General features: G+C 47.5%; 1 protein-coding gene across 1 annotated transcript; it reads left to right on the forward strand.

Moving 5' to 3' along the window:
- The first annotated feature begins 1,619 nt into the window (after positions 1-1,619).
- LOC137540929 (NXPE family member 1-like) lies at positions 1,620-56,736 on the forward strand. Its single transcript, XM_068262107.1, has 4 exons — positions 1,620-2,275; positions 18,048-18,109; positions 28,581-28,799; positions 56,201-56,736. The coding sequence occupies exons 1-4, from the start codon at positions 1,620-1,622 to the stop codon at positions 56,734-56,736; spliced, it is 1,473 nt and encodes a 490-aa protein (XP_068118208.1).
- Positions 56,737-72,089: the final 15,353 nt, after the last annotated feature.

The following is a 72,089-nucleotide window of genomic DNA, read 5'->3' on the forward strand; positions in this document are numbered from 1 at the left end:
TATGATTGTTCTTTGGAATGTCAATATAAGTTCCAAGGTTTTTGTATTGCCCTGTATTTAGGACAAATTATGCCACCTGGCGGTGTTATAGTCTTATAATTAATATTAATACTGTTTGTTATTTATGATGAGATAGTGACATCTGTCGGTGGAATTATAACATTTATTTGTTCATAAAGAGAGGCAAATATATAGAAAATGATTTTATATTATTAAGTTCTAATATGCAACTATATCTTATATTGTTTTAAGAAGAATTATATAATAAGCTTTATATTTAAATCACTATATTAGAAGCCCTGTATACTTCAATAAGCCTTAAATTGCTGAAGGCTCTTACAGGTCCGTGTAGTGTTATAGTGTCAACCTGACCTGGGAAAGTATAGACACATTACAACCTGAACCTAATAAGCAGAAGGACATCTTATCAGAAATGTGTCATAAATGACATTGTTTAGTCTCAATGTCTTGGGAAAAAAGTCAACCAGCAGACAAGATGGCTGGTGACGTCCATTTTTAATCAACTGCGTCAGAAATGACCTAATCAGAATTTATAAACCATAATATTATGATTTAGGTATTCAAAACATGATAAAGCATTGACGCATGGAAGCTTTAGCCAATCAGAACCTGGGATTCAGGGAAATTCCAGATTAGGCAGCCATATTGCATCCTAGCTCTATAAAAGTAGGAGCTGAAAGCTCATAGTTTGCAGAAGCCCAACAATCTCCTGAGAAGACACATGTGGTTCTAGATGCTGAAGAGATGATAGAGAAGGGGTAATATGCTTAATGTTCTGGTGATTTACTTTATTAATTTTTCAGCATTAAGTTCTGTTAAGATGTTAGCAAGAAGTTTTTTTAGAAGTTATTTTTTATGCTATTTCTTTAAGAAGATTACTACACGTTTTAAACAGCTACTAGATACACAGCTATTAGTACAGATGAGACTACTTTTGATCTTATTCTACATAACACAACTGTTATATTCTTTTTTGAATGTACTTAGAAGATTGATGAACGCTTGGCTCTAAAGCCTTGAGATGGAATAATGTTAGAAGGAAACACTACTGGTAACTGTTCATATTCTGTACATATTCTGTATGATAAGCAAATACAATTTTTTTATATAAACTCATATACTGAGTGCTCTGATTCATTTCAAGGTATACAGTCAATCTATAATTACTGTTATGCCAGATTTATATGACAGCAACGCTTTAAAGGCTGGTCCTTTACTGAGTTAGCAATCATGAAAAAGGCAAGAACCGCTCAGGTTTTTGACAGAGGGCTCTCGCACACTTTTGTGTCTTGAAATTTGTTATACATTTCGTAGCTTGCACTCCGTTATACATCTTATTCATCATGTTACATTTGTCATTGTAATCACCAATTCTATATTTTGTAGCCATGTCCATATGTGATGAATATCATTGTCGGTATCATTATGAACCCCTTATTTGTTTTCTTACTTTGTACATTGCCATGGAATATGCTGGCACTTTATAAATCAATCATTTTGTAATAACAGAACTGTTGACCATTTCTCATCAGCATTTAAACTTTGAGCTTCCTGAATTAAAAGTGCATGTTCCCTTTGCCTGGCGACGTAATGGAACCATGGCCATAGCAATAGAATCTAGTCTCATCGATCAACAAATAACCAAGCTGATGACTCTCATAAATAGTACAATATCTTACGCAGAGGTCAAGTATCTAAATGAAACGACTAGTGCAAAAAACAGTACAGCAACAATATTAAATTACAGAACAAAATACTGTGTTGGAGATACCTTGACTTTTCGAGTTGAGATGTTCAATTATTTGGGAGAAAGGAAGTCCTATGGTGGAGATTTTCTGAGGGCACGGATATTTTCTCCAGAACTTAGAGCTGCAGCTTCTGGGAGAATTGAAGACTTACACAATGGATCCTACGATGTCCATTTTACATTGTTCTGGAAAGGAAGAGTGCAAATATCTATTCTATTGATGCATCCGAGTGAAGGGGTCACTGTGTTGTGGAAAAACAGGAATATTGGATACAGATATATCAAGTACACAGGAAAATTTCTTAATAACAGTAAAGAGGTACTTACTGACTGCGGGCTTTACCTGAATTCCCAAAAAGAAGTATGTGAATATGCAGACAAGAAATACGGAGAGGTGTTCTACTGCATCAAGCAGCCTGGAGTACCTTGCGAGGCTTTTATAGCATTAAGAATAGGAAACCATTTGCCTTCATACCTCACCAGACTTGAAAAGAGTTTGTTTACCAGGTAAGCATGTCTATATATTACATAATTATTAACGGCATAGTCTGTCTTTAAAATGACGCTGCTTCAAAGTTGTTTTAAAGTGAATGGGAACCCATAATTAAACAAAAAAGTCAGATACTAACCTAAGGAGAGGGAGGCTCTAGGTCCCATAGAGCATTCACTCTCCTATCCCAGTCCCAGTTGTTGTCCTGGCTCCCCCGTAGCGGTATTCCACCATTTCGGTCAAGTACCGCTGTTTCCCCACCGAAGGGAGGCTTTGGAAATGCTTCAGGAGCCAGAGTGCTCCCGAAGACGGGCCGCTCTACACTGCGAACGTGCAAGCGCCCTCTGACACACTCGCATGTACACAGTGTGGAGCCGCCTGTCTTTGGGAGGACTTGGCTCCCAAAGACTTCCGAAGTCCCCGGGGGATTTGAACGGGGGGGAGCAAGCGCTGCACCAAGGGCACCGGGAGAGGAGAGAGAAGGCTCATTAGGACCTGAGCCTTCCCTCTCTTTAGGTGAGTATCTGACTTTTTTTATTTAATTACAGATTCCCATTAGCTTTAAGCTTACTTATGCACATGAAAAAAAGGTCTCATGCTCAGTAAAGCTTCGTAAAACTTACCTCTCTAGATTAACACCAGGTTCATGGAAAAGATTTTTAATTTGAGTATTGAAACAGCGGACAACACATTTCACAGGTTTTACCTACTTCCTCAGGTCAATTTAAAAGATGAAGCGCCTTATATCTGACTGTATTGGAGCGTTGTAATGATTGGGTGCTGCAACTCAGATGTCTGATCATTGGTGATCTGCAGAATCACCAATAATACAGACACTATACCTGATTGTGTGAGTACATTTGAAATCGGCGCCGGTAGACTTGGGCACAGGATACAGCGGTATATGGCTGATCCTGCTTCTGCACAAGTCCAGGCCGATTTAATTACTATTCCCCCTCCAGGCCGCCATGGATAGTGGGGGAATGAAATAATTCGGCTTCCAGCGATTGCTGGAGGCCGAATTATTATGTTTTTAAGCAACCTCGGCTCCGTCTTCTGACGGAGCCGACGTTACTCACTGAGCACTGCAATAGGAGTAATTCCTATTGAAGTCTATGGAGGCGCCGGCTGCGCCCAAATCTAGCAGTGCTGAAAAGCACTGCTCCATGATTATGTGGTGATCTGCAGTATCACCAATAATACTAGTATAGCTAGCTGAGCGTAAGGTGTGGTGTTTGGTGCAACAGTAGAACAAATGGATAGATCTCACCAGAGGAGCTGGTGGGTACTAGCTGCAACAGTATAGACTTCTCCAGAGGAGCTGGAGGGCCTATCAACACAAACAAACAATACCTTTACTAGAGGAGCTGGGAAAGTAATAATGATGAGAGAACTAAAGAAGTTTGGCTCAAATGACAGTACAAATGACTGAATAGTATGACTAGACCAGAGGAGCTGGCAAGGTAATGGCACAAGGGACTGAATAGTTTAGCAAGACCTTGCCAGAGGAGCTGGCAAGGCACTATCAGTTACTGGAGCTTATATAAGTGCGTCTGAAGCTTACCAGAGGAGCTGGTGGGTTCTAAAGGCCAGAGAACCTCACCAGTGGCTAGGGCCCACTGGTGAGTAGAGTAGTCAGACAGGCAAAGAACGATAACAGGCAGGCAGAGACAGTACCAAAACGGCAGGCAAGAGAGTTAATATCAGGCAGAGGTTCAGCAACTAAGGTCAGAAAGGCAGAGGTACAGAATCGTTTAGCAATAGCAAGGTCAGAGAGTAGCCAGAATCATACACAGGTTATCAGAAATACAATGTAATAATAACTAACTATAGATAGATATCGCAAACACTGCATATACATCTATCATCAACTGGAACCTCACTAGGTCTGAGCGCTAACACGAGTGTATTCGTAACAGCAGACGAGTTGCCAATGATTAGTGAAGGCTTAAGAAGCCGAGGAGAGCCCAGCGCCATGCCCCCTAACAATCAGCCAATCCGAGCAGCGCGAGTCACTCCTGACATCAGCCGACCGGCAGGTCAGCGGACGAGCCTTCTTCCAGCATAAAGGTCCTGTCTCCGCGCGCGCCTGCGCAATACAAAGGCCCTATGAGCAAGAGACAATGCCGTTTCCGGCATGCTGGACGCCACCGGGGCGTATAAGGCCTGTGAACAGGGAACAAAGGCGTCTGCGGGTATAACATGCGTATCCGCAGCCGCCAAGTTTACAGATGTTACAAGTGTGAGCACCTCTACAGAGCTCTTGCTGTCGTTCATCTGGAGAGGTAAGAGAGCCTTCTCTTTGTAAGTTTTGTAACTGTATTTATATATTATCATACATTTGGTGCCTTCAACCCTGCAAGTATATCGATAGTCACATTTCCTCAGGAGACAATACCTTTAGGCTAGGTTCAATGAGGGATGTTATGGTCCCGTGTTATAAAGTAATATTACACTTTTTACTGTGCTGCAATGTTAAGGCTATGTGACGTTCACAGCGCGATGTTAGCATTGTGTTGTAAATGTTGCGTTTTGGTAATGCACTGCTGCAGTGCATTATCTCTAAATGCGCACATGTTAACCGATACAGGTAAGCATACTTTTCATTGCCTGTATGTGACGTTAATGCAATGTTAATGCGCGTTACAACTTTTTTGTTCCTTTGTAATTTTTGTGCGGGCCTTAAGAGGGTCCTAAATCTTTGAACATCAAAAACCATAAAAAGAACTGCACAATGCAAGCTACCCAGGGGTCTAGTCCTGGGAAAAGAGGTGAGTGAACTCACCCCAAAAATGCCAAAAAAAATGGGCGTGATCAAGCATGTGGGTGTGGTCATGGGTGGGGCCAAATATACATGACCTTAGCAGTGATGTAAAATGTCTGCCGTGGAAGTTTGAGCTCTGCCGTAGTGTATCCCCTAAAAATAGATGTAATCTGACAGCATTTCACCAAAAAGACACATAATCTGGTAGAAGTTCCTCCAAAATACAGATAATATGGCAGGGGTTCCCCCAAAATAGACAATGTGGCAGCAGCAGTTCCCCCAACATACACAATCTGGAAGCAGTTCCCCCAACATGCACATAATCTGGAAGCAGTTCCCCAAATTACGAGAAACCTGGCACCGAATCACCCAAAATACATGTAATCTGGCAGCAGCTGTTCCCCTAACATACACATAATCTGGCAGCTGTTCCCCAAAATACACTTAATCAGTTTACAGCAGTTCCACAAAAATGCAGATAATCTGACAGCAGTTCCCCCAAAATAGGTACCCCAGCATAGGTAGTCAGGTCTATAGGTGTCCCCAGTATAAGTAGCCATGAGTATAGTTGTCCCCAGAATAGGTAACCAGGTGTATAATGTCCCTAGAATAGGTAGCCAGGTGTATAGATATCCACAGAATAGGTGGCCAGGTGTATAGTAGTCCCCAGTATACAGGTCCTTCTCAAAAAAATTGCATATTGGGATAAAGTTCATCATTTTCTGTAATGTACTGATAAACATTAGACTTTCATATATTTTAGATTCATTACATACGACTGAAGTAGTTCAAGCCTTTTATTGTTTTAATATTGATGATTTTGGCATACAGCTCATGAAAACCCAAAATTCCTATACAAACATTAGCATATGTCATCCAACCAATAAAAGAAAAGTGTTTTTAAAACAAAAAAAGTCAACCTTTAAATAATTATATTCAGTTATGCACTCAATACTTGGTCGGGAATCCTTTTGCAGAAATGACTGCTTCAATGCGGCGTGGCATGGAGGCAATCAGCCTGTGGCATTGCTCAGGTGTTATGGAGGCCCAGGATGCTTCGATAGCGCCCTTAAGCTCATCCAGAGTGTTGGGTCTTGCGTCTCTCAACTTTGTCTTCACAATATCCCACAGATTCTCTATGGGGTTCAGGTCAGGAGAGTTGGCAGGCCAATTGAGCACAGTAATACCATGGTCTGTAAACCATTTACCAGTGGTTTTGGCACTGTGAGCAGGTGCCAGGTCGTGCTGAAAAATGAAATCATCTCCATAAAGCTTTTCAGCAGATGGAAGCATTAAGTGCTCCAAAATTTCCTGATAGCTAGCTGCATTGACCCTGCGCTTGATAAAACACAGTGGACCAACACCAGCAGCTGACATGGCACCCCAGACCATCACTGACTGTGGGTACTTGACACTGAACTTCAGGCATTTTGACATTTCCCTCTTCCTCCAGACTCTGGCACCTTGATTTCCAAATGACATGCAAAAGTTGCTTTCATCCGAAAAAAGTACTTTGGACCACTGAGCAACAGTCCAGTGCTGCTTCTCTGTAGCCCAGGTCAGGCTCATCTGCCTGTTTCTGGTTCAAAAGTGGCTTGACCTGGGGAATGCGGCACCTGTAGTCTATTTCCTGCACACGCCTGTACACGGTGGCTCTGAATGTTTCTACTCCAGACTCAGTCCATTGCTTCCGCAGGTCCCCCAAGGTCTGGAATCGTTCCTTCTCCATAATCTTCCTCAGGGTCCGGGTCACCTCTTCTTGTTGTGCAGCGTTTTCTGACACTTTTTCCTTCCCACAGACTTCCCACTGAGGTGCCTTGATACAGCACTCTGGGAACAGCCTATTCGTTCAGAAATGTCTTTCTGTGTCTTACCCTCTTGCTTGAGGGTGTCAATGATGGCCTTCTGGAAAGCAGTCAGGTTCGTAGTCTTACCCAAGATTAATTTTTTGAGAAGGACCTGTATGTAGCCAGAGGTATAGGTGTCCAGTATATGTAGCCAGGGGTATATGTGCCCAGTATATGTAGTCAGGGGTATAGTATTCCCCAGTATAGGTAGCCAGAGGTATAGGTGCCCAGTATATGTAGCCAGAGGTATAGTAGTCCACAGTATATGTAGCCAGAGGTATAGGTGACCAGTATATGTAGTCAGGGGTATATGTCCCCAGAATAGGTAGCCAGGTGTCCCCCAAGCAGGAGGGGAGTAGCGCAGTAAATGGGAGCTGTGGGCACAGTGGTGGGGAAGGGGGGACGTCTCTCCCCCCCCCCCCTTCTCTCACCTTGGGGCTCCCCCTTCCTCACTTTCCCCTCCAGAACTAAAATTTGCGGGCGGCTGGCAGCGTGCAGGACTTACCTCTTCCTCGTTCCGGCGTTAGAGGGAGCACTCCACTGGCGCTAGTTTGGTCTGATCCAGATCAGAGCAGCGGCACACAGAAGTTACCCAGCACTTGGATCGAGGAGAAGGTAAGTCCCATCCTTTTCCAGCCGCTGCCACAAATTTTAGTTCTGGAGGGGAGAGTGAGACTGTGCCCGCCGCTGTGCCCAATGCCCCCCCCCTTCACTGCGCTCTCGCCCTCCACTATAGATGCTAGGGTGGACGATGTCCACTCTCTGAAAAAAGCAGGTGGACTTCGTCCCCTCGCGTTCACGCCCGACTCGATCCCTGAAGCTACCTAAATGGGCTGTATATAATTTATATCAAAGTGCTACTCCTTTGGGCAGACAACTGGAAAATAGACCAAGAAAAAATAGAACATGCACTGATATGAAATCCAATGGTAAAGATGCAAAACACATAGAAGGATCCGCTCACTTGGGTATGTGGTTGAAAAACACCTCTTTGAGACCACAGCAATGAAGCTTGATTGTGAATGGCCAGAGCCTAGCAGCTATCATGTGATGAGCTCAGTGAGTATCAGCCCAATCCTTGGCTGGAATCAGTTTGAGAGGCCCATGGTGATACTAGTAATAAAACTTTAATTATAACATCTAAAACATTTACTGGGCTCAACCACACCTCTTCGGAGATACAATATGACTGCACATAAGTGCTTCTGTATGTAATATATGTAGCTCTGCACGTCATTGCACGTGACCCATCTTAATTACATAATTACATGACACAGCATGGAGCCAAAGAGGATCAAAGTGTCGGATTTTGTCCAACACTGATCCAAATAGTCTGACACCGTGATGGACTAGATCCGGTGGTGGCGCAGGCAGCCCAATGGCGCCCACCGTAATATTTACATTATGTAGCGCAGCATGGCTGGTGGTAATCAACGTGGTGGAAGTCTGACACTGTGATCTAAAGCCAACTCACATACATTGGCCAGGAATCGAACCTAGGCCTACCGCTCTGTAGGCTGCTATCCTAACCATTATACCCTCAACACAACACACTACAATGCTACATGCTGAAGCCAGCCTAGCATGTACCATTGTGATATATCCAAGTGAAATATTAGCTTGCTTAGGGAATTGTAGGATTTTAAACGTCAGCTTACATACATTGGCCGGGAATCAAACCCAGGTCTAGTGCTTGGTAGGCTGCTATCCTAACTATTATACCACCAACACAACACACTACACTGCTACATGCTGAAGCCAGCCTAGGATGTACCATTGTGATATATCCAAGAGAAAAATGAGCTTGCTAAGGGAATTGTAGGATTTCAAAAGCCAGCTTACATACATTGGCCAGGAATCGAACCCAGGTCTAGTGCTTAGTAGGCTGCTATCCTAACCATTATACCCAACACAACACACTACAATGCTACATGATGAAGCCAGCCTAGCATGCACCATTTTGATATATCCAAGAGGAAAATGAGCTTGCTTAGGGAATTGTAGGATTCCAAAAGCCAGCTTACATACATTGGCTGGGAATTGAACCCAGGTCTACCTCTCTGTAGGCTATCCAGGGGAGGACTGGGACCTTTTGGCCTGGGGGGAAAACACAAACTAGAGGCCCGTTTTCACGGCAGCCCAAGCCCAAATGACATCACACACGTGCCCCACGTGCTATATGCCGGGATGGATATAGATATTTTTTGTATATATATATATATATATATTTATATACACACATACAGCAAGGACACTCGCGGGACAGCGTGACAGGTAAAGTATAAACGCACTGGCACATAATACATTTTGAGTTACAACGGTCAGGGTTTCTATCTCTTACACAAGTCCTGCAAGCAGCCCTTCTGGAGTCTAGGGACTGCCTGCAAGCAGCCCTTCTGAAATATAGGGACTGCCTGCAAGCAGCCCTTCTGGAGTCTAGGGACTGCCTGCAAGCAGCCCTTCTGGAGTCTAGGGACTGCCTGCAAGCAGCCCTTCTGGAGTCTAGGGACTGCCTGCAAGCAGCCCTTCTGGAGTCTAGGGACTGCCTGCAAGCAGCCCTTCTGGAGTCTAGGGACTGCCTGCAAGCAGCCCTTCTGGAGTCTAGGGACTGCCTGCAAGCAGCCCTTCTGGAGTCTAGGGACTGCCTGCAAGCAGCCCTTCTGGAGTCTAGGGACTGCCTGCAAGCAGCCCTTCTGGAGTCTAGGGACTGCCTGCAAGCAGCCCTTCTGGAGTCTAGGGACTGCCTGCAAGCAGCCCTTCTGGAGTCTAGGGACTGCCTGCAAGCAGCCCTTCTGGAGTCTAGGGACTGCCTGCAAGCAGCCCTTCTGGAGTCTAGGGACTGCCTGCAAGCAGCCCTTCTGGAGTCTAGGGACTGCCTGCAAGCAGCCCTTCTGGAGTCTAGGGACTGCCTGCAAGAATCCCTTCTGGAGTCTAGGGACTGCCTGCAAGAATGCCTTCTGGAGTCTAGGGACTGCCTGCAAGCAGCACTTCTGGAGTCTAGGGACTGCCTGCAAGCAGCCCTTCTGGAGTCTAGGGACTGCCTGCAAGCAGCCCTTCTGGAGTCTAGGGACTGCCTGCAAGCAGCCCTTCTGGAGTCTAGGGACTGCCTGCAAGCAGCCCTTCTGGAGTTTAGGGACTGCCTGCAAGCAGCCCTTCTGGAGTCTAGGGACTGCCTGCAAGCAGCCCTTCTGGAGTCTAGGGACTGCCTGCAAGCAGCCCTTCTGGAGTCTAGGGACTGCCTGCAAGCAGCCCTTCTGAAATATAGGGACTGCCTGCAAGCAGCCCTTCTGGAGTCTAGGGACTGCCTGCAAGCAGCCCTTCTGGAGTCTAGGGACTGCCTGCAAGCAGCCCTTCTGGAGTCTAGGGACTGCCTGCAAGCAGCCCTTCTGGAGTCTAGGGACTGCCTGCAAGCAGCCCTTCTGGAGTCTAGGGACTGCCTGCAAGCAGCCCTTCTGGAGTCTAGGGACTGTCGAAAACTTTTAAACCTAGACAATATCTTATGTAGCTGTGGACATGCAGTTAACAATGGTGAGAGACCAGACAGATTTTTTCCCACGGACCCTGCAGGCAAGCCTCTGCTCTTTATTATGCTGTGTATATTTACTAGCTTGCCCGCCTTGCAATTGCTCTGTAATTGGGCGTTTATTTCCCTCATTCAGCCTAGTGTTTCACATTGCCTTATACAAAAACCTGAATTCACTAGGCACAGTGCCGGCCCTAAATCATTAAATGAGAGGCAGCCTGGGGGGAAATCTCCCCCCTTCCCCCCTGGCCAGTCCTCCCCTGCTGCTATCCTAACCATTATACCACCAACACAACACACTACAATGCTACATGCTCAAGCCAGCCTAGCATGTACCATTGTGATATACCCAAGAGAAAAATAAGCTCTCTCTTTCTCTCTCTCTCTAGGACTTGATGCCATTGAACCGAATTTTCAGCTTAAAACCATCAACCGATACCGGCAGAATTTCACAGGCAATTTCGGAATTCCGCCGGATTGAAAAAGCAATTCCGTTCCGACCAAACGGAACGGAATGACCAATTTCCGCCTAAAACTGTGGAAAATACAATTCCGCGGAAAGCGGTGACCATCCCTACTAGAGAGAGAGAGAGAGAGAGAGAGATTAATCTACATGGCTATCTGGGGTTCTCTTTGGACAACTGTTAAACATAAAAGGCAGGGCCATTCCTGGGTGGGCTTGAACCTTGCCGTTAACTTCCAAACGTGTGAACTAGTTGTGCCACAGAGACTGTGTACTGCAAAGACTGTGCACGCAGTTGCTGTTGAATGATTTTATGGGGATGCATGTGTGTCTTTAGGAGGGAGGAAGTAAGTCTGCTCCAAGAAGTTTCAGCATGTAGTGCTGGTGGTATAATGGTTAGGACAGCAGCCTACCAAGCACTAGACCTGGGTTTGATTCCTGGCCAATGTATGTAAGCTGGCTTTTGAAATCCTACAATTCCCTAAGCAAGCTCATTTTTCTCTTGGATATATCACAATGGTACATGCTAGGCTGGCTTCAGCATGTAGCATTGTAGTGTGTTGTGTTGGTGGTATAATGGTTAGGATAGCGGCCTACAGAGTGGTAGGCCTGGGTTCAATTCCTGGCCAATGTATGTGAGTTGGCTTTTGACATCCTACAAATCCCTAAGCAAGCTAATTTTTCTCTTGGATATATCATAACGGTACATGCTAGGCTGGCTTCAGCATGTAGTGTTAGTGGTATAGTGGTAAAGAGAGCTGTCTACCAAGCACTAGACCTGGGTTTGATTCCCGGCCAAGGTATGTAAGCTGGCTTTTGAAATCCTACAATTCCCTGAAAGACGAGACCCTCCTCCCTCCAGAAGGATTAGAAAAAGGACTAAGGGAACAGTCAATAGGGTCTATGGGCTACCATATAGCATAAACAAGGTTCTATTTGCGATTATTTTAATTTTTCCGCTGGAATCCGGAATTCCGCGGAATTTCACAAAAATCTGGCGGAATTTTCATAGCGACTGAATTCAGCGCTGGCAGAATCCATGAATTCCGGCGAAACGGAATTTGCTCTTTCCGATCATCCCTAGGACTCAAGGCCCACCAACAGTGCATGTTTTGTAGAAAACCACAACCATGCACAGGTGAGGTAATTAGTGTCTCAGCAAAGCTGATTAACTACCTCTGTAGATTTCCACAAAACATGGACTGTTGGTGGGCCTTGAGGACAGGGTTGGGGAACACTGATAGGAGACACACACAGTGATATTTGAGAAGTGAAATGAAGTTTATTGGATTTACAGAAAGTGTGCAATAATTGTTTAAATAAAATTAGGCAGGTGCATACAGTAAATTTGGGCACTGTTGTCATTTTATTGATTCCAAAAACATTTAGAACTAAGTATTGGAACTCAAATTGGCTTGATAAGCTCAGTGACCCCTGACCTACATACACAGGTGAATCCATTTATGAGACAGAATATTTAAGGTGTCAATTGTAAGTTTCCCTCTTCTTAATTTTCTCTGAAGAGTAGCAACATTGGGGTCTCAAAACAACTCTTAAATGACCTGAAGACAAATATTGTTCACCATCATGGTTTAGGGGAAGGATACAGAAAGCTGTATCTGAGATTTCAGCTGTCTGTTTCCACAGTTAGGAACATATTGAGGAAATGGAAGACCACAGGCTCAGTCAACCCACAGACCAGCACCAAAGACCTACAACATCATCTTGCTGCAGACGGAGTCACTGTGTATCACTCAACCATTTGACGTACTTTACACAAGGAGATGCTGTATGCAAGAGTGTTGCAGAGGAAGCCTTTTCTCCACTCACAGCACAAACAGAGCCGCTTGAGGTATGTTAAAGCACATTTGGACAAGCCAACTTCATTTTGGAATAAGGTGCTGTGGTGGACTGATGAAACTAAAATGGAGTTATTTGGGCATAACTAGGGGCATTATGCATGGAGGAAAAAGAACAGCATTCAATGAAAAAGGGGGGGGGGGGGTCTGGTCACCCTGGCTGCCTGAGGGTCTGTGCTGTGGGCTGGAGCCCATGCTGCACAGATCAGCGCAAAATCCCCTGGTCCTCAAGTGGTTATGCATGGAGGAAAAAGAACACAGCATTCAATGAATAACACCTGCTACTTACAGAAAAAATATGGTGGTGGTTCCATCATGCTGTGGGGCTGTGTGACCAGTGCAGGGACTGGGAATCTCGTTAAAGTTGAGGGACGCATGTATTCCACTCAGTATCAGCAGAGTCTGGAGACCAATGCCCAGGAATCAGTGACAAAGCTGAAGCTGCGTCGGGGCTGAACGTTTCAACAAAACAACCCTAAACACTGCTCAAAATCCACTAATGAATTCATGCAGAGGAACAAGTACAACGTTCTGGAATGGCCATCTCAGTCCCCAGAGCTAAATATAATTGAAAATCTGTGGTGTGAGTTAAAGAGAGCTGTCCATGCTCGGAAGCCATCAAACCTGAATGAACTAGAGATGTTTTGCAAAGAGGAATGGTCCAAAATACCTTCAACCAGAATCCAGACTCTCATTGGAAACTACAGGAAACTTCTTTTCACTTCTCAAATATCACTGTGTGTGTGTCCTATATGATATATTTAACTGACATTTTTTATCATAACAACCAAAGATTTATACAGGAAAATCATGACAATTAACAAGGTTGCCCAAACGTTCACATTCCACTGTCAATGGCAGTTGGAACCAGGTGTTATTTTCCACAATGCAATGAGGTTTAAAGACAGCACACAGTCAGGGCCATGGCCACGAGTACCTGACATCACATATGGGAGGGGCTTCACCAAACTATAAGCCACACAGAGGTCACTCTTGGGTAAGGGGGTATGGGCTACTTGTTGGGCTGATGTGCAATCCTGGGTAAAGCTTCTTCTTTACTAAAGGGGCATACACACATCCAATTTTAATTGGCCAAACATTGAACAATTTTACCACCTTCCTGTAGTACGAGGCCAACAGACATTGAATACAGGGAACAGAATATGTAGGTAAGCACTCATACCACACAGAACTGGTAAAATTGGCCAATCATTGGTCAACCAAAATTGGATGTGTGTACCAGGCTAAAAGCTTGGAGGCACACTTATTATTTAATAATTGTAAAAATAGAAGAAAACACACTCACACAAGCAATAATTATTTCATTTTGCAGATGTGCTTAAGCAGTACTTTTGCCATATTTTTCAGGGACAAACACACCTGCATGGCTGTACTGTAATGAATGGTAGCGAGGCGGCGGCGAACAGCGCTACCGCCGCAACTGCCTCTGCCTCTCGGCGTGTAAATGTTCCCGCACCTCGGGTGGCTCGCGCACTGAGGACGGACATCTCTGTGGCACATAGGGTCGCATTAGCACGTGCTCATCGACAGGACTTTTATGCGGGGAGGAGGTGAGTCAGCTGACCTGCGGGTCGGCTGACGTCAGAGGGCACGGTCGCCATCGCTGATTGGTTAGCTCTAGGGGCGTGCCTCGGGGATGCCTCAGCGTACTTAAGCACAGCAGGTTCATTCACAACTTGTCTGCTGTTGCGAATACTTCGTGTTAGTGCTCAGACCTTTGATAGCTATAATTGAAATTCATTGAATACTGTATTATTATCTGTGTATGACTCTGGCTCGTTCTGACTACTCCTTTGCTCAACGCTTCTGTACTTCTGCCCATCTGATCTAGTTGCCGACTCTGCCTGTTTATCTTTTGCCTCTGCCTCCTGATTCTGTACTTTGTCTGCCTGTCTGTTGCCAACCCGATTTGTCTGACCACTCTACTCTCACCAGTGAGCCCTTGTCACTGGTGAGGAGCTCATTGTACTGTGTTGCCCACCAGCTACTCTGGTGAGGTGATTCTGACATCTATCAGTACTTCTACTCTCACCATTGAGCCCTTGTCACTGGTGAGGAGCTCGTTGTACTGTATTGCCCACCAGCTCCTCTGGTGACGTGACTGACATCTATCAGTTCAAACTGCTGCACTTCTACTCTCACCAGTGAGCCCTTGTCACTGGTGAGAAGCTCATTGTTCTGGAATACCCACCAGCTCCTCTGGTGAGGTAACGCTGATATTTACCAGTACTACTGTTGCACCAATCACCTACCTGTACTTTAGCTATCTCATCAGTTGTCTGATATACTTGTATTATTGGTGATTCTGCAGATCACCATGTAATCAGGTATATATCTGTATTATAGGTGATACTGCAGATCACCATATAATCAGAACTCTGTTACTTGCTGACACACATTGTTACATGTACCAGCTACTTGCTGGTAATCACTGCAGCCAGGGGGTTGCTAGCCACAAAGATCAGTGGCATGTGCCTCGGATCTATTCTGGGGTACCCGGATGTCCGCCAGGCAGTGTCACTTGTGGTACCTCAATGGTGAGCATGCTAGGAGCTGTGGTGCATCAATCGGAGGTATGCTGGGTGCTGTGGTGCCATGCTGGGTGCTGTGGTGCCTTTATGGGGGCATGCAGGGAGTTGTGTATAGTCTACGGGGGAATGCTGGGCAGAGCAGTGCTTTTCAGCACTGCTAGATTTGGGCTCAGCCAGCGCCGCCATAGACTATAAAGGGATTCAGTCTATAGCGGCGCTCAGTGAGTAACGTCGGCGCCGTCAGAAGACGGAGCTGAGGTAGCTTAAAAATCATAATAATTCGGCTTCCAGCAATCGCTGGAAGCCTAATTATTTCATTCCCCCACTATCCATGGCGGCCTGGAGGGGGAATAGTAATTAATTCAGCCCGGACTTGAGCAGAAGCAGGACCAGCCATATACTGCTGAATCTTGCGCCCAAGTCTACCGGCGCCGATTTCAAATGTACTCCATGCTGGTAATTGTGGTGCCTGAATGAGAGGCCCATGGGAGCATGGAAGGAGTTCCACTAGAAGCCCAGGGAATGCTCTGGGGGAATGCCAGACAACCTGGCAGCAGGCCAGCCCGCCCAGCAGAAAGTCAGACTAGCCAGTAGAGTTGGGCCGAACCTCCGATTTTAGGTTCGCGAACCGGGTTCGCGAACTTTCGCGGATGGTTCGGTTCGCGTTAAAGTTCGCGAACCGCAATAGACTTCAATGGGGATGCGAACTTTGAAAAAAAAAAAAAATTATGCTGGCCACAAAAGTGATGGAAAAGATGTTTCAAGGGGTCTAACACCTGGAGGGGGGCATGGCGGAGTGGGATAGATGCCAAAAGTCCCCGGGAAAAATCTGGATTTGACGCAAAGCAGCGTTTTAAGGGCAGAAATCACATTGAATGCTAAATGACAGGCCTAAAGTGCTTTAAAACATCTTGCATGTGTACATCAATCAGGTAGTGTAATTAAGGTACTGCTTCACACTGACACACCAAACTGTTCACTGAACAGAACAGGTATGCAGTGGCGGGTTCACTTAACAGGTATGCAGTGGCAGGATCAATGAACAGGTATGCACTGGCAGGATCACTGAACAGGTATGCAGTGGCAGGATCAATGAACAGGTATGCAGTGGCAGGATCAATGAACAGGTATGCAGTGGCAGGATCAATGAACAGGTATGCAGTGGCAGGATCAATGAACAGGTATGCAGTGGCAGGATCAATGAACAGGTATGCAGTGGCAGGATCAATGAACAGGTATGCAGTGGCAGGATCAATGAACAGGTATGCAGTGGCAGGATCAATGAACAGGTATGCACTGGCAGGATCACTGAACAGGTATGCAGTGGCAGGATCAATGAACAGGTATGCAGTGGCAGGATCAATGAACAGGTATGCAGTGGCAGGATCAATGAACAGGTATGCACTGGCAGGATCAATGAACAGGTATGCACTGGCAGGATCACTGAACAGGTATGCAGTGGCAGGATCACTGAACAGGTATGCAGTGGCAGGATCACAGTACAGGTATGCAGTGGGCTGAGGGCTCACTGAACAGAACAGGTATGCAGCCAGGAAGAAGTTAAGCCTAACTAATCTTTCCCTATGAGAGACTGCAGCAGCTCGCCCTACTCTCACTAATGCAGGCACACGAGTGGCCATAACGGCCGCCGCTGCCTGCCTTATATAAGGGGGGGGGTGGGGCTCCAGGGGCTAGTGTAGCCTAATTGGCTACACTGGGCCTGCTGACTGTGATGTAGAGGGTCAAAGTTGACCCTCAGGTGCATTATGGGGCGAACCGATTTTTTGCGAACTTTTGCCGCAAAACGTTCGCGTGCGGCATCCGCACGCGAACCACCTAAGTTCGCGCGAACCACGTTCGCCGGCGAACCGTTCGGCCCAACTCTACTAGCCAGCACAAAGCTAAGTAACTCTGCATAGTTATGTTTAAGTGACACTGCCTATTTATGTGATATGCTGCATTTTTTCTTTTTTGTATTAATGGAGAGTGGGCTTCATCCAACATTTTGCTGGGCAGGTCTACTTAGACCGCTGTTAAGTTAATGTAAATTTTGCTCCACCCATGACCACACCCACATTCTGGTGCGGGGCCACACCTATTTTCCATCTAGAGTGCCCAAAAGTGCCCCAGATCTCTTAGGAGCCTAGCAGCGCCCCTGACTGCAACTATTGGCAGCAGTATAACAACGGAATCACAGAATAAATTCCCAATGTAACAATTTGGACTCTTGAAACTCTCCAAGCAGGCTTGGGTGGACCCAGTCTTTGTTTAGTAGGGCCACAATTTGCACCCCGATCATTGATTTCTAAAGTCTTCTAAAATAAGGGCAAACGTGTTAAAATGCAACATATTTAAAGTGGATCTGAACTTTGCATATGACAGAAGGGAAACCTAGAGAAATGCACCCTGTATGCATTTAGAGAGTTAAGATCAATTGTTTTATTCCCCCTCATTTGTGTTTAATCACAACTGGAATTTGATCTCTCCCCTGTCCTGTGTCACATGACTGCCGTGGCAGCGATGGCAGAAAAGCTCATTTGAAAGCACAAGCTGTTAACAATATGTTTGCTTCTATGAATCAGGAAATATAAGCTGTGCAGATTTATTTTATAATTTGTATCAGTTTAGTGTAGCAAAAATTGTTTAAAGGTTATTGTGCTGTTGTGTATATTTTAGAGCAGAGAGTACGTTCTGAGTTCAGGTCCGCTTCAAAAATGTTAATGTACATATACAACTGTAGATGTAACTTGTTTTTTTTTTTCATTGTTCAATATATTTAAGGTCCAACATTGCAAATGAAATTCACAAAACAGTTGCAAGTATTGATGTTTTCGAATGTTCAAGTAAGTGCGCTGCTTAAATAATATTTTTATATACACAAGGTAAAAAAACCATGAAAATATCTATGAAAAGTTGTTCTGCACTGGAGTATCATTTGTTAGAAGGTTGCATGACATTGCAGAAGTGCCACTTTATAACCCTTCATATAATTACCTTTCTCCACGTTCATCAACTACTTATTGCTTTCACAATATAGAGTAGAATAGAAGTAGAGACGGCCCGAACGGTTCGCCAGCGAACTTCCGGTGGTTTGCGATCGCAAAGAACCGTGAACTTTTCCGGAAGTTTGGTTCACCCCATAATGCACTTTGAGGGTCAACTTTGACCCTCTACATCAGTCAGCAGGCACATTGTAGCCAATCAGGCTACACTCCCTCCTAGAGCCACTCCCCCCCTTATAAAAGGCAGGCACCGCAGGCCATTATACTCACTTGTGTGCCTGCAGTAAATAGGGAAGGGACAGCTGCTGCACACTCTCTCATAGGGAAAGATTTGTTAGGCTCTTGTAGGCTTCTTAGCTTGCTCCTTGCTGATTCTTATTTCTAAAATAGCACCCCACAACAGCTCTTTTGAGATCTAATCTTGTTATTGTAATCTATTTTTTTTTCTGTGTCCCCCACTGACACTTGTGTTGCATAGACACCCTTGATAATTCATACTGTGTGTGTGCCACTTCCAGGCCCAGCACATTCAGTGACTAGCTGTGTGTGTGACAGGTGCACATTGTAATTCCCATTACTGCATATACCTACCTACCCATTCACAGTGCACCCACCTACCTACGTGAGTTGAGCGCATGCAGTGTCACTGTGCCTGTCCGCTACCTGTCTGTGTGTGACAGGTGCACATTGTAATACCCAGTACTGCATATACCTACCTACCTACCTATTGTTCACAGTGCACCCACCTACCTACGTGAGTTGAGCACATGCAGTGTCATTGTGCCTGTCCGCTACCCGTCTGTGTGTGACAGGTGCACATTGTAATACACATTGTAATATTACCTACCTTGTGTGTTGAGTGAACCCACCTCATCACTGCATAAACCTACCTGTTGTGTTCGGTGCACCCACATCATCACTGCATATACCTACCTGTTGTGTTCAGTGCACCCACCTACATACGTGAGTGCACGCAGTGCGATATACCACTCTGTGCATACCTGTTAACTGCACCTGTGTGACTGCACATTGTATTAGTCAAGTCAGTGCATACCTTTCACTTCATCCCCCCCGAAATGGACACAACAGACAAAACAGGCAGTGGTAGAGGCAGACCCAGAGGAAGGCCACAGGCCGGCAGGTCTGTGCGAGGTCGTGTTGATGTGATTTTGTGTGGCCCTCGACCAAAATACAGTGCTCAGAAGAAGGCAAGTCCCATCAACTCCCAAGATTGTCAGGACGTGGTTGACTATTTCACACAGAACACCTCATCTTCGGCAGCCACCAGCGCTACTACAAGCACCACATCCATTGCATTTGACACTTTGCAGGAGTTATTTGGTGAGGAATTAACCAATTCACAGCCATTATTGTTACAAACAGATGAAGTCGCAAAGCAAGTTACACCACCTCATATGTCTGAGTTTGGCGGCGACACTATGGATGTAACGTGTGAAAATGATGAAGTATCTGCTGTTGGTGCAGTTTTGGAGGTGTCTGAGGCAAGCAAAGCTGGGCAGGATGATTATGATGAGAACGATGATACGGATACCACGTATGTTCCCAATAGAGGAGATGAACAGGGGACAGTTCAAAGGGGGAGTCAGAGAGGAGTAGGAGGAGACGAATTGCTGAAAGAAGCAGGGAGAGCTAGTCATCAGAAACAGCTGGTGGCAGTGTCCGACGCCATGTATCGCCACCTATGTACAGCCAGCCAACATGCCCTTCAACGTCAGCTGCTGATGCCACCATAGTGCCATCACCCCAGGGGGGCTCAGCGGTTTGGAAATGTTTTAATGTGTCTGCCTCAGATCGGAGCAATGCCATCTGTTGTCTCTGCCTCCAAAAATTGAGCCGTGGAAAGGCCAACACTCATGTAGGGACAAGTGCCTTACGAAGGCACATGGAGAAAAGGCACAAACAGAAATGGGAAGAGCACTTGAGTAAAAGCAGCACACAAAAGAAAAGCTACCCTCCTTCTCCTCTTCCTCTTTCAGGTACAGAATCTTCAGCCGCTTTCTCCCTTGCACCTTCACAGCCACCCTCCTCCACTCCGCCTCTGCCCTTGAGCTGTTCCTGATCCTCTGCCCAAAGCAGCTAGGTGTCCGTGAAGGAAATCTTTGAGTGGAAGAAGACAATTTCTGCCAGTCACCCCCTTGCCCAGCATCTGACAGCTGGCATGGTGGAACTGTTAGTTTGCCAGCTGGTACCATACAAGCTGGTGGACTGAGGCCTTCTGTAAATTTGTGGCCATTGAGAAACCGCAGTGGAAGATACCAGGCCGCAATTATTTCTCTAAAAAGGCGATACCCAAACTGTACCGTGAAGTTGAGCGGCAAGTGGTGGCATCTCTGGCACACAGCGTTAGGTCAAGCGTCCACCTGACCATGGATGCCTGGTCTGCCAAGCACGGTCAGGGCCTCTACATTACTTACACGGGCCCTTGGATCAACCTGGTGACCGATGGGAGTACATGGCTGTGCAGTGGACAAACTTGTGATGCCTTCACGGCTTGAAGGCAGGCCTCCCGACACCTCCTCTCCTTCTGCTACATCCTCTTTGCTGTCGTCCTCCTCGTCTGAGTAGCAGTTCAACTTTGCTGGTGCTACGATCTCCTCTTCAGCTACACAGACCCTTTTCCCCAGGGCCTATGCTGCATGCCAGGTACAATGGTGTCATGCCATCTTAGACATGTCTTGCCTCAAAGCGGAGAGTCACACTGGACCACCTCTTCTTGCTGCTCTTAAACAGGTGGTTCAGTGGCTGACCCCGCACCAGCTGGAGATCGGCAACGTGGTGTGTGACAATGGCAGCAATCTCCTTTCCGCTCTGAATTTGGGAAAGCAGCTGACACATGTACTCCGCATGGTGCTTGTGCTGAATCTAGTCATTCAAAGATTTGTGTCAAAGTACCCAGGCTTATAGGATTTCCTGAAGCAGGCCAGGAAGTTGTGTGTGCATTTCAGGCAGTCTTACATGGCCATGGCACGCTTTGCGGACATTCAGCGGAGAAACAACTTGCCGGTAAGACGCTTGATATGTGATAGCCCGACTTGCTGGAATTCGACCCTGGTCATGTTCTCTCGCCTGCTATAACAGGAGAAAGCTGTCACCCAGTACCTCTACAATTTAAGTAGGAAGACACAATCTGGGGAGATGGGGATGTTCTGCCCCCCCCCCCGAACTGGACACTTATGCGAAATGCATGCAGGCTCATGCGGCCGTTTGAGGAGGTGACCAACCTGGTGAGTCGCAGTGAAGGCACCATCAGCAACTTGATCCCGTACACTTACTTCCTGGAGCGTGCCGTGCGTAGAGTGATGGATCAAGCTGTGGAGGAGCATGAAGAGGAACAGTTACAGCAGGAACAGTTGTAGGAGCAATTTACATCAGAATCAGATGTTTCCCCAACACCTGCGGCAGTACAGAGGGGGGGAGGAGGAAGAGTCATGTGGGGAAGAGGGGTCAGACTCGGATGATGAAGAAGGTGTTTCTTTGGAGGAGGAGGAGGCGGTGGCAGAAGAACAACCGCAACAGGCGTCGCAGGGGGCTTGTGCTGCTCGACGTTCCCATAGTATTGTTCGTGGCTGGGGTGAGGTGGAGGACTTACCTGACATCACTGAGGAAGAGCAAGAGGAGATGGATAGTACGCCTGCATCCAACTTTGTGCAGATGTCATCTTTCATGCTGTCAAGCCTGTTGAGGGACCCCCGTATAAAAAAACTCAAGGGGAATGAGCTGTACTGGGTGGCCATGCTACTAGACCCTCGGTATAGGCACAACGTTGTGGACATTTTACCAACTCGCCAGAAGGCAGAAAGAATGCAGCACATGCAGAACAAGCTGGCAACTATGCTTAACAATGTGTTAAGTGTGATGTCACAGCATAACGCAATAAAGGTGCCACAAGTCTTCTCCCATGTCCACGCAGGCAAGGGCAGGACGCTTCAGCAATCGCATGGTGGTGTCGGACTTGCGGACATTCTTTTAGTCCAACGCCTCAACTTAGTGCTTCCGGATCCACCCTCCACCAATGCCTGGACTGGCAGGAGCTGACTACCTGGCCTTAAGTGTGGATGTAGACACTGAGCAGCGATGAACCCTTGGACTACTGGGTGCGCAGGCTTAACCTGTGGCCAGAGCTGTCTCAATTTGCCATCCAACTTCTGTCTTGCCCTGTCTCAAGCGTCCTGTCAGAAAGGTGGAGGCACTGTCACTGAGAAGAGAAGTCGTCTAAGTCACAAAAGTGTTCAGTACCTCACCTTTATCAAAATGAATGAGGCATGGATCCTGGAGGGCTACAGCCCGCCCGAAGACTAAGTCAGTCCCCACACACAGCATCTCTGCCTGCACGCTGTTTGACTGGATGCCTGCCCCAAGACTAGGTCGCTCCCCACACAGCACCTCTGCTCGCAGGCCGCTTGACTGCCTTCTCCGCCACCACCAACAGGGTCCAGGACTCCAGTCGGATTCCTGAATTTTTTAGGATAGCAGCGGCCGCTATAATAACTTTTCTGGTGCGTGTACATGCCTGCCTAATTTTTCTGGCTGCACTATGGCTGCAACAACAAAACAAAAGGCATGTACATGTGCCAATTTCCATTCGTGATCATTACCTTGCCGCGGTGAAGGGGCTTGCGTATCACAATGAAGCAATGATCGCCGGCTATATGAGTGTCTCAGGGGGTGGCACACCAAAGATAATAAGGTTGTTGCTTTATTGTGGACAGACCAAATTTGATCAGCTGGACAGTCGGTTGTTCTATCATTGAGCTACCACTGCCTAGCAACCATATTGGCTTGAAAACCGCCACAGCCTGCACTCTGGCCATGGTGCGCACCAGTCCAGCATGGCCGTCACTACGCAATTAGATGTTTGCGGTGCGTAACAGTGAGTTTGGTGTGTCAGTGTGAAGCAGTACTTTAATTACACTCCAGTAGAGGGTATTAGGTTTAGACATTAGGTGGGGGGGGGGTGTTTTAGCGACTAGGAGGGTAGATTACGTTTGGGAATTAGCTGGGTTTTCGTTTAAGCACTAGGAGAGATCTGGTTTAGTTATGAGGTGAAGGGGGGCTGTTTTAGGCACTAGGATGGGATAATTAGGTTTAGGTATTAGGTGGGGGCAGGGCCGGAGCTACCATAGGAAAAAATGGGCAATTGCCGCAGAGCCCCACAGCCTGTAGGGGCCCCCAAGGTGTCCCTCCCCCATCTTAACTGTTGCTCCCCAGGGATTCTGCATAGTCTTTGGCAGAGTAGCGTCTCATCTTTGATGGCGGGCAGGTGAGAGACACTACACTGACAGACACTGCAGAGGTCCTAGGGAGCACAGTTAAGTTGGGAGGGGATTGGGGGAGGGTAATCAGCCAGCTCAGGTGCCCAGGAGGGAAATTGGCTGCAACAAAAGGCGCCTAATGATGCTTTTTGGTCGTGGGGGGGGAGGGGTGTCTGTTGGGGGGCCCCCAGGCTAATTTTGCCCTAGGGCCCAATTTTTACTTGAACCGGCCCTGGATGAGGGGGGGGGGGTGTTTTAGGCACTAAGAGGGGGTGATTAGGTTTAGGCATTATGTGTGGGGGTGTTGACACTAGGAGGGGGGATTAGGTTTAAGCATTAGGTTAGGGGGTTGTTTTAGGCACTAGGAGGAGATAATAGGTTTAGGAATTAGCTGGGCGGTCCTTTTAAGCAGCAGGAGAGATCAGGTTTAGACAGGAGGTGGGGAGCTGTTTTAGGCACTAGGAGGAGAGATCAGGTTTAGACATGAGGTGGGGGGCTGTTTTAGGCACTAGGAGGAGGTATTACGTTTAGGAATTAGCTGGGGAGTCATTTTAGGCACTAGTAGGGGAGATTAGGTTTAGGCATTAGGTGGGGGGTTTATTTAGGCACAAGGAGATGGGATTAGGTTTAAGGTAGGGTGGTTAGGAGGGGGAGTTAGTTTAGGCATTAGGTGGAGGGGTTCGTTAATTTCAACTACCAATAGTTTTACTTTCAGCAACTCCAGTGCACTATAATAGCAGTGCTATAGGTACGCAGTAGAATTTTTACTACCTTCTCTTAACTGGTCTGTTTAGATTTTACCCCACAAGGATAAGCACAATATGAAACACTGGTATGTTGTCATTTCAATTCATATTTACACCTCACTGAAGCTAAGTTATATCATTGGTGACTGCAGTAACAATTATCCAGTATGCTTGTAATTAAGTAACTAATGAGCAAATATAGGAGAGAAAGTTTTCTGCTTCTCCCTGAATACAGCAGAAACTTTGTGGACTTGCTTACACAGCTTAGTACACTTCAAACACAATCTGATAATACTGGCTGGCAAAAGTAATCTCATCAATTAGCACGCAGCTAAATGAAGTGAAAAGAGTGTTCCAATAACTTGGAAGCCAGTCAAATGATTTTAGCTTTTATTTTAGGATGTGTTTATTGCTTTACACCACAGATACAATTTGAGTAAAAATAATACCAGTTGCCTGACTCTCCTGCTGATCCTGTGTCTATAATACTTTTAGCCACAGCCCCTCAACAAGCATATAGATCAGGTACTGTGACTGAAGTTAGACTTAATTAGCTGCATGCTTGTTTCAGGTGTGTGATTCAGCCACTACTGCAGCCAAAGAGATCAGCAAGACAACCAAGCAACTGGTATTGTTTAGAATGAAACATCCATATCCCACTCATTTTAGGTTCCCTTTAAGTTTATAAAGAACTTTTTGGTCATCTTCTAGAATCACCTCCTACGTTCACATATACAAGATTTCTCTCATGCTAACCCCTCCTCTTGGATCCCCTTCCACAACACATCCATCATTCTCTAACCTTTGACATCTTGCCAAGTTGTACCTAGAGATGGGTCAAACTGTTCTGCCAGAAAATACTTTGCAGCAAACCAGCAGTATTCAAAATTTGTGTTCAACACAATTAAAAAAAAATAATTTGCGTTTGCATTTTTTCCCATAGACTTTAATGGCAGGCGAGCTGCCACTAAATTTAGCGGTTAATAGCAAAGCCCCCTTAAGTGCTACAAACGCCAAATTTTAAGGATATGTGGAGGTGACAATGGCTACAGGAGGAAACAACTTTTTTCAAAAACCTTATAGTTTTTGAGAAAATCGATTTTAAGGTTTCATAGCAAAAAAGAATACATTTAAATGCGGTAAAAGACAGTTAATGTAGAAAACTTAATGGTAGTGTAAATTTACATATGTCAAAAGAAAGGGCAATTAATTTCATGATGAGGTTTCCAGGTGGGGGAGGGGGGAGAGGGGGGGCGCAGTTCGTACGGACCCCCTGCAATCCCCAAGGAGGTGGCAACGCTTTGGCTAGGGTTCGCTATACATGTTCAGAGTGTGGGAAATTAAAAAAAAAAACGTGGGGTTTCCCCTCTTGAGCCTCTTAAACCCCTTGTCCCCCATGCAAGCTGGGATAGCCAGAATGTGGATCCCCGGCCGAGTGGGACTTCACATCCTGAGCTATACCAGCCCGCATGGTCCATGGTATGGGCATCGGACATTTCCGATGATATTGGCCTGGGAACTTTTTTTTCAAACGTACAGGTATTTCTGGTTAATTAATATTAAAGCACTTTTTTCGTTGTTGTGTCTATTTAATTTGACCCTTTTGTACCCCCATATTAATTCTGGCGGGCCCCTTCTTAAAGGGGACTCCCAGATGCCACCATGAACCCCCCCAGGCGACGTCGACCCCCACCTCCTCCTGGGGCACTGGAGAAGTGAAGAGCCTCTTGTCCATGGATTGGACAAGGGCTCCGGGGGAGGCGGGGAAGGGAAAGGCTTGGCCGCCCCTCTCCCCCGAAGTCCCTCCATAACATGGACCATGCAGGCTCAGGGGCGCCACCAGCCTACAAGCAAGGCACTCCCCCCGCTTGGGGCCTCATTGTAAGGGGGGGCCTCGCTCTGCTGCTGCTGCTGTCAGCTCCCCTAATCTGCTGCTGCTGCTGGCGGCTTTACTAATCTGCCACCTGGTCCCCTCCTCCGGTCGGATCCCCCTCCTGCCCGGCGGCTAACACTTAACACCACATATCAGCCGTGACATGCAAGCAGCCGGCAGCAAGGCAATGCCCAATAATGGTGCTGCTGGTATACAGGAAGTGAACGTCACATTGTTGCTGGCTGCTTGCATGCCACTACTGATATGCAGTATTAACAGTATTAGCCGCCGGGCAAGAGGGGGATCTGACAGGAGGAGGGGACCAAGGCATCAGGATAGGTAAACTGGGAGAGGTAGGGGGAGTCTGCCTACCTATTCCTGACTGTATATATTCCTGGCTACACCTATTCCTGGCTACCTATATTGGCTGCACCTATTTCTGGCTACCTATACTGGGGCTCCACATGTTACTGGTTATCTATACTGCAGCACCTATAGCTCGCTACCTTTTACTGAGGGCACCACCTGTACCTGGCTACCTATACTGCAGCACCTATAGTTTGCTACCTATACTGAGGGCACCACATGTACCAGCATACCTATACTGTAGCACCTAAAGCTTGCTACCTATGCTGAGAGCACCACATGTAACTGGACACCTATATACTGCAGCACCTATAGCTCACTACCTATACGAAGGGCACCACCCATACCTGGCTACCTATGTTGCTGCACCTGTAGCTCGCTGCCTATACTGAGGGCAGCATATCTCATAAATGAATCGGTACTACCTGTATTTTGCTAGTATTTTAATCCACCCACATTATGTCTTGGCTATGCCCACGTTTCATCACTTATTCAGTGGTGGGGCTGCGTACATTTTTGTGACAACTCCATTCGTGGAAGGGGTTGGGGGAGGGGCCACTAGTTATAAGCTGCTTGGGGCCACAAACACCCTAACTGCACCCCTGCATGGGCAGGTATAGCTCAGGATGCAAAGCCCTACTCAGCCGGGAGCTCTGCATTCTGGCTATCCTAGCCTGCATGAGGGACAAGGGGTTAAAGAGGCTCGGAAGGGGGACACCACAACATTTTTTATTTTTATTTCCCACACTCTGAACATTAAAAAAATTCCAAAAATAGGTTAAATTGCTAGGGATCTTTATACAGCTATTGAGGCTGCATAGCGATCCCTGGCCAAAGAGTTGCCACTTCCACAGGGTTTTCAGGGGTCCGGACTCATTGTGTACAGACCCCCTGGAAACCCCATCATGAAATTCATTGCCCTTTCTTTTGATATATGTAAATTTACACTACCATTAGGTTTGCTACACTTTCTGTCATTTATCTCATTCAAATGTATTTTCTTTCCTTTGAAACATTAACATCGTTTTTCTCAAAAACTGTAAAGGTCTTTTTTTGAATTTTTTTTCCTCTTGTAGCCATTGTCCCCCTCTACATACCCTGAATACTTGGTGTTTGTAGCACGTAAGGGGGCTTTGCTATTAACCGCTAAATTTGGCGGCCGCTCGCCTGCCATTAAAGTCTATGGAGACCGCTGCAAATAGATTCTCAAATCTTTGCAGAAAATTAGGTTCGAACTTTGCGCACCTAAAATTTTATATTTGGCCCATCACTAGTTGTACTCTATAGTAGATAACCTAAAAACACACAACCTCTAGGTAAGCATATTGTGTAGTTGTTTACTACCCCACCTATAGTTCTCTCTACCCCCCATTCCTTTAGATTGTAAGATCACGAGGACACGGCTGTGTCGACCTCTTGTGCTTTGGAATTTGTTATTCATTTGTCACTGTTATCACTCATTGTGTATTTTCAACCAGTGTCTATATTTGGTGTGCAGCATTGTTTCTGTTATCATGTACCCCATGTCTGTTTCTTACTTTGTACAGTGCCACAGAATACTGTATGTTGGTGCTTTATAAATCCATAATAATAATAATAATAAAAGTAAAATGATGCTGAGCTAAGCAACAGTAGTCCTAGATCATCATCAGCTCCATATTGGGTGGTTCAGGACTTGTAACTAGTGGTGGGCCGAAAGTTTGCATCGAAATTCACATTTACGCATCATAATTGTAATGCAGATTTTTCAGGAAAAATAGTAATTCATTTTGTGTGTAATAATAGTATTTCATAATTTTGCGAAATTTTCACGCAATTTTGAGAAATTTTGTGCCGACTTTAACGGTTAATAGCAAAGCCCCCAGCTACTGGTAGCTATTGCTATCAAAATTGGTACATATGGTAAGGAGAACATTGGGTACAAGTAAAAAAAAAAGATTTTTTTTTAAAAAGTCCATTTTTTCTTTGCATTTTAAAATCAATTTTCTCAAAAACTACAAGGTCTTTTTGGAAAATGAGACACGTACGTAATAAGCTAACAATGTATTTTTCAGAAGCGAATATAAATGTAACCTCAAAATGCAAGACTGGAATGTCCCCCCCTTTCCCCAGTGGCTATTTCCTGCAGGACCAGTGGTTCCCTACACACTGCAACCTATCTTCCTTTAAGCCATTGTCTCACATACAAAAATGTTTATCTGGCAAAATGATATACTTGATGGGTGATTCAACTATGCGTCAATGGATTGAATTTTTCCCAAAAGTCCTAACGGGTGAGTGTTTCAATTCCAAACTTTTGATTTTTGCCAATCATTCATTTTTATAAAAAGTTTACCAAACTGCTGTAAAATCTTTTTTTGTATTGTGTGTTGCCAGTGACCTTTTACAAATCTAAAAATGATTCTGTTGAAATATCCAGATTGTACAATTGAGAAGCTCATAAAATACCAATTATCTATTAAAAGAATACAATGTTGACGCCTGTTCTATTGAAAGCCTGTATTTCTAGCTTGGATAGAGGAAGAAACGTTTTATTGCTTTCAGTGCTGTGTTGCACTAATGGGTATTACACACAAAAGAAAGGGAGTGAGAATGTTTTACAACAGGGACATACAGTTAACAATTAAGATTTAAGTGTAGAATAATGTATCTGTCAGAATTCTGGTGCTGACAATGTTTTGGTTGAAGACATTTTTCTCACTTTCTGTTCCTCTTACTGGTGTCATATAAAGAAAAACAGCAGAAAGGGCCAGTAATAGCCTAAGCCTACCACAGGCTATTTTTCTCTTGCCTGGTTAAATGCCTATGAGAATATTTTTGCATGCACAAGCACAAAAAGTGTTAGGGGAAAAAAAATATTAAGTAATGTTTCAATGTTTTACTTTTTCCTATGAAGTTTAGAAAATCAGGGATATGAGCACATAAGGGAAAGGTTTTTACTTGTTCTACCTAAATGAAAACATTTTGCACTCATCCTAAGATGGATAAAATGTAACCTTATTTTTTTACCATAATTAAAAAGGCACTGTGGCGACAGAGTAGAATGCAGTGGAGATGGCCTGACCCTCCGATTTTCAATTCGTGAACGTGAACTTGCTCAATGGGCAGGCAAACTTTAAAAAGTACAAACACTGTTTCTGGCCACAAAAGTGATGAAAAGGATGTTTCAAGGGGTCTAACACCTGGAGGGGGGCATGGCGGAGTGGGATACACGCCAAAAGTCTCATGGAAAATTAAGGTTTTAACGCACAGCAGGGTTATAATCCCTAAAATGCAGAAATCACATTGCATTTCTAAATTGGCCTTAAGTGCTTGAAAACATCTTGCGTGTGTAGACATGGATCTGGTAGTGTAATTAGAGTTATGCTTCCCACTAACACACCAAACTCACTGTGTAATGCACCACAAACAGATGGTCGTGCAGGTGCACATGTTGGCGAGAGTGCAGGTGATGGCGGCTTTCCAGCCCATATGGTCGGGCTGTGGTAGCTCAATGACAGAACAACAGTGACTGTCCAACTGATCGAATTTGGTCTGTTCACAATGAAGCAACTACTTTATTTTCTTGGGTGTGCCCTCCAACACACTCATATAGGTCATTACTTCATTGTGATACGCAGTGGCGGCTCCAGCTTCAGGTTTTTGGGGGGCTCAAAGGGGGCACAAGGGCTGGCAGGTGGTGCTTACAGGGGGAATCTGCGGCGATGAAATGGGCGTGGTCATGACATCATGTGGGCAGGGCTAGTGTTGGGCGAACAGTGTTCGCCACTGTTCGGGTTCTGCAGAACATCACCCTGTTCGGATGATGTTCGAGTTCGACCGAACACCTGATGGTGTTCGGCCAAACCGTTCGGCCATATGGCCGAACTAAGAGCGCATGGCTGAACATTCCCCGAACGTTCGGCTAGCGCTGTGATTGGCCAAATGGGTCACGTGGTTCGGACCCGAACGCTCTCTGATTGGCCGAACAAGTCACGTGGTTCGGGTAAATAAATACCCGATCCACGTCATTTCTCCGCCATTTGTCTGTGGGTTTAGCTTTGGGTAGGCAGGCAAGGTAGTTCTCTCTTCAGCCAGGCTAGCCAGGGTTCCCCCAGTCATTGTGTCGCTGCTGGGAACAGTAGTACACCGCTCACCCACACTATATAGCATTGTGTTTACTGCCACTCTGTGTCTCTGCTGGGAACAGTAGTACACCGCTCACCCACCACTGTATAGCATTGTGCTCTGTGTCGCTGCTGGGAACAGTAGTACACCGCTCACCCACCACTGTATAGCATTGTGCTCTGTGTCGCTACTGGGAATAGTAGTACTCCGCTCACCCACCACTGTATAGCATTGTGCTCTGTGTCGCTGCTGGGAATAGTAATACACCGCTCACCCACCACTGTATAGCATTGTGCTCTGTGTCGCTGCTGGGAACAGTAGCACACTGCTCACCCACCACTGTATAGCATTGTGCTCTGTGTCGCTGCTGGGAACAGTAGTACATCGCTCACCCGCCACTGTATAGCATTGTGCTCTGTGTTGCTGCTGGGAATAGTAGTACACCGCTCACCCGCCACTGTATAGCATTGTGCTCTGTGTCGCTGCTGGGAATAGTAGTACACCGCTCACCCGCCACTGTATAGCATTGTGCTCTGTGTCGCTGCTAGGAACAGTAGTACACCGCTCACCCGCCACTGTATAGCATTGTGCTCTGTGTCGCTGCTGGGAACAGTAGTACACCGCTCACCCACCACTGTATAGCATTGTGCTCTGTGTCGCTGCTGGGAACAGTAGTACACCGCTCACCCACCACTGTATAGCATTGTGCTCTGTGTCGCTGCTGGGAACAGTAGTACACCGCTCACCCACCACTGTATAGCATTGTGCTCTGTGTCGCTGCTGGGAACAGTAGTACACCGCTCACCCACCACTGTATAGCATTGTACTCTGTCGCTGCTGGGAATAGTAGTACACTGCTCACCCACCACTGTATAGCATTGTGCTCTGTGTCGCTGCTGGGAATAGTAGTACACCGCTTACCCACCACTGTATAGCATTGTGCTCTGTGTCGCTGCTGGGAATAGTAGTACACCGCTCACCCACCACTGTATAGCATTGTGCTCTGTGTCGCTGCTGGGAATAGTAGTACACCGCTCACCCACCACTGTATAGCATTGTGCTCTGTGTCGCTGCTGGGAATAGTAGTACACCGCTTACCCACCACTGTATAGCATTGTGCTCTGTGTCGCTGCTGGGAACAGTAGTACACCGCTCACCCACCACTGTATAGCATTGTGCTCTGTCTCACTGCTGGGAACAGTAGTACACCGCTCACCCGCCACTGTATAGCATTGTGCTCTGTGTCGCTGCTGGGAATAGTAGTACACCGCTCACCCGCCACTGTATAGCATTGTGCTCTGTGTCACTGCTGGGAATAGTAGTACACCGCTCACCCACCACTGTATAGCATTGTGCTCTGTGTCGCTGCTGGGAACAGTAGTACACCGCTCACCCGCCACTGTATAGCATTGTGCTCTGTTTCGCTGCTGGGAACAGTAGTACACTGCTCACCCGCCACTGTATAGCATTGTGCTCTGTGTCGCTGCTGGGAACAGTAGTACACCGCTCACCCACCACTGTATAGCATTGTGCTCTGTGTCTCTGCTGGGAATAGTAGTACACCGCTCACCCACCACTGTATAGCATTGTGCTCTGTGTCGCTGCTGGGAACAGTAGTACACCGCTCACCCACTACTGTATAGCATTGTGCTCTGTGTCGCTGCTGGGAATAGTAGTACACCGCTTACCCACCACTATATAGCATTTCTGTACTGCCACTGTACTGCTGCCAGTCAGCGTGTACTTTAAGGGTAAGTGAAATGAAGAAGAAATCCTGTGAAAGAGGGAGGGGCAAGGGAAGAGGTGTTTCCCCTGACGGTTCACGTACAGGCCACAGTGGAGCACCAAAGAAAACCCACTCAATACCGGCCACAAATCCAAAAGAACAGGACCAGATAATTAATTGGATGACCTCTCAAGCATCCAGCAGTGGGTTAAGCAGCACCAGCACATCACGCACGAGGTCCGAGTCCTCAGCCAGTTACAAGGAGCCAGTGGGCACAAAGCTGACACAACCGGCAGCGACACCACGCACACAACTGCCAAATAACCAGTCCGAAGAATTTCCTCAGGACACAATGGGGTATTTGCAGGAGCTATTCCCAGCCCAACAAACTTCCACCTTTCAAAGGTCAATGGAACAGCCAGAAATGTTGTGCCCGGATTCACAACCATTTACTGTGGGAAATGCACAGCGCACTGAAATGCAAGGCGAGTCCGAGGACTTTGAAACCCAAATCCCAGAGCAAGTTGGGCAGGAGGGGTTTCAATTGCAGGAGGTCGGCCGAGAATATCTGGAAGACGACATTGGAGTGAGCTGCGCAGAGGTAGTGTTGGGCGAACATCTAGATGTTCGGGTTCGGGCCGAACAGGCCGAACATGTCCGCGATGTTCGGGTGTTCGACCCGAACTCCGAACATAATGGAAGTCAATGGGGACCCGAACTTTTGTGCTTTGTAAAGCCTCCTTACATGCTACATACCCCAAATTTACAGGGTATGTGCACCTTGGGAGTGGGTACAAGAGGAAAAAAAAATTTAGCAAAAAGAGCTTATAGTTTTTGAGAAAATCGATTTTAAAGTTTCAAAGGGAAAACTGTCTTTTAAATGCGGGAAATGTCTGTTTTCTTTGCACAGGTAACATGCTTTTTGTCGGCATGCAGTCATAAATGTAATACATATAAGAGGTTCCAGGAAAAGGGACCGGTAATGCTAACCCAGCAGCAGCACACGTGATGGAACAGGAGGAGGGTGGCGCAGGAGGAGAAGGCCACGCTTTGAGACACAACAACCCAGGCCTTGCATGAGGACAAGAAGCGTGCGGATAGCATGCTTTGTACCACCATGCAGTCATAAATGTAATAAAGATAAGTGGTTCAATAAACAGGGACCACGCGGCAACGCTAACCCAGCAGCAGCACACGTGATGGAACAGGAGGAGGCGCAGGAGGAGAAGGCCACGCTTTGTGAGACACAACAACCCAGGCCTTGCATGAGGACAAAAAGCGTGCGGAGAGCATGCTTTGTACCGCCATGTAGTCATAAATGTAATAAAGATAAGAGGTTCAATAAACAGGGACCACGCGGCAACGCTAACCCAGCAGCAGCAGCAGCAGCAGCACACGTGATGGAACAGGAGGAGGCGCAGGAGGAGAAGGCCACGCTTTGTGAGACACAACAACCCAGGCCTTGCATGAGGACAAAAAGCGTGCGGATAGCATGCTTTGTACCGCCATGTAGTCATAAATGTAATAAAGATAAGAGGTTCCATAAACAGGGACCACGCGGCAACGGTAACCCAGCAGCAGCAGCAGCAGCAGCAGCACACGTGATGGAACAGGAGGAGGCGCAGGAGGAGAAGGCCACGCTTTGTGAGACACAACAACCCAGGCCTTGCATGAGGACAAAAAGCGTGCGGATATAGCAGCAATGCTTTTTGCCGCCATGCAGTCATAAATGTAATACAGATGAGAGGTTCAATAAACAGGGACCGGAAACGCTAAACCATCCCAGATGTTCATCGGTCATGTTACTTGGTTGGGGTCCAGGAGTGTTGCGTAGTCGTTTCCAATCCAGGATTGATTCATTTTAATTTGAGTCAGACGGTCTGCATTTTCTGTGGAGAGGCGGATACGCCGATCTGTGATGATGCCTCCGGCAGCACTGAAACAGCGTTCCGACATAACGCTGGCTGCCGGGCAAGCCAGCACCTCTATTGCGTACATTGCCAGTTCGTGCCAGGTGTCTAGCTTCATGCCCGGTTTCAGGTCCAGCGGTGCCAGCCACAAATCCGTCTGTTCCTTTATTCCCCTCCAAATTTCCTCCCCTGTGTGCTGCTTATCCCCAAGGCAGATCAGCTTCAGCAACGCTTGCTGACGCATGCCAACAGCTGTGCTGCACTGCTTCCACGATCCTACTGCTGCTGGTGCTGGGTTAGCATTTCCGGATGAGGTACAGCTTTGAGATGCGTTGGAGGAGAAGGAGTCAGAGAGGTAGGTGCTGCTGTTGTTATCCAGCTGTTTGCGGCGTGGGCAACACCCGCGCCGTAGCAGGTGAGGAATCGCTGCCAGGCTCCACAAGGTTCACCCAGTGCGCGGTAAGGGAGATGTATCGACCCTGGCCGAACGCACTCGTCCAGGTGTCAGTGGTGAGGTGAACCTTGCAGGCAACGGCATTCTTCAAGCTTCGGGTTATTTAGCTGACCACGTGCTCATGCAACTCAGGCACTGCAGAGCGCGCAAAGTGGTAGCGGCTGGGAACAACGTAACGTGGGATGGCCACTGACATCATGCCCTTGAAGCTGTTTGTCTCCACCACTCGATATGGCAGCATTTCGCAGGCCAGAAGCTTGGCTATGCTGGCTGGCTGTTACTGCCACGGCCCGGGGGTCATTTGCTGGCAATTTCCTCTTGTGCTCAAACATCTCAGAGACAGACAACTCAACCGTAGCGCTGCACACCGAAGGGCTGTTGGTTGTTGTGTTTGATGAACACTGGGAGACCTCAAGAGCACTAGTCCGGAAAGTGACAGTGTCAGCATCGTCTGATGTTTGTGAATGTTGTGAACCACGCAATGGCTGGGCTACTGCTGCTGCTGAGGCGGGTCTGGTGGTGAGTCTGGTGAACCCAAGGGAGGCAGTGTTGCTGGTGGTACCCTGTCCTGCCGCGTTTGCCCACAGAGTGGGATGTTTGGATAGAATGTGGCGGCTCATGCTGGTGGTGGAGAGGTTGTTAATACTTTTCCCCCTGCTCAGGCGGGTCTTGCACACCTTGCAAATCGCCATGGTAACATCCTCAGTGCAGTCTTCAAAGAAAGCCCAGACTTTAACTGGCTGAGGACTCGGACCTCGTGCGTGATGTGCTGGTGCTGCTTAACCCACTGCTGGACGCTTGAGAGGTCATCCAAGTAATTATCTGGTCCTGTTCTTTTGGATCTGTGAGGGTTGTTGTCCTGGACAACATGGGCAGTATTGAGTGGGTTTTCTTGGGTGCTCCCCTGTGGCCTGTACGTGAACCGTCAGGGGAAACACCTCTTCCCTTGCCCCTCCCTCTTTCACCGGATTTCTTCCTCATTTCACTTATCCTTAAAGTACACGCTGACTGGCAGCAGTACAGTGGCAGTACAGAAATGCTATACAGTGGTGGGTGAGCGGTGTACCACTATTGTCAGCAGTGACACAGAGCACAATGCTATACAGTGGCGGGTGAGCGGTGTACTACTGTTCCCAGCAGACACAGAGTGGAAGTAAACACAATGCTATATAGTGTGGCTGAGCCGTGTACACAGAGTGGCATTAAACACAATGCTATATAGTCTGCTATATAGTCACCCCGAACAGGGTGATGTTCTGCAGAACCCGAACAGTGGCAAACACTGTTCGCCCAACACTACTGGGAGGGAACGCAGATTTTAGTACCTAAACACACGATACAACATGTTTTCCGGGGTCGGACTCTGAGGCACATACAGATGGTCCCGATCATCATCCTCATCATACAACTCTTCTCCTGAGTCTGACCCACCCACCACCTCTGCCACCCCAACATCCCCAGACACAGACCCCTCATCGTCCTCAACATTAACTTGGGATGCTGGCCTGAGCCAGACCTCCTCCTCCACATCAGGCCCCATCATCTCCTCAATGGCAGCCCTCATTAATCGCTCTGGCGACGGACTGATGGACACAACGTTCTCCTCCGGGGAGGGCTGCTGCTGACCACTGGCTGCTGGGGTGGATGTTATAGCTTGCGTGGGGCGTTGGCTGTTGCTGTTGTTGGGAGTGCTGCTCACAGCGGAGGTCTCTGGGGAACTCATGTTGAGCTCATATAGTGGTTGACGGTGAGTGGAGTATTACTGATCCCAGCAATATACACACTGACTGGCAGAGTACGCAATGCTATATAGTGTGGCTGAGCGGTGTACACAGAGTGGCAGTAAACACAATGCTATATAGTCTGGCTGAGCGAGCGGTGTACTACTGTTCCCAGCAGAATCAGAGTGGCAGTAAACAATGGTATATAGTCTGGCTGAGCGGTGTACACAGAGTGTCAGTAAACAATGGTATATAGTCTGGCTGAGCGAGCGGTGTACTACTGTTCCCAGCAGAATCAGAGTGGCAGTAAACAATGGTATATAGTCTGGCTGAGCGGTGTACACAGAGTGTCAGTAAACAATGGTATATAGTCTGGCTGAGCGAGCGGTGTACTACTGTTCCCAGCAGAATCAGAGTGGCAGTAAACAATGGTATATAGTCTGGCTGAGCGGTGTACACAGAGTGTCAGTAAACAATGGTATATAGTCTGGCTGAGCGGTGTACACACAATGCTATATAGTCTGCTATATAGTGTCAGTAAACAATGGTATATAGTCTGGCTGAGCGAGCGGTGTACTACTGTTCCCAGCAGAATCAGAGTGGCAGTAAACAATGGTATATAGTCTGGCTGAGCGGTGTACACAGAGTTTCAGTAAACAATGGTATATAGTCTGGCTGAGCGGTGTACACAGAGTGTCAGTAAACAATGGTATATAGTCTGGCTGAGCGGTGTACACAGAGTGGCAGTAAACACAATGCTATATAGTCTGGCTGAGCGAGCGGTGTACTACTGTTCCCAGCAGAATCAGAGTGGCAGTAAACAATGGTATATAGTCTGGCTGAGCGGTGTACACACAATGCTATATAGTCTGCTATATAGTGTCAGTAAACAATGGTATATAGTCTGGCTGAGCGAGCGGTGTACTACTGTTCCCAGCAGAATCAGAGTGGCAGTAAACAATGGTATATAGTCTGGCTGAGCGGTGTACACAGAGTGTCAGTAAACAATGGTATATAGTCTGGCTGAGCGAGCGGTGTACTACTGTTCCCAGCAGAATCAGAGTGGCAGTAAACAATGGTATATAGTCTGGCTGAGCGGTGTACACAGAGTGTCAGTAAACAATGGTATATAGTCTGGCTGAGCGAGCGGTGTACTACTGTTCCCAGCAGAATCAGAGTGGCAGTAAACAATGGTATATAGTCTGGCTGAGCGGTGTACACAGAGTGTCAGTAAACAATGGTATATAGTCTGGCTGAGCGGTGTACACAGAGTGTCAGTAAACAATGGTATATAGTCTGGCTGAGCGGTGTACACAGAGTGGCAGTAAACACAATGCTATATACTCTGGCTGAGCGAGCGGTGTACTACTGTTCCCAGCAGACACAGAACAGTGAACAGAATGCTATATAGTGTGGCTGAGCGAGCGGTGTACCACTATTCCCAGCAGACACAGAACAGTGAACAGAATGCTATATAGTGTGGCTGAGCGGGCGGTGTACCACTATTCCCAGCAGACACAGAACAGTGAACAGAATGCTATATAGTGTGGATGAGCGAGCGGTGTACCACTATTCCCAGCAGACACAGAACAGTAAACAGAATGCTATATAGTGTGGCTGAGCGAGCGGTGTACCACTATTCCCAGCAGACACAGAACAGTGAACAGAATGCTATATAGTGTGGCTGAGCGAGCGGTGTACCACTATTCCCAGCAGACACAGAACAGTGCACAGAATGCTATATAGTGTGGCTGAGCGAGCGGTGTACCACTATTCCCAGCAGACACAGAACAGTAAACAGAATGCTATATAGTGTGGCTGAGCGAGCGGTGTACCACTATTCCCAGCAGACACAGAACAGTAAACAGAATGCTATATAGTGTGGCTGAGCGAGCGGTGTACCACTATTCCAAGCAGACACAGAACAGTGAACAGAATGCTATATAGTGTGGCTGAGCGAGCGGTGTACCACTATTCCCAGCAGACACAGAGTGGCAGTAAACAGAATGCTATATAGTGTGGCTGAGCGAGGTACACAGAGTGGCAGTAAACAGAATGCTATATAGTGTGGCTGAGCAAGCGGTGTACTACTATTCCCAGCAGACACAGAGTGGCAGTAAACAGAATGCTATATAGTGTGGCTGAGCGAGGTACACAGAGTGGCAGTAAACAGAATGCTATATAGTGTGGCTGAGCAAGCGGTGTACTACTGTTCCCAGCAGTGACACAATGACAGGGGGGACCCTGGCTAGCGTGGCTGGAGCGCGAACTACCCTGCCTGCCTACCCAAAGCTAAACCCACAGACAAATGGCGGAGATATGACGTGGTTCGGGTATTTATTTACCCGAACCACGTGACCGTTCGGCCAATCAGAGCGCGTTCGGGTCCGAACCACGTGACCCGTTCGGCCAATCACAGCGCTAGCCGAACGTTCGGGGAACGTTCGGCCATGCGCTCTTAGTTCGGCCATATGGCCGAACGGTTTGGCCGAGCACCGTCAGGTGTTCGGCCGAACTCGAACATCACCCGAACAGGGTGATGTTCTGCAGAACCCGAACAGTGGCGAACACTGTTCGCCCAACACTACGCAGAGGTTGTTCTGGGGAGCTCTACTCCACGGTGGCGGCCCACAATCACATATGACGAGTTTGAGGAGATGGAAGAGGAGGGTTTGGACAATGTGGACAGAGACAAAGATTTTGTATGTGAAGGAGAACATCGCCGTCGTAGCAGCACAGATGAGTCTGTTGAAGAACCCACTGCTGCACGAGTTCGCCTTGTGCCACAAGGTAGGCGGCGCGAAATTTCAGGCACCACAAGCGTGGAAGTTCAAGTGAGACGCAAAAGAGGCGCAAACAGAAATCGCCAGCAAGGCAGGTGCTCCAAAGTCTGGCCTTTCTTTGAAGACTGCAGTAAGGATGGTACCATGGTGATTTGCAAGGTGGGCAAGACCCGCCTGAGCAGGAGGAAAAATGTTAACCTCTCCACCACCAGCATGACCCGCCACATGGTATCCAAACATCCCACTCTGTGGGCAAACGCGGCAGGATAGGGTACCAGCAACATTGCCTCCCTTGGGGTCACCAGACTCACCACCAGACCCTCCTCAGCAGCAGCAGTAGCCCAGCCATTGCGTGGTTCACAACAACATTCACAAACATCAGACGACGCTGACACTGTAACTTTCAGGAATAGTGCTCTTGAGGTCTCCCAGTCTTCATCAAACACAACAACCAACAGCCCTTCAGTGTACAGCCCTACGGTTCAGTTGTCTGTCTTGGAGATGTTTGAGTGCAAGAGGAAATTGCCAGCAAATGACCCCCGGGCCGTGGCACTAACAGCCAGCATAGCCAAGCTTCTGGCCTGTGAAATGCTGCCATATCGAGTGGTGGAGACAAACAGCTTCAAGGGCATGATGTCAGTGGCCATCCCACGTTACGTGGTTCCCAGCCGCTACCACTTTGCGCGCTCTGCAGTGCCTGAGTTGCATTAACACGTGGTCAGCAAAATAACCCGAAGCTTGAAGAATGCCGTTGCCTGCAAGGTTCACCTCACCGACACCTGGAAAAGTGCGTTCGGCCAGGGTCGATACATCTCCCTTACCGCGCACTGGGTGAACCTTGTGGAGCCTGGCAGCAATTCCTCACCTGCTACGGCGCGGGTGTTGCCCACGCCGCAAACAGCTGCACCGCCGTCCCTCCCACTGGATAACAGCAGCAGCACCTACCTCTCTGACTCCTTCTCCTCCAACGCATCTCAAAGCTGTACCTCATCCGGAAACGCTAACCCAGCAGCAGTAGGATCGTGGAAGCAGTGCAGCACAGCTGTTGGCATACGTCAGCAAGCGTTGCTGAAGCTGATCTGCCTTGGGGATAAGCAGCACACAGGGGAGGAAATTTGGAGGGGAATTAAGGAACAGACGGATTTGTGGCTGGCACCGCTGGACCTGAAACCGGGCATGGTTGTGTGTGATAATGGGAGTAATCTCATTCGCGCTTTAAGGTTGGCTAAGCTGACACACATCCCTTGCCTGGCGCACGTGATTAACCTAGTAGTTCAGCGGTTCCTGAGGACATACCTAGGTGTGGCCGATCTTCTGTTGAAGGTGTGACGAGTGGCCAAACATTGTAGAAATTCCAGTACTGCTTCGGGGGCACTCGCCAAGATGCAGGAGCGCTTCAATCTCCCCCACCATCGCTTGCTGTGTGATGTCCCTACGCGCTTGAATTCTACGCTGCACATGCTAGCCCGCTTTTGCGAGCAGAAGAGTGCAGTGGTCAAGTACATGACGGCGCAGTACCGAGGCGCATCCGGACAGCTGCCAAGCTTCTGTGGATCCGATTGGGCCAACATGTTGGACCTCTGCCAAGTCCTCCAAAATTTTGAGCAATCCACGTTGCTTGTGAGCAGTGACAACTCTTCAGTCAGCATTACCATACCACTGCTGTGTTTACTGAAGAAGTCAATGTTGAAAATCAAGGAAACAGCTGTCATGATGCAACTGGGGGAATCTGAAGGAGAAAACGATCAGCGTGATGATACCAACATCAGGCCATCTGCCTCAGGAAACGCTGGCCCCAGCAGCTATGACGAAGAAGAGGAGGAGGAACAGCTGGAGTTGGAGCAGGAATTTCATGCCACCACTGATGAGGGCCAGAGCGGTGCACGTTGGACTTTCACAAATTCAGCGCGAATGGTCAGCAGAAGCAGACCAGGAAGAAGGTGACGACTATGATGCATCACAACTATCACAACGCTCACAAAAGGATGATGAGGATTCTGGTAGGACTCTGGCACACATGGCTCAATTCATGCTAGACTGCATTAAACGCGACCCACGCATTGTGCGCATTCTGGACAACACCAATTACTGGGTTTATACCCTTCTGGATCCATGGTACAAACACAATGTTCCAAAACTGCTTGAAGAAAGAGTCAGACAGGTCAAAATGGAAGAATACCAGCAGGCCCTTGTGGAGACTTTAGAGAGGAGATTGACATCCTCCCTCTCCTCTAGCCAGTTGTACGCCGACAGACTGACTTCCGCAAACCCAGGACGACCAGGAGGGCAGCAAACACCACAAGCCGCAGCTAGTGCCCAAAAGGGAATGGTATCGGCAGTGTCCTTGGAGTGGGAAAATTTTCTGACACCCATGCAGCAGCCCACAGAACAGCAAGCGTGCAGATCCACCTCCAACACCGATCGCCTGGAGAAGATGGTCAAGGACTACATGTCAGATGGCGTAGCTGTGTTGAACAATCCATCTGCACCCTTCAACTATTGGGTATCGAAGCTAGACACCTGGCACGAACTGGCAATGTACGCAATAGAGGTGCTGGCTTGCCCGGCAGCCAGCGTTATGTCGGAACGCTGTTTCAGTGCTGCCGGAGGCATCGTCACAGATCAGCGTATCTGCCTCTCCACAGAAAATGCAGACCGTCTGACTCAAATTAAAATGAATCAATCCTGGATTGGAAACGACTACGCAACACTCCCAGACCCCAACCAAGTAACATGAACAATGAACATCTGTGATGGGTTAGCGTTTCCGGTCCCTGTTTATTGAACCTCTCATCTGTATTACATTTATGACTGCATGGGGACAAAATGCATTGCTATCCGCACGCTTCTTGTCCTCATGCAAGGCCTGGGTTGCGCCTGAAAGCGTGGCCTTCTCCTGCGCCTCCTCCTGTTCCATCACGTGTGCTGCTGCTGGGTTAGCGTTGCCGGTCCCTTTTTACGGAACCTCTTATCTGTATTACATTTATGGCTGCATGGCGACAAAATGCATTGCTATCCGCACGCTTCTTGTCCTCATGCAAGGCCTGGGTTGTTGTGTCTCAAAGCGTGGCCTTCTCCTCCTGCGCCGCCCTCCTCCTGTTCCATCACGTGTGCTGCTGCTGGGTTAGCGTTACCGGTCCCTTTTCCTGGAACCTCTTATCTGTATTACATTTATGACTGCATGGCGACAAAAAGCATGTTACCTGTGCAAAGAAAAATGACATTTTCCGCATTTAAAAAACATTTTTTCCTTTGAAACTTTACAATAAATTTTCTCAAAAACTATAAGCTCTTTTTCAAATATTTTTTTTCCTCTTGTACCCACTCCCAAGGTGCACATACCCTGCAAATTTGGGGTATGTAGCATGTAAGGAAGCTTTACAAAGCACGAAAGTTCGGGTCCCTATTGACTTCCATTATGTTCGGAGTTCGGCGCTAACACCCGAACATCGCGGCCATGTTCGGCGAACGTTCTCGAACCCGAACATCCAGGTGTTCGCCTAACACTAGGCAGGGCTAACTGTAATGTAGTTGAAACAGCTAATGTAGTTACATAAAAAAAAAATGAAGTACATGCACATTATGACAGGCAGCTTTTCACCAGTAAATGCTCATAAGAGACAGCTTTTCACCAGTTAATGCTCATAATGACAGACAGCGTTACCCCAGTAAATGCACGTAAGACAGCGTTACCCCAGTAAATGCACGTAAGACAGCGTTACCCCAGTAAATGCACGTAAGACAGCGTTACCCCAGTAAATGCACGTAAGACAGCGTTACCCCGGTAAATGCACGTAAGACAGCGTTACCCCAGTAAATGCACATAAGTGACAGCGTTACCCCAGTAAATGCACATAAGAGAAAGCGTTACCCCAGTAAATGCACATAAGAGAAAGCGTTACCCCAGTAAATGCACGTAAGACAGCGTTACCCCAGTAAATGCACGCAAGACAGCCTTACCCCAGTAAATGCACGCAAGACAGCGTTACCTCAGTAAATGCACAAAGTTCTACCTGGTCAGGAGGGTGGGGGGACTATTTGCAGAGGCTGGGAGGGGAGCCCCATCATTCCCTTACCTCAGCGTATGGGGGGTCCTTTTATGCATGGCGCCGAGCGGGAGATACAGCTATAGTCTCCGGGCTGAAGCAGACACTAGAGCTCCAGCTGCCTGGTCCACTCCTGTCTCCTCCTCAGCAATACCGCTCTGCACTACTTCCTGATTCAGTGCGTGCAGAGTGGTATTGATGAGGAGGAGACAGGAGTGGACCAGGCGGCTCATAATGACAGACAGCGTTACCCCAGTAAATGCACATACGAGACAGCTTTTCACCAGTTAATGCTCATAATGACAGACAGTGTTACCCCAGTAAATGCACATAAGAGACAGCTTTTCACCAGTTAATGCTCATAATGACAGACAGCGTTACCCCAGTAAATGCACATAAGAGAAAGAGTTACCCCAGTAAATGCACCTAAGACAGCGTTACCCCAGTAAATGCATGTAAGACAGTGTTACAGCAGTAAATGCACGTATGTGACAGCGTTACCCCAGTAAATGCACATAAGAGAAAGCGTTACCCCAGTAAATGCACAAAAGAGACAGTGTTACTCCAGTAAATGCACGTAAGACAGCGTTACCTCGGTAAATGCACATAAGAGAAAGCGTTACCACAGTAAATGCACATAAGAGACAGTGTTACTCCAGTAAATGCACGTAAGACAGCGTTACCTCAGTAAATGCATGTAAGTGACAGCGTTACCCCAGTAAATGCACATAAGAGAAAGCGTTACCCCAGTAAATGCACGCAAGACAGCGTTACCCCAGTAAATGCACGTAAGACAGCGTTACCTCAGTAAATGCACGTAAGACAGCATTACCCCAGTAAATGCATGCAAGACAGCGTTACCCCAGTAAATGCACATAAAGTTCTACCTGGTCAGGAGGGTGGGGGGACTATTTGCAGAGGCTGGGAGGGGAGCCCCATCATTCCCTCACCTCAGCGTACGGGGGGTCCTTTTATGCATGGTGCCGAGCAGGAGATACAGCTATAGTCTCCGGGCTGAAGCAGACACTAGAGCTCCAGCCGCCTGGTCCACTCCTGTCTCCTCAGCAATAACGCTCTGCACTACTTCCTGATTCAATGCGTGCAGAGCGGTATTGCTGAGGAGGAGACAGGAGTGGACCAGGCGGCTGAAGCTCTAGTGTCTGCTTCAGCCCGGAGACTATAGCTGTAATAGGACCCCCTCCTGGGAATGATAAGTGTCTCACCCCACGCTAGAGTCAGCTCTTAATTCAGGGGGGGGGGGGCTTTCCGAGGGGCTTACAGTTTCTCTGCTGGGGCTTCAGCCCCGGCAAGCCCCAGTGTAGCGCCGCCACGGGTGATACGCAAGCCCCTTCACCGCGGAAGGTTGTTTTGTTGTTGCAGCCGCAGTGCAGCCAGAAAAATTAGGCATGTACGCGCACCAGAAATGTTTTTAGTCTTTTTGTTCGCGGCCGCTGCTAGCAGCGGCCTTAAAAATTCAGAGATCCACCTGGAGTCCTGGACCCTGTTGGTGGTGGCAGGGAAAGCAGTCAAGCGGACTGCAGGCAGAGATGCTGTGTGTGGGGACTGACTTAGTCTTCGGGCAGGCTTGCACATGGCGTGCAGGCAGAGATGCTGTGTGTGGGGACTGACTTACTCTTCTGGCAGGCAGTAGCCCTCCGGGATCCATGCCTCATTCATTTTGATAAAGGTGAGGTACTGAACGCTTTTTTGACCTAGGCGACTTCTCTTCTCAATGAAAATGCCTTCAGCTGCACCGAAGGTCCTTTCTGACAGGACACATGAGGCAGGGCAAGCCAGAAGTTGGATGGCAAATTGTGACAGCTCTGGCTACAGGTCAAGCCTGCGCACCCAGTAGTCTAGGGGTTGATCGCTGCTCACAGTGTCTATATCCGCACTTAAGGCCAGGTAGCCGGCTACCTGCCGGTCCAGGCATTGGTGGAGGGTGGATCCGGAAGGGCTAAGGCGAGGCATTGGAGTAAAGAATGTCCGCATGTCTGACATCGCCATGACATCGCTAGAGCGCCTTGTCCTTGCCTGCGTACTAGATATGGGAGGAGGAGGAAGATTACTGGCAGTGGCACCTTTATTCCGTTGTGCTGTGACATGACCCTTAAATGCACTGTAAAGCATACTTGCCAGCTTGTTGTGCAAGTGCTGCATCCTTTCTGCCTTCTGGTAATTTGGTAACATTTCCGCCCCTTTGTGCTTATTCCAAGGGTCTAGTAGCATTGCCATCCAGTACAGGTCATCCCCCTTGAGTTTTTTTTATATGGTAGTCCCTCAACAGGCTGGACAGCATGAAAGACCCCATCTGCACAAAGTCGGATGCCGACCTACTATAGAGTGACCATATTTTGATTTCCAAAAAGAGGACGATCACAGCAGCATGTGGGCGTGGTCATGGGTGGGGCCAAATATACAAGACCTTAGCAGTGTGCTGTCCAACTTCGCAGGCATGGAGGGTCGTTTTTCTTTTCCAGACCACATGGCGGAGGCCGGCCGACCACAAAATGCAATCAGATTCGCAGAATATTTCCCCACAAAATGCAATGAGATTGGCAGCACATTTCCCCACAAATGCAATAAGATTGGCAGCACATTTCCCCACAAATGCAATAAGATCGGCAGCACATTTCCCCACAAATGCAATCTTATTGGCAGCACATTTTCCCACAAATGCAATCTTATTGGCAGCACATTTCCCCACAAATGCAATGAGATTGGCAGCACATTTCCCCACAAATGCAATGAGATTGGCAGCACATTTCCCCACAAATGCAATGAGATTGGCAGCACATTTCCCCACAAATGCAATGAGATTGGCAGCACATTTCCCCACAAAATGCTCTTTCCCCCATGCTGCGTGCGGCTGCCTAAATATACCTCCCTCGTTCTCCTCTGACCAAGTCACCAACGCAAAGAGTGCGACTGGACAGATTATTGGAGGGGATAATAAGATAACAGAGTGGCTGGAGAGGAAGGCAAGGGAGTCAACGCACCTCATGGAGCTGGTGGAAGCCCCAGGTAAGTATGAAAACAAAACTATTAAACATCTCAGAATTCCTTTAAAGGAAACCTGTAATGTCTTTAAAAAAAGTTTCACTTACCTGGAGCTTCTGCCAGCCCCCTGCAGCCTCCGTGGGCACACGCCGTCTCTGAACGATCCACCAGTCCCCCGCCGCAGCTAAGTTTTGTTCTTGCGGACTTGCAAGTCATTGTCCACTGCCCCTGGCCACACAAACGTCCTCATTCGCACTCCCATCACCAAGAGCATCCTGCACAGTAGGAGAAAACCTTGCACTGCACCCGCGCAGGACACGAAGGGAACGCGAACGTAGATGCGCATGGCCAGGGACATCGACTTGCGAGAATAAAACTTGGCTGCAACAGGAGACAAGAGGACTTTTTTTTTTAAGACATTACAGGTTTAATAGCATATAACAAGCATGTATACAGGGTGTCTAACAAGTGTCCAGCTTGTGTTGAAGTACTGTGGCTGACAAGGGCTTGGAGTTTTCTACACAGTGCACAGATATGCAGGACACTAGTAGTGGCTGAGGCTGCACTCTGCTTCTGTCTGTTCACCCTTCTCCCTCTGTTGTCAGCTCACCTCTCCCCCCTCCAATCTCAGCCTCCTCTCTCTGCCCTGTGTCAGGCTGTCCACTTTTCTTCTCCCCCTCCCATCTGAGGCTTCCTTATCTTATCCCCGGCATTCCGATGACTTGCTTTCACACACAGCCTGTGTGTTATTGCCGCTGGCTTGTTTCCGCCTCCTCCCCCCTAGCTGTCGGCACTTCCTAGCTCGCTTCTCCTGCAGCCCAAGCGGCAGAAGAACAGCTTGCAGAGATCCACTGACGCTTTGATGAGCCAAATACTGCGAGCCCAAGGAAGAAGAACCATTTGCAGAGATTCTCTGCAAGCGGTTCTTCTGCTGCTTGGGTTTGCAGTATTCGGCTCATCTCAGCCTCAGTGGATCTCTGCAAGCGGTTCTTCTGTCGCTGGCTCGCAGTGTTCGGCTCATCTAAGCCGCAATGGATCTCTGCAAGTGTGTTCGGCTCTTCACTTCACCGGACATTTCAAAAATCCGGTAGGACAGCCCGGGCAGGTCTGAAAAAGTGGACCTGTCCGGGCAAAAGAGGACGCATGGTCAGCCTAACCTACTAGCCATCTCCTCTTGCTCTTCCTCAGTGACGTCAAGTAAGTTCTCCTTCTCCCCCCAGCCATGACCAATGCCACAGGAAAGGTGAGCAGCACAAGCCCCCAGTGACGCCTGCTGCGGTTGTTATTCCGCCTCCTCCTCAAAGCCACCTTCCTCCTCTGACTTCTCTTCCCCAGACGATGACTCCTCCTCCTCCCCCCTCCTCTGTGATGCTGCAGGTGTTGATGATTCCGCAGGTGATGCTTCCAACAAATCTTCCTCCTCTTCCTGTTCACGCTCCTCTAAGCTTGATCCACCACTCTACGCACAGCACGCTCCAGGAAGAAAGCATATAGGATCAAGTCGCTGATGGCGCCTTCACTGTGACTCACCAGGTTCCTGCAGGCATTACGCATAAGTGTCCAGTACTTCAGCCAGAAAATGCTCAGCTTTACAGATACTCGACGGCTTTTTCCTGTTGTAGCAGGTGGTCAAACATGAGGAGCGTTGAATTCCAGCGAGTCGGGCTATCACAAATCAAGAGCATCACTGGCAAGTTGTTTCTCCACTGAATATCGGCCAAGTACGCCATGGTCTGTAGGAATGCCTGAAATGCCCACACATATTCCTGGACTGCTTCAGGACCTCCTGTAAGCCTGGGTACTTACACACAAATCTTTGGATTATAAGATTCAGCACATGTGCCATGCAGGGTACGTGTGTCAACTTTCCTAAACTCAAAGCAGACAAGAGATTGATGCCGTTGTCACACACCACGTTGCCAATCTCCAGTTGGTGCGGGGTCAGCCACTGATCCACTTGTTTGTTCAGAGCAGCCAGGAGAGCTGCTCCAGTGTGACTCTGGGCTTTGAGGCAAGACATGTCCAAGATGGCGTGACACCGTCGTACCTGGCATGCAGCATGGGGAGCTGGGGGAGTGTAGTTGGAGAGGAGATCGCAGCACCAGTAGAGTGGCACTGCCACTCAGCCGAGGACAACAGCAAAGAGGATGTAGCAGGAGGAGTAAAAGGAGAAGGAGAGAATGGCAGCAGGCCTGACTGCAAGCTGTGGAGGTGTCACAACCAGGGCTGGATTTACCATAAGGCACTCTAGGCACGTGCCTATAGGTGCCTTATTGGGCAGAGGCGGCACCCCGAATGTCCCCCTATATGTATAAAAAGACCCGGGAGTGCAAGTCATTCACCCCCGCCTGTCCGCTCTCACAATCGTCAGGTCTGTCCTGCAGTTGGCAGCTGCTGTAATCACTTATGCACGCACCATGCAGCATGTCACTGCCACTGCTTGCAGCGTGCGTAGCTATCGGGAAAGGAGGAACCATGTTTGTAGCAGTGACACTGACAAATGAGTCCTCCTGCAGTGCAGTACAGTATAGTACTACAGCGCTTGCCCTGTGAGAGAGGCACACACAGTGGTCGGGAAGTTCAGAGAGCAGGCATGGACGGGCGAGAAGGTTACATGCAGCTTCCTTCTCCCTGGGCTGGCATCTCAAGGCTCCGCTCCATGGCTCCCACAGTGGCACCTGTGATGGAAGCTTGTGGTAAATCATAATTTTTTTTTTTATCTGCTTTAATGTCTGGCGAGGGGGAAAGGGTCTGCTCGTATTGGTGATGTGGGGGAGGGGAGGAAAGGGTCTGCTCCTATTGGTGATGTGGGGGAGGGGAGGAAAGGGTCTGCTCCTATTGGTGATGTGAGGAAGGGGAGGAAAGGGTCTGCTCCTATTGGTGATGTGGGGGAGGGGAGGAAAGGGTCTGCTCCTATTGGTGATGTGGGGGAGGGGAGGAAAGGGTCTGCTCCTATTGGTGATGTGGGGGAGGGGAGGAAAGAGTCTGCTCGTATTGGTGATGTAGGGGAGGGAGGAAAGGGTCTGCTCCTATTGGTGATGTAGGGGAGGGGAGGAAAGGGTCTGCTCCTATTGGTCATGTGGGGGGAGAGGAGGAAAGGGTCTGCTCGTATTGGTGATGGGGGGAGGGGAGGTAAGGATCTGCTGTGTTGGTGATGTGGGGGGAGGGGAGGAAAGGGTCTGCTCAAATTGGTGATGTCTGTGGAGGGGAGGAAAGGGTCTGCTTGTATTGGTGATGTGGGGGAGGGGAGGGGAGGAAAGGGTCTTCTCGTATTGGTGATGTGGGGGAGGGAAGGAAAGGGTCTGCTCATATTGGTGATGTAGGAGAGGAAAGGGTCTGCTCGTAATGGTGATGTGGGGGAGGAGAGTAAAGGATCTGCTTTTGGTGATGTGGGGGGAGGGGAGGAAAGGGTCTGCTCCTATTGGTGATGTGGGGGGAGGGGAGGAAAGGGTCTTCTCGTATTGGTGATGTGGGGGAGAGGAGGAAAGGGTCTGCTCGTGTTGGTTATGTGGGGGGAGGGGAGGAAAGCGTCTGCTGTGTTGGTGATGTGAGGGGAGGGGAGAGAAGTGTCTGCTTGTGTTGGTGATGTGGGGGGTTTATTTTGGGTGGGAGAAGGATAGGGTCTGTGCCTGTGTTGGTGATGTGGGGGCTTTATGGGGGGGGGGGGGGGGGGTTGGGCCTGTGTTAGTGGTGTGGGATTGTTGGGGGTGGGGGTCTGTGCCTTTACCCTGTGTGGACATAGGGCTCGTTCGCATCATACGCGCTTCCGTGCGCATTTGGAAGCACGTATGACGTGGTGACATGCAAGAACGGGAGAAGGGCATAGACAGCCTTCTGCCGTTCACATTATACGTGCTGCGCAGCAGTACAATGCGCTATGATGCGCTTGCCTACTGCTGCATGCATTCTGCCTGCAAGCGCAGAGATCATCAATTCACTGTAATGAATCTGCAGCAGGTAGCGGCGTAGATGGCGTGCAATCATACGCGTTGCAGTCCGAAAGCATGGCCATGCGCTACATAGATATGAAAGTGACCTTATTCCATAAGAAAATGGAATGTGATTTGGGGGTGTGGCCTGTGCTGAGAGGTGGAGTCTAGGGAACCAGAACGTCTGTGCCTATAGGCTCCTGAGATGTAAATCTGGCCCTGGTCACAACTAGGTCTGCTGCACAGCCACGTACTCTCTGCTTGCCAGCGGTCACCAGGTTGACCCAAAGTGCTCTGTAAGTAATGTAGCTGCCCTGACTGTGCTTTACAGACCAGTGGTCAGATGGACCCTTGACCCAATGCTGTGTGCCAGAGATCACACCACTTGCCTTTCAACATCACGGTACAGTTTGGGTATCGCCTTTTTAGAAAAATAATTGCGGCCTTGTATCTTCCACTGTGGTGTTCCAATCGGCACAAATTTTTGGAAGGCCTCAGAGTCCACCAGCTGGTATGGTAACAGCTGTCAGACGCCGGGCAAGGGGGTGACTGTCAGACATTGGCTTCTTCCGCTCAAAGATTTCCTTAATGGACACCTGGCTGCTGTGGGCAGAGGAGCAGGAACCGCTCAAGGTGAGAGGCAGAGTGGAGAAGGGTGGCTGTGAAGGTGCAAGGGATAAAGCGGCTGAAGATGCTGCACCTGAAGGAGGAAGAGGAGGAGGAGGGTGGCTTTGTGTTTGTGTGCTGCTTTTCCTCAGGTGGCCATCTCATTGCTGTTTGTGCTTCTTCACGTGCCTTCGTAAGGCAGTTGTCCCTATGTGGGTCTTGGTCTTTCCACGACTCAATTTTTGGTGGCAAAGTATAGATGGCATTGCTCTCATCTGAGGCAAACACACAAAAAAAAAATTCCACACCGCTGAGCCCTGGAATGATGGCACTTTGGTGTTGGCCGCAGCAGCTGACCTTGAAGGGCATGTTGGCTGGCTGTCCATAGGTGGCAATACATGCCGACTGCCACGAGCTGTTTCTGACTACGAGCTCCCCCTGCTTCTTTCAGCAAGCAACTCGTCTCCTCCTACTCCTCTCTGACTCTCCCTCTGAACTGTCCCCCTGTTCAACTTGTCTATTGAGAACCCACGTGACATCCATGGCAGTATCATCATCATCATCATCATAATCGTCCTCCACAGCTTTGCTTGTATCAGACACCTCAAAACTGCAACAACAACAGGTACTTCATCCTCCTCACACCTTATTGCCATATGGACGCCTAACTCAGACATATGAGGTGGTGGTGTAACATGCTTAACGCCTTCATCTTGTAACAATAATGGCTGTGAATCCGTTAATTCCCCACAAAATAACTCCTGCGAACTGTCAGATGGAGCGGATGTGGTGCTAGTAGTAGCAGTGGTGGCTGGCTGCCAGCTGAGAGTTAAGTGGAGTGCCAGAATCAGAGCAGGAGGAGGAAGATATGTCACAGTTCCGTGCGGAAGCTGAGGAAGATGGTGTTCTGTCTTAAATAGTTAACTACGTCCTGACAATTGTGGGAGTTGATGGCATGTGCCTTCTGAACACTCTACTTTGGTTCAGGGCTACACTAAATCAAACATCAAATCGAACAGACCTTCCGGATGGCCTGCCTCTGGCTCTGCCTGTTCTTTTGTCCATATTCGGGGGATAAAGTGAAAGGTATGCACTGACTTGACTAATAAAATGCAAAGTCAGACAGATGCAGTGAAAGGTACTGACTGTTAGTATAATACAATGTGCAGGCACACAGATGCAGAGAAAGGTATGCAGTGACTGGTGGTATAATACAATATGCAGTCACACAGGTGAAATGAAAAGGTATGCACTGACTGCTGCTATAATACAATGTGCAGTCACACAGGTGCACTGAAAAGGTATGCAGTGAATACTGGTGGTATAATACAATGTGCAGTCACACAGGTGCACTGAAAAGGTATGCAGTGACTGCTGGTGGTATAATACAATGTGCAGTCACACAGGTGCAGTGAAAAGGTATGCAGTGACTGGTGGTGGTATAATAAAAGGTGGAATCACCCAGATGCAGTGAAAAGTACTGACTGCTGGTATAATACAATGTGCAGGCACACAGATGCAGTGAAAGGTATACACTGTCACTGACTGCTGGTATAATACAATATGTGCAGGCACACAGATGCAGTGAAAGGTACTGACTGCTGGTATAATACAATGTGCAGTCACACAGGTGCAGTGAAAGGGTATGCAGTGACTGCTGGTGGTATAATACAATGTGCAGTCAACACAGGTGCAGTGAAATTGTATGCAGTGACTGCTGGTGGTATAATACAATGTGCAGTCACACAGGTGCAGTTAAAAGGTATGCACTGAATGTGCTGGGCCTGACACAGTATAGCAATTAGCAAGGGCCAGCTGCAACAGACAGGGCTGTACATGCAGGGTCAGTGGGCCAAACACACACAAAAAAAAAAATACATCACAAGAACATTATCTCTCAAAAGAGCTTTTTTGGTGGAGCATTTCAGCAACAAATATCAGCAAGGAGCAAGCTAACAAGACCAAACTAGGATTTCCCTATCTCTCCAGCAATGTCTCTCCCTTATCTCTCACTACAGGCAGCAGACAAAGTGAGAACATGGCCGACTCTGCTGCCCTTTATAAGGTGGGGGGGGGCGCTCCAGGAGGGAGTGCAGCCTGATTGGCTGCCCTGTGTCTGCTGACTAGGATGTAAAGGGTCAAAGTTAAGCCCAATGATGTAAAATAGAGGGCGGGTCAAACTTGCTGAGTGCTCGCTGTTCGACACGAACGCGAATCCGCGTTGTTTGCGCTAATAAGTTCGCATGTGAACCATTCGGGCCATCTCTACAATGCAGTAAATTATTCAAGATACTCAATTTTACAGTAATTTTAGGCCCGGTTCACATGAGTTTTTTGTGGAATTTAACCGAAATGTATACTGTACAAACGGAACGGATGTGAATGGATCCAATGTTAACCTATGGTTCCATTCACATGCGCTCATTGGCACCGATACATTCCGTATGTTCCGTTCCCCGGACCTAAAAAATGCTGCAGGCTCTAATTTTCCTGACCGTTCTGCCCAGTGGAACGGAACTGGACGAAAAATGCTGCAGCACTGAGGCTATAGAAAACGGAACGTTTCTTCACACTAGTTAAAAAACGGACGGTTCCACGGGGGATGGGGGGGGGGATGTGGGGGATGTGGGGATGCAAACCTGAGCGGCAGAAGGATGAGGGAGGGTGCAGCAGCCGGGTGAGTGGGTGAGGGAGGGTAAAATACATATCTAATGTTCTTTTGAAGCCGGCGGTAGAGGCTTCCGTCTTCTTTTGATCATGTGACTGGTCACATGATGCACTGTGTAGTCACAGCGGAAGAGGAAGCTTTTACCGCCGGCTTCAAAAGAGCATTAGGTATGTATTTAACGGCAAACTGAGTGAAAATCGTTGATCAGATACATGTTCACTTTCACATTTGGCAGTGTGCACAGAGCCATCCCGATCCGTGAACCGGGCCTTACACATTTCAGTATCAGAAACACTTTTTATATCAATATATTGCTGTATATAGAATGTAGCCCTGGCCTCCCAGTGATGTTTAGCCTAGGCTGATTAGTTACGTGGAATTCTCCTCCCCAGAGCATTGTCATAGACCAGGACCCATGTGCAATTCACTTTTTCTCCTAGGAGATAATTTTTTATCTTCTCTTTAAAATAATTTTTCAGCACTTTGCAATTAAAAAAGTACCAAAATGTAAGTGAAAAAGTACAATGGAAATTATTTTGATTATTTTCTTGCTTTCCGGTGATTTAAAAGATTTAAAATTGACAAGCTGTGAAAATATCACCTTGGAGAAATGTCAGGAGAAAAAAAAAGAATTGCATAGGGACCCAGGAGTCAGGACCCATATGCAATTCACTTTTTCTCCTGAGGTTTCTCCTAGGAGATAATTTTTTATCTTCAATTTCAAATAACTTTTGTTTACTTGTTTAAAGGGCATTTCATTGACAACTTGTGAAAAATATACCTAGGAGAAAAGTCAGGAGAAAAAGTGAATTGCATATGGGCCCAGGTATATTTTCTAATGGCTTTAGAACTCTCAGTAATTAAACAGTGAATTTCAACCCACCCTAACTTAGGAACAAGAGATGTTCAGCTTTCCAACGTCAGTGGAGTAAATAGAATTTTCACAGGAGACTGCCAAACTAGGGTCACCACCGACACTGGGTTCTCTTGTGCGGTCATCGGTATAATAGACAAGTACTGTCCAGCCAAATTCACCAATGGTGAGCCTGGAAGTAAATTCAATCAGGTTGCTGCTAGGTTCCCAGACAGTGTTGCACTGGAGACTGAATGGAGCAGATTGGTCACTAAGTGGCTCTTCAATTAAAACTTTACAAACACCCAAATAATTACAATAGGCAATATTTTATTGACCAGATTTTGGTAAGAAACACTACTTAAAGTGAATGAGAATCAATTATAAAAAAAAATCAGGCAGATATTTACCTAAGGAGAGGGAAGGCTCTGGGCCCTGTAGAGCCTTCCCTCTACTCTCCCGATGCCCGTTCCAGTGCTGGCTCCCTGGTAGCGGTATTCAACCAATTTGGTCAAACACTGCTCTCTCTGCCACGAAGGAGGCCTCGGAAGACTGCGCACGTGTGAGCTCCCTCTCTTGCACACTCACACGTGCGCAGTATGGAGCAGTCTGTCTTCAAGAGGACTCTGCTCCCAAAGACTTCCGAAGTCCCCCGCACTGAGATATTCAAATGTACGAGCTGCTGCTGCAACAAGGAGACCGGGAGAGGAGAGGGGAGGCTCTATAGGACCCAGAGCCTTCCCTCTCCTTAGGTAAGTAGCTGCCTGATTTTTTTAATCATCGGTTCCCTTCGACTATAAAACTTTTACTACTAGTAGTGTATTTTGTAATCTGTTCATTTAAATATTATCTTACAGTGTACTGTTCAGGTCTGAATCATTTAGCTCCAAACACAAACCTTGCTAAGCAATATCTCTGCTGGATGAGTTGAGAGTACTCAGTAAAGTAAATACTTGATTGCATAACGAGGTTACATCCTTAACGGCATCTGACCAGTTTGACATTAACTAGCTGAGGGGTTTTTCCCCTTGAAGACCAGAGCTATTTTAACCTTTCATTGCTTCTTCCATTCATTCACCAATAAATTTATCTCTACTTACCACAACAAAATGTTCTATATCTTGTTTGTTTCACCTCCAATTAGGCTTTCATTGGGTGGAACATTAGGCTAAGAATTATTTTATACTACATGCATTTTAATGGGACTAATAAGAAAAATATAAAACAATTATTTCTCAGGTTTTAGCCATTATAGTTTTAAAATAATACATACTACCATAATTAAAACCCACGTATTTTATTTGCCCATTTATCCCAGTTATTACAGTTTATTTTTTGTCCCCATCACAATATATGGGACAATGTTTTATTTAAAAATAAAGGTATATTTTTTCCGGTTTGCGTCCGTCACTGATTACAAGCCCATTTTTGTAAAAAAATAACAGTAATATACCCTGATGACACACATATTAACCATTTTGCAACCGCCTAATGCCAATCAGTGGCAGCAGAGTGGATTCCCCAGGACCGCCTAACTCCAATCAGCATCAAGAGCGGTGGGCGGGGATTAGCAGGGAAGGTGTGCGCAAATGCGATGAATTGTAAAAATGGCCTGGTCATTAGGAGGGTGTAAGTCTGTTGTCATTAAGGAGTTAAAAAATTAAGCCTCCCTAGCATAACTATTCATGGGTGGGAGCAATCAGTAGCGTGCACAGCGGCAGTAGATGAATATCTACCTCCTCGGGACTTTGGGTGAAGACCTGCAGGGCATAGATAATAGATATACTGCATGCTGTGCAGTTACTAGGTTAACATCCATTACATTTTCCATTGTATAATACATTTTTTCTTTTTATTTTTTTCTTTTACAGATCTAAAATTTTATGACAACCATGTAATTGGAATACATAAGACTTTTTTGGCATTTGACTTACAAAATAACATCTACGTGCAGTGGAAAAGACATGGACACCCGTTTATAACTCCAACCTTTTATCCTGTTAGAGATCATTCATATGTCCCCAATGAAATCGACCGACTTGCTGGTGGCTCCAACACTATTATTGTGATCACTCTAGGGCAGCATTTCCGATCCTCTCCTCTTCCCCTCTACATAAGGAGACTACTTAATGTACGAAAAGCACTAGAAGACCTGTTTTTACGAAGCCCGGATACAAAAGTTTTTATAAAATCTGAGAACACCAGGGAAATTAGTCTTGATATCGAGCGATTCAGTGACTACCATGGTTATATACAGTATCTTATATGTAAAAGAATCTTCAGGGACCTTAATGTTGGGCTGATAGATGCCTGGGACATGAGTATAGCTTTTAATTCTAATAACCTTCACCCCCCACAGGTGGTTGTTAAGAATCAAATCAACCTGTTTTTGTCTTATATTTGTTAAACTTTTTTGAACATTTTATTTTACATTTTTAACTGCATTTTTTATCTTGATCTAAATCACCTACAGTATCTCATAAAAGTGAGTTCAACTCATGTTTTTGCAAATATTTTATCATATAATTTATGGGACAACACTGAAGATATGGCCCTTTGATACAATATAAAGTAGTCAATGTATAGCTGGTATAAGAGTGTAACTTTGCTACTACTCCCGAGTGTTGAGTATCTCCAAGGACAGGTACATCACTACTGTGCACGGTCTTATTCTGTGTGAATTTTTTTCTAACGGGATGTTTCCACATATCGTTATCAATAAAATATCTTTTAAGCTTCCAGCAAGGATAAACACTCAAAATAAGTTTGTTACTTTTTTTTTTACCTACATTTCAATACTTCTGCTTTCAAATACTTGATGCTAAAGGCAATGGTTTATCTGGGTAATATAGTGCCTATGGCAAACACTAAACCTGAATATGACTTTATACTCGCAAGGCTGAGTTTCAAGACTGCAACCACCAAAAAGAGCCTGTGGTTAGGTACTGCCCCTGCTTGGGTTTCCAGGTACTGTGAAGACAGGATCTGGGTAGTCACACTCCTGGGTAGATTTTAAGGGCATACTAAAAACCAAAAACCCAAGACTGAGGCATAACAGGGAAACTGTATTTCAGTCACCTATTACACCAGGCACCTTTGAACCAGTTTTGTAATGGAGAGGTATGTAGTGCTTACCTATTCTGTAGAAAATACAGGAAATCAGGATGACTGGATAATAGTTTATTTAGCACTAAAAGGGTCAACGTATTTCATGGTTCTCTGTTCACTTCATCAGGTCTGTATTAGAACAGAGCCTTAAGATCAGAGCAAGCAAACGTGAGAGCCTCTTTGTGGGATATTACGCCATACTGGGAATTTTTTCTTTTCAACATTTTGGTTCTGAATCAGAATAATTTATTTCGCCAAGTACAATGTGAGTTTTACCTGGAATTGATTTTGGCACAAACAGGGTCGGTGGTGGTACAGTAAGCATACATTAGGTACAGCAGATATACAGTATGTACATAGTGCAAACATATACATACATTAGATACATACAGTTGTTAAAATTCATATACAAGGCATAGAGTAGAAAGAAGAGTAAAGGCATAGCTAGAGGGGTCTGTAAGAATGGACCCAGCAAAAGGACCCAGGAGAAAGGACCAGGGGGACATCTGCTGCAGTATGTGGCACTCAAACGCTTCTCCAGCGATAATTTGAATCAGATGCCTGCTAAGTCTGTCCTGAGGAAGAGTGAGAGGATAGGAAGGAGAGAGGATAGGAAGGAGAGAAAGGAAGGATAGTGAGATAGAAGGTGTACAAGAGCAGTGAAGAATGAGGACAGTGAGAAGGCAGTGGAAAGTAAGACCCCCCTAGGATTGCAGTGTAACCTAGTCCATTTAATGTCCCACTTGGCAGGCTGAGATGGATCTGGATTTGGTGGGCCCCTGCCAGATGCTGGATTATTTAAGCCTGGCAGACCCAGTGGAGACAAGGTGGAGGGTGGCTGCTCCAGGTTGGTGGAGCAGGGCCCAACGGCCAGGGGACCAGGATGGCCTCAGCAAAGTTCCTCTGTGGAGGGCCGGGATATGGATGTTGGTCTGGCAATCTAGGGGACACAGCAGAGACATCAAGTCTCCCAGGCAGCAGAAAGCAATCAGTTGCTTGTTGCTTGGAGATGCCACTGTTTTGACACCACAGAGAACTAAAAAAATTATGTTATCGGGTCAGTTGCCCATTACTGTCCTTCCAAAAGTTAGCCTAACTGTACCCATACTCCCCTTAATAATTACATGAGGTGTTAAATAATGGTGCTCATTAATGCTTTTTAAAGAGACACTGAAGCGAAAAAAAATTATGATATAATGAATTGGCTGTGTAGTACCTAGGTTCTCAACGTGTGGTACACGTACCCCAGGGGTACTTCTGATAGTTCCAAGGGGTACTCGGGCTTGATAAACTTAACCAAGAATAACACATTTAGAGTATTAGAAAATGATAAATCTTATTTAACCTCCCTGGCGGTAAGCCCGTGCTGAGCACGGGCTATGCCGCTCAGCAGGATTTCTCAGGTCCTGCTGGGCCGATTTGCATACTTTTTTTTTGCAACACGCAGCTAGCACTTTGCTAGCTGCATGTGCACTCTGATCGCCACTGCTCCGCGCCGATTAGCCGCCGCTCACTGCGCCGCCCCACCAAACCCCGTGCGCTGCCCGGCCAATCAGTGCCAGGCAGCGCTGAGGGGTAGATCGGGACTCCCGATTATGTCACGACATCGATGACGTCATGCCGCCCATCGCCATGGCGACGGGGGAAGCCCTCCAGGAAATCAAGTTCTTTGAACGGGATTTCCTGATCGGAGATCGCCGGAGGCGTTCAAAGAAGGTGGGGGGATGCCGCTGCACACCGGCTATCATGTAGCGAGCCCTGGGCTCGCTACATGATTTAAAAAAAAATGTAAAAAAACTGCTCTGTTGCCCCTGGCGGTTTTTAATAGACCGCCAGGAGGGTTAAACACCAAATTCGTGGTAATTAAAAGCAATAGCAAATGCTTGGAAATTGTTTAGAACCTATTATGTACTACGATGAAATATATATGTCAAGGGGTACTGTCAGAATTCCAGCGGTTTTATTTATGCAGGAAAAGCTGTCATATGTGTATGTATATATAAATATTAATAATCAATACAGTCCTTCTAAAGAAAGAAATAGTTATTGTTAAACCCTATATAATATAATTTAAATACTTTGCATTACAGTTAAAAAGCTGAATTCTGCAGTGAAAGTTTCAAAATACATTAGCTGTTTTTCACAAAGTTGTTTAGACTATAATTGTTCTTTGAAATGTCAATAATAAGTTCTGTCGTTCGGGTGATAAGACTGATTTTGAGCGATCCGCCGGGCGGATCGCTCAAGACCAGTCTTATCACCCGAACGACAGTCTGTACATACGCCCAATTTGGCGTGCGGACGACTGAACGATGGGACGTTCAAACGACCTGTTGTTCGCAAAAGTCTGACGTGTGTATGGGCCTTTATGGGTATTTTAAATGTCAAAGATAGCGAGCTACGCATGGAAGCTTTATCCAATCAGAACCTGGGATTCAGGGAAAGTCCAGATTAGGCAGCCATATTGCCTCCAACCCCTATAAAAGTAGGAGCTGAAAGCTCATAGTTTGCAGAAGCCCAACAATCTCCTGAGAAGACACATGAGTCAGAAGCTACCTTCCCACACGTGGTTCTAGATGCTGAAGAAATGACAGAGAAGGGGTAATATGCTTAATATTCTAGTGATTTACTTTATTAATTTTTCAGCATTACATTTTGTTAAGATGTTGGCAAGAAGTTTTTTTAGAAGCTATTTTTTCAAGAAGATTACTACAAGTTTTACACAGCTAATAGATACACAGCTATTGATACAGATGAGACTACTATGATCTTACTCTACATAACACAACTGTTATATTCCTTTTTGAATGTACTTAGAAGATGGATGATCGCTTGGCTATATAGACCATGATGAGATGGAATACTGTTAGAAGGAAACACTACTTGGAACTGTTCATATTTTGTATATATGCTGTATGATAAGCAAATACAATTTTTTATATAAAATCATATAGTGAGTGCTCTGATTCATTTCAAGGTATACCGTCAATATATTATTACTGTTATAGAGGGTTTAGACCCCACTATGCCGGATTTATATGATAGCAACGCTTTAAGGGCTGGTCCTTTACTGAGTTAGCAATCATGAAAAAGGCAAGAACCGCTCAGGTTTTTGACAGTACTTGTGTTAATGTTTACTATTCTAGGGCGTATTTGGAGAGTACAGGGCTTTAAAGGGACTCTGAAGTGACTTTAAAAACAGCTTTTTAGCTTATATTCTACATGGGCATGTTTGCCACAGCTAAAACGCCGCTATCTTGTGGCTGAACGAGTAGTCTTTACTCCCCAAATCCCGCCTGCAAAGTCCATGACCAACTTGGTGATAGATTTTGTTTTTCCTGGAGGCAGAGCTAATGGCTGTAGCTCTGCCTCCATGCGCGTCTATCAGCGACAGATCTCTGCCTCTCCCCCGCCCCTCTCAGTGAAGGAAGACAGAGGGGTGGGGGAGAGGCGACGATTAGCACTGATAGACGCGCTGAGAGGCAAGGCTGCAGCCATTAGCCCTGCCTCAACAGGAAGCAATCCCCGGACACCACGGAGGAGATTTGGGGGGGGGGGGGGTAAAGACCCCTCGTTCAGCCGCGGGAGAGCTGCGTTTTAGCTGGGGCAAACATGCCCATGTAGAATATAAGTTAAAAAGCTGTTTTTAAAGTCGCTTCAGACTCTCCTTAAAAGGGGTACATACCAATAAAATGTTAAGATCTACAATCTGGGGACCCTTATTCCGAATGGCTTAAATTCAGATCTGAGTTTGGTCTATTTTTTTGCCAGAGTACAAAAAAAATAATATATACAGAAAATATTGATAATTAAAATACGAGGATTCTGTGATATGATTTGATATGGAGGGGAAAAACATATTCTTAGGTCCGCTGCTGTCTTCTGATTATTGGGGTATGTGATATGTATACCAGTAAGATATATAAGAGATGGATGATGTGGCTGTATGGTGGTCACAGGAAAGTAAACAAGTAACTCCGCAGTGAGAATTAAGTGGGAGAGAAAGAAGAAATACTAAGGGTGTTAAAAAGTGACAAGATGCACAGTGAATGACAAATGAGTGCTATAGGAGTCTTCATGCTGTCTTTTAGTGCAAATAATATGAATAGCATGAAAAGATGTGGAAGAAATAAGGCTTTAATAAGCGGAAGTAAATAAGGAGGTGAAATTGAGGCTTGGCTACATGTAAACCAAAGCGAGGCTTGGTTACGTAAAAAAAGGCCTAAAAAGAGAGGCATGCCTACCCGCCCATATCCACAGCATCGTCACACTGAAGAAGCCCACGTGATGTGGGCATAACGCGTATGTGGGCGTGGACATCTGCACGGGGCTAGTGGGACTCTCCATCACACGTGGGTTGAGAGTTTGGTGTGCTCTGTAGTGACTATCAGGTACCTGTAAGCTGCGGGACGCCGCAGTGAGAAGAGAAGTGTTACTACCGTCCTGCAACACACAGAAAGAAAGGTAACCCTTGCAAAACCGCCGTTGGCGGGTTGTTGGAGAACTTTCCGAGTTTGAAGTTATGGCTGATGCCGCTGCTGAGCGGGACATTCATATCATAATTTAGCTGTGAGCATTTTTTTAGCAGCATACAATTCAACGGAGGACACTTGTCACAGATGTTTGTTATTAAGCTGTGATCTGAAATGCTTATGTGACATAAGAATCCTTTATAAGTTGACATAATTCCTGAAGTAGCCACAATACTTTTTGATATTCACAAAAAGGTGCCTGTTTGTGGGGAGTACTCTATCCAACAATCTATCCCACTTTTCCACACTGTGCAATTTTACAAGAGATCGGCCGATCTGGACAATTGTATGTACGTATGGTGTGTATTGGGAGTACTCCCACTAGGAATACCCTGTGCAGTTTTTTTATGGGGGGAGGGTTTTTGGGTTAAGAGGAATTCAGAGTTCATGTGATTTTGACCAATAAAGTTTTGTACTTTTATAGTTCAGAGAGTGGCGGTCACTTTTTGTTGTTCCAGTGACTGCTGGTGGTATGACAAATGTGCAGTCACAGAGGCGCACTGAAAAGGTATGCGGTCACTGCTGGTGGATGGTATGATACAATGTGCACAGGGCCGGATTTACCATAAGGCACTGTAGGCACTTGCCTACAGGCGCCTGATGATGGAAAGGCAGCTCACTCTCCTCCCCTAGTGCCTCTCTCCTTCCTTCCCTATGCAGAGTCCTGAGCAGAGGTGTGAATGAGAGGTAACCCACTGAGCATTCCACTGACAAGAGAGCCCTTAAGTTGGGGGCACCACTTGCTATTTAATACTGAAGGTACCTCTGGCTATCTAATGCTAAGGGACACCTGTAGCAATGATGGACAAGGGAAGTAAGAGAGAAGTGACAGCTGGGACAGCCAGCACACCTGTGGTGCAGTTTGGAGGGGGTCTGTAGTTTCAAGGAGGGTGAAATCTATGGTGCCAGGACATCTGTGCCTATAGGCTCTTGCGATGTAAATCTGGGCCTGAATGTGCAGTCACACAGGTGCACTAAAAAAGGTATGCAGTGACTGCTGGTGGTATGATACAATGTGCAGCCACACAGGTGCAGTGAAAAGGTGTGCTGAATGTGCTGGGCCTGGTGCAGTATAGCAATTAGCAAGGGCCAGCTGCGACAGACAGTTGTATATGCAATGTCAGTGGGCCACACAAACAAAAAACATCACAAGAACATTAGCTCTCAAAAGAGCTATTTTGGTGGTGCTTTTCAGCAACAAATATCAGCAAGGAGCAAGCTAACAAGAGCCTAAGCTTTCCCCATCTCTACAGCAACCTTTCTCCCTTCTCTCACTAACACAGCAGCACACAGAACATGGCCGACGTTACTGCCTTTTATAAGGGGGGGAGGGCCTCCAGGAGGGAGTGCAGCCTGATTGGCTGCCATGTGTCTGCTGACTGTGATGTAGAGGGTCAAGGTTTAGACCAATAATGTGGTATAGGGGGCTGGTCGAACTCGTCAAAGGCTTGCATTTTCCCGCGAATGTGAACCCACTGAATTTGCGCAAACAAGTTTGGGCCATCTCTATAAGTAATATAATCCAGGGGTGCTCAGCAAGACCCCGAATGCAAAGTTTACCCGAAAATTTGGGCAATTTTTCAGGTTTGCCGAATGCGAACCCGAACAATTCAATCCATGCCGAATCCGAATGCGAAGACTTCCGAATGTGCGCACTCAAATTCGGCCGGATGGAGCTGTGGGTTCGGTTTCGGCTTCAGGATTCGGGGATGACCTCATTGGGCCTATCAGAAGTCCTCCATCCGAGGACCTGGCAACCCTAGCAACCAATCAGAGGAGGGGAGCCTGGCCCTCCCCTCCTCTATATAAGGCGGCTGCCATCTTGCGGAGCCACGTACTTGTGTGACTGTGCTGGTACTGAGAGTATCTCCAGTACTGTGCTGCGTCTGATCAAGTGCATCTTCACTGCTAAACCTAGCGTTTTGCTTCCTAAACACCTCCTAAACACATTTATTGTCTTAAATAGTAGTACTAGTAATAGCTAGTATTTTGATTGTTTTTAGTCAGCTAGTGTATAGTGTATACTGTGCTAGGCTAGTGTTAGCCTGTGTGCAGGCTAGGCCTGCTAGCCTAGGTAGTCTTAGCCTACTACTAGCTTAGGTAGGTTAGGGATTCTAGTTAGGTGTGTACTTAGTAGTACTTGTTTAGTTAATTATTTATTACTGCTGGAGTCTGTTACTTTATTAGTTTCAGTACTGTGTTAGTTAGTTACTGACTGTGTACAGGCCACCACCAGCATTCGTTGTGAGTGACCACTGACCTGTGGCTGTCACCTGCCTGAGCCTATTGATTGATTGATTGCGTGTGACCGATTATAATTGTCACCGACTGTCTGCCACACGACTTACTTATAGTGTAGTACGCTAGGTATTTCTTAGTTACCTGTGTGCGTTCTACTAGTGTCTACTACTATACTACTAGTACCCGTTCACGTATTTTTTTCACTGTCTGTTACTGTGTGATTTTATTATCATCTGTAGTGTGTAATAAATAAGAGTTACAACACACACAGGCCACCACCAGCATCCGTTGTGAGTGACCTGTGACTGTCACCTGCCCGAGCCTATTGATTAATTGATTGTGTGTGACCGATTGTAATTGTCACCGACTGTCTGCCGCATGACTTACTTAGTGTAGTATGCTAGGTATTTCTTAGTTACCTGCATGCTTACTACTACTACTACTACTACTAGTCACCAACACAGACTTTATTAAAGTTTACACCCTTTCCCACCCTCTTCTACTTTTTTTTTTTTTTTTACTGTATTTGTATAGTGCACAATGACTGGCAGAGGTAGAGGGAGAGGCACCACCAGGAGAGGCAGCGCCATTGCAGGAGCCACTGCCAGCAGCAGCAGGTCTGGGACTGGTCCGCCGCCAGCCACTGACCGCAGGGAGGAGGGAGCAGAGGCGCAACAGCAGCGTGTTGCGCCCATCTTTGAGATGGGTCGTCGCCCACGGCCCATTGGGGAGAGTCAGGTGCAGGCTGTGGTGGAAATGATGGTGGGGCAGGAAGCCACCTTTTCCAGCCAAGCCTCCAGCACCAGCGAGACCAGTGCCACCAGCACTCCTGTCCGCAGCAGGCCTTCACCAGCGCTTGAGGCCATGGTCACGGTGACCCCATCGACCAGCCTGCCCTCAATGAGCACGCTCTTCTCCCCTGAGACTGTGACCATGAACAGGGATGTTTTGGAGAAGTAGGAGTTGGAGATGATGGGGCCATCCAAGGAGGAGGAGTTTGAGGTGCAGAAGTTTGTGGTTGGCGCTGAGGAGGAGGGGCGTGATGCAGGGGATGTTGGGGTAGAGGAGTTGGTTGAGGCGGGCTCACAGGATATGTTTGGGGTTGATGATGACCTTCTGGATCCTTCCTATGTGCCACCAGTACCACCAGCACAGTTGGTTGAAGGCAGCTCGTCATCGGAGAAAGGAGGCGTCTATGGCGCAAAGGCGCGGCAGCAGCAAGGCGGCCAGCACAGGGCGTGGAAGGCAGGAGCCACAGCCTGCTGCTTCAGTCACTGCCACCACCCGCAGCAAACCTCCAACTAAAACCAAAAAGGCACAATCCTTCAAGGGCACCCAAAAACCCCAGCCCTCAAGCTCAAAGAGCAGGTTGAAGTCCCCAGTGTACGCGACACGTGCAACTTGCAACAGTTGCGGTGTCAGTCTCAGCAGAGGTCGCGATCTGTTCAAGTTGGGCACCTCGTGCCTGCAGACCCACTTACAGAGCAGACATTTTGAGGACTTTAGTGAGTTGGAGAAGCTGAAGCAAAGTGGTGCAGGCAGTGGTCAGAGCCAGATAGCCACTGCACAGATTTCAGCAGCAGCCGACCCTCCTGCCTATCCAGCAGCAGCAACTCACCCCCCCCCCCCCCCCCCCCCGGGCAGCCAGTCCTCAGTGGCCTCATCAGCTCCCTCCACAGTGGCCTCCTCATCCTCCCGTGCAGGAAAACGCCAGACCCTGCTCAGCGAAGCATTCCCCAATGTGACCAGGGGGCTGCCTCCCGCCCACAGTCGCATCCGGTTGCTGAACGGGTCGCTTGCCTGGGCCATGTGTTCCCAGCTCCTGCCATATTCCTTTGTGCAGGAGGGGAGTGACATCAGAGCGCTGCTGCAGGTTGGGATCCCAGAGTGGCAAGTCCAAAGCCGCCGCTATTTCTCCCGCAGGGCGATCCCAGCACTGCACCGCTCTGCCATGGCAAACGTGGGCCGCACGCTGGATCACGCTGTGAGTGCGTGGATCCACATAACCATGAATTCATGGAGCAGCCCGTTTGGGACAGAGCGCTATCTGTCTTTTACGGCCCACTGGGTCAGCCTGGTGGAAAGCCTGAGCAAGGAAGCAGCAGGTCCACCCTCGGGCGCAGCAGCAGCGGCACCAGTCGCCCACTACGTGGTACCACCACGCGGGGTCAGGGGAGAAGCAGCAGCTCCGACCGCCAAGCGATCCCGTCTCTCCAGCAGCGTGAAGGCCCGCCACTGCCAAGCACTGCTGGAGATGAAGAGCCTGGGGAAAAACTCCTTGACGGCATCGAACGTGCTCTGGTACCTCAGGGAGCAGGAGAGGACGTGGCTGACCCCCAGAGGCCTCACTGTGGGATTGGTGGTGTCCGACAATGCTGCCAACCTGCTGGCTGCCATCAGCAGGGGAGACTTGCTCCACGTCCCTTTCTTGGCATACGTCTTGAACCTGGTGGTGCAAAAGTTCATGCGCACCTACCTGGGGATGGAGCAGCTGTTAGAAGCGGCGCGGAAAATTGTGCCCACTTTCCGCCGCTTAGCAGCTGCCGCAGCTGCCGCAGCAAAACTGGCAGACATCCAGCAGCTGGAGGGCCTGCCACGACACCGCCTCATCATAGATGTGCCAACTCGCTGGAACTCCACCCTGGTGATGTTGGAGCGGCTGGTTGAGCAGTGGAGGGCTGTCAACTGGTACATCTATGATGCCACTGTCGCCGGCACCACCACCAAACTCCAGCTCCTCACTAACGCACAATGGGGGCAGATGCAGCAGGTCTGCTTGGTGTTGGCTCCCTTCCTGCAGGGAACCAACCTGGTGAGTGAACAACGGGCATCCCTCTGCCAGTGGGTGCCCTTTGTCTGCTGGACAGGGCACTTGGCGATTTGGGAGAGGAGGCCCTAAAGCAGATGGAACAGCAGCCGCCTGCGCAGTCCACTGCTCCACAGGTATTTGAGTCCCTGGAGGAGGATGAGGAGGAGGAGTTGGAGGTGCTGGACGTTGCTGCTGGGGGGGGGGGGGGACATCGGAGCGCAGCAGCAGTGGTGCGAGGGTGGAGAAAGGAGGAAAAGGAGGATGCTGACCCTGATGTCTGTTAGATGGTCCACCCTGTTCCCCATGGCTGCACACATGCTGAGCTGCCTGTGCACAGACCCCAGGGTCAAGCGGATGCAAGCGAGGGGAGGAACCCTGCATCAGCATGATCCTGGACCCATGGCTGAGGGGGAGGTGGTTTCTGCCTGACAGAGACCATGAGCAGCGAGCAAGGAAGTTGCAGGAGATCCTTGTTCGGCGACTGGAGGAAGCCTTCCCCCCGCCTTCCACCCCCTCTGTCCCTTTTCAGCAGCCAGCACAGCAGCCGGTGCCTGTAGCCAGCAGCGTTAGGAGCCTAGGAGACCTGCTGTCATTGATGCAGGCGTTCTACATGAAGGTACAGCAGCTGAGAGAGGAGGTGCGTGCAGCAGCCACCTTCACTGAGAGTCACAGCCAGCGCATGATCCGGATGGTGGTCGACTACATGTGGTCCTTCAGTGGGCTTGATACCGGCAGCAAGGAGCCTGTGGACCCCATGGAGTACTGGGTGGAGCGCTTGCACATCTGGAGGGAGCTTGCGCAGTACACCTTGGAGGCATAGTCTTGCCCCTCTTCCAGCGTGCTGTCTGAGAGGTGCTTCCGTGCGGCCGGTGGCGTGGTCACTGAGAGGCGCTCTCGTCTGTCCACAGAGGGCGTGGACAGACTGACATTTTTGAAGATTAACCAGGCCTGGATAGAAGGCATGTTCCTGGCGCCTGTTGTCGGCGAGAGGAGGACATTAGATCCCTGCCTGGGAATTACAATAAATTTCCTGCTGCCATACGTGATGACTCCTGCTGCTGCTGCTGGCCTGCTGCATTTATTTATGAATTTATTTATGTATTTATTGTATTTCTACATGACTCCTCCTGCTGCTGCTGGCCTGCTGCACTTATTTACAGGGAGTGCAGAATTATTAGGGCAACTTGTATTGTTGAGGAATAATTTTATTATTGAACAACCATGTTCTCAATGATCCCCAAAAACTGAATATCAAAGCTGAATATTTTTGAAAGTAGTTTTTAGTTTGTTTTTAGTTTTAGCTATTTTAGGAGGATATCTGTGTGTGCAGGTGACTATTACTGTGCACAATTATTAGACTACTTAAAAAACTAATATATACCCATTTCAATTTTTTATTTTTACCAGTGAAACCAATATAACACCTCAACATTCACAAATATACATTTCTGACATTCAAAAACAAAACAAAAACAAATCAGTGACCAATATAGCCACCTTTCTTTGCAAGGACACTCAAAAGCCTGACATCCATGGATTCTGTCAGTGTTTTGATCTGTTTACCATTTAACATTGCCTGCAGCAGCAACCACAGCCTCCCAGACACTGTTCAGAGAGGTGTACTGTTTTACCTCCTTGTAAATCTCACATTTTATGATGGACCACAGGTTTTCAATGGGGTTCAGATCTGGTGAACAAGGAGGCCATGTCATTAGTTTTTCTTCTTTTATACCCTTTCTTGCCAGCCACGCTGTGGAGTACTTGGATGCGTGTGATGGAGCATTGTCCTGCATGAAAATCATGTTTTTCTTGAAGGATGCAGACTTCTTCCTGTACCACTGCTTGAAGAAGGTGTCTTCCAGAAACTGGCAGTAGGACCGGGAGTTGAGCTTGACTCCATCCTCAACCCGAAAAGGCCCCACAAGCTCATCTTTGATGATACCAGCCCAAACCAGTACTCCACCTCCACCTTGCTGGCGTCTGAGTCGGACTGGAGCTCTCTGCCCTTTATCAATCTAGCCACGGGCCCATCCATCTGGCCCATCATGACTCACTCTTATTTCATTAGTCCATAACACTTTAGAAAAATCAGTCTTGAGATATTTCTTGGCCCATTCTTGACGTTTCAGCTTGTGTGTCTTGTTCAGTGGTGGTCATCTTTCAGCCTTTCTTACCTTGGCCATGTCTCTGAGTATTGCACACCTTGTGCTTTTGGGCACTCCAGTGATGTTGCAGCTCTGAAATATGGCCAAACTGGTGGCAAGTGGCATCTTGGCAGCTGCACGCTTGAGTTTTCTCAGTTCATGGGCAGTTATTTTGCGCCTTGGTTTTTCCACACGCTTCTTGCGACCCTGTTGACTATTTTGAATGAAACGCTTGATTGTTCGATGATCACGCTTCAGAAGCTTTGCAATTTTATGAGTGCTGCATCCCCTCTGCAAGATATCTCACTATTTTTGACACTTCTGAGCCTGTCAAGTCCTTCTTTTGACCCATTTTGCTAAAGGAAAGGAAGTTGCCTAATAATTATGCACACCTGATATAGGGTGTTGATGTCATTAGACCACACCCCTTTTCATTACAGAGATGCACCTAACCTAATATGCTTAATTGGTAGTAGGCTTTCGAGCCTATACAGCTTGGAGTAAGACAGCATGCATAAAGAGGAGGATGTGGTCAAAATACTCATTTGCCTAATAATTCTGCACTCCCTGTATATATGCATTTATTTATGTATTTATTGTATTTCTTCGTGACTCCTCCTGCTGCTGGCCTGCTGCATTTATTTATTTATGAATTTATTTATGTATTTATTGTATTTCTATGTGACTCCTCCTGCTGCTGCTATTATTTATTTATGAATTTAAGAATTGATTTATGTATTTATTGTATTTATAAAGTGGCAACATATTACACCACGCTCATTTTCATCCTCCTGCTGTCAGTGGTCCCACCGCCAGGGTCCACACAATGCATTGCCTGCTGCCAGTGCCACACGTCACTTTTCCTCCTGCTGCTGCTGTATTTATCCTCCTGCTGTCAGTGGTCCCACCACCAGGGTCCACACAATACATTGCGCATCTCTAAACACATGCTGCAATTGAATGGTTAATCGCACAGGCATACACCGCCTCTGCTAGACTGAAAAATGCATGCCCTGCATCCAAGACAAATGCTAACATTTATTAAACTAGGAGGAACTTTAGCTTCCAATATGGTTTGCATGCAAAGTTTATCATACTAGACACTTGCGCCACGGTGAGGCAAACCTCCGGGCAAGTGACCTAGCCTAAATTTAGGTTAGGTCACTTGCCCGGAGGTTTGCCTCACCGTGGCGCAAGTGTCTAGTATGATATACTTTGCATGCAAACCATATTGGAAGCTAAAGTTCCTCCTAGTTTAATAAATGTTAGCATTTGTCTTGGATGCAGGGCATGCATTTTTCAGTCTAGCAGAGGCGGTGTATGCCTGTGCGATTAACCATTCAATTGCAGCATGTGTTTAGGGACGCGCAGCCTTTCCCCCCACCTTTTCTTAACTTTGTAACTATGTAACTGTCAGGTTAGCTGCTCCCAGCCCCTCCTGAGTTTCCTGTTTGCATAATAAGCAGTAGCAGATTTGCATATGATTTGCATCTGAATTGAATGCAAAGTGTGCAGAAAGTCTATTTAGGTGCTGCACACTGAGCTGGTGGTCATTTCAGATGCAGCCTTAGTGGTATGCGCTGGCGTTCTCGCCACACAATACATTGCCTGCTGCCAGTGCCACATGTCCCTCCTCCTGCTGCTGTATTTATCCTCCTGCTGTCAGTGGTCCCACCACCACAGTCCACACAATGCATTGCCTGCTGCCAGTGCCACACGTCACTCCTCCTCCTGTATTCATCCTCCTGCTGCTGTATTTATCCTCCTGCTGTCAGTGGTCCCACCGCCAGGGTCCACACAATGCATTGCCTGCTGCCAGTGCCACACGTCACTCCTCCTGTATTTATCCTCCTGCTGCTGTATTTATCCTCCTGCTGTCAGTGGTCCCACCGCCAGGGTCCACACAATGCATTGCCTGCTGCCAGTGCCACACGTCACTTTTTTTTTTTAATTACACCTATTTCAATGTGATTTCCCTTTAAAAAAAAAAATCCGAATTTGTGAACACAAATTTACCGAATTTTGAGCCCGACACCCGAACCGAATCTGAATCCGAACCAAATTTCGTGGTCGAAGACGAATTCGAATGTCATGCGGACCCGAATTCGAATGTACCCTAACCAAATTTTAGTACATCTGAGCATGCCTGATATAATCTCTTACCTACCCGGTTTTAAAACAGGCAAATGTTTGTGATTTCATGGGGGCAGCCATCTTTTCTATTTGGTTGAAAGGTGGTGACAGGGAGCATGAGACACCGTTCCAACTGCCCTGTGTCCTGATCACCCCTCCCATCTGTGGACGCTAGGCTTCAAATTTTAAATTCAAAATGAAAAACACAAATTTGCACCAAATCATCATCATCAGAAATCCCCTCATGCTTTGCACAGCATCAGGGGAAAAATGCGTGGGCAGATTTATTTGATGGGGCGGAGCTTAGCTTCTGTGCAGCTAAAAATGAAGTTTGAGTAAGGAAAACAAAATTCTGATGCTGTGAAACTTTTAAAGAAACACCAAGCCTTTTCAGTGCCGCCAAGCAGATTTTTAGTCTGGAGGTTCACTTTAACCTCCTTGCCGGTCTAATTCCGCCGGCAAGGAGGCAGCGCTGCAGTATTTTTTTATTTATTTATTTTTTTAAATCATGTAGCAAGCCCAGGGCTCGCTACATGATAGCCGCTAAGCGGCAACATCCCCCCACCCACTCCGATCGCCTTCGGCGATCAGAGTTAGCAGGAAATCCCGTTCAGAACGGGATTTCCTGCAGGGCTTCCCCGGTCGCCATGGCGACGGGGCGGGATGACGTCATCGACGTCGGGACGTCACAGGGAATCCCCATCCGCCCCTCAGCGCTGCCTGGCACTGATTGGCCAGGCTGCGCAGGGGTCTGGGGCGGTGGGGGGGGACTCGGCGCGGCGGGTAGCGGCGA

The sequence above is a fragment of the Hyperolius riggenbachi genome, chromosome 12 (genome assembly GCF_040937935.1).
Source record: "Hyperolius riggenbachi isolate aHypRig1 chromosome 12, aHypRig1.pri, whole genome shotgun sequence".
NCBI classification, from domain to species: Eukaryota; Metazoa; Chordata; class Amphibia; order Anura; family Hyperoliidae; genus Hyperolius; species Hyperolius riggenbachi.

Excerpts from the sequence above, each read along its gene's own strand:
- LOC137540929 (XM_068262107.1), top strand. The coding sequence starts at position 1,620 with ATGGCCATAGCAATAGAATCTAGTCTCATCGATCAACAAATAACCAAG. Across the intron at positions 18,110-28,580 it reads TGATGTTTTCGAATGTTCAA|AAGCGAATATAAATGTAACC; the intron begins GTAAGTGCGCTG and ends TGTATTTTTCAG. Across the intron at positions 28,800-56,200 it reads TTTCCCAAAAGTCCTAACGG|ATCTAAAATTTTATGACAAC; the intron begins GTGAGTGTTTCA and ends TTTCTTTTACAG.